Genomic DNA, 72089 nt, shown 5'->3' on the forward strand with positions numbered 1-72089 from the left:
TGGCAAGATACCTCTCCCTGTCCTCTGGTTTCCTTCCCATCTCCATCTTTCCTCTCTCCACCTTCTCATAAAACTCCCACCAGGTTCAAACTAAGGTGCTGAATGAGGTATGTCCCTGAGGCTACCAGTCAGCAGGAGTGCCTAGCACATACCTGAGCCCCCATTCATAGCTCTTCTGGAGTTTTCAGCTGTGCGCATGGGGTACGATGGCAAATTATTAATAGCAATGATTGCCATTAAATTATTTGCAGCAATACTGGAGTGGTTAATATAACTTGGTTTAATTCGACTGTTATTATTTCTTCGAATTCAGAATTATGGACCTACAGTTTTCACGTTCGGTTGCATCCTTACTTTTTATTAGGCATAGTTCAAACCAAGTTACTAAATTCCAGATGGTGTTTTTAAACTCCGCGGCGCCGGGGCAGGAGAGGGGAAAACGCGGGGGAGTCCCGCAGCCGAGGCCGGGCTGGGGTGAGGGTCGGTACTGCTGGCAAACAGAGCCGGAGGTGGAAGGCGGGGGTAAGGCTAGAATGGGGGTATACCGGGCAGCGAAGCGATGGCAGCTGCCGCCACTGCTGACGGTGCTGGCCGGGGATTACAGTCCGGCGACGGCGGCCCCCTGTTGCTGAGCCCGCTCCCTGCCCACCCCGGGACAAAGGGCGGAGCGAACTGGGCCTGGGGCTGGCTCCGCTGCCACCGCCCGCGCAGGGCGCCTGCCCCAGACATGTCCCCCAACTATATGCGGAGCTTCTCGGAAGGATGCGTGAGTACGCGGGGCCGACCTGTGGTCGGAGCCGGGAGCCAGAGATGCGGCGCCAAACTGCGAAGGAGCCGTGCCATGTCCCCCATCCCGTGGGCACTATGGTGCTGGATGTCTCCCTTCACCAGCCCGCTCAGCAGCAGGGCTCCCCGGGAGGGATGTGATTCCCACCGAAAGAGGCCTGACTGAGTGCTTGAAATGCCTTTTGGGGAAGCTGAATTTTAATTTGCGAGAATAAGTATGGTTAGGTTTGTCGGTTGCACGGCGACCCTCGTTTTGCCATCACCTGACCTCATGTAAATCAATACCGCAGAAAACGAATGGACTGTCGAGTCGAAGCGTTCAGCTCTGTCTGGCGCATTCGGCAACAGCAGAATACAGATAAAGGCACTGAAACAAAGTAACTGACAAGTGGTAGACGAATGTTTATATAAAATTAGTAGCAACAACACAGTGTTCTAAGCCTTTATTTTGTTAGAAAGCTACTGATGCCTTCATAGGCAAACTCCATCTACAACAAGTAGAATAAAATAACTATTTGGGATAATGAAAAAGAGCAAGTGGGCCTCCAACAATAATACTGTTCATTTTTGTTTTCCTGTTGAATAACCCTGTGATTTGCAGCTCAGGCCACCAACGGTAATTGGCCAATTCCACACTCTTTTCTTTGGCTCGGTCCGCATGTTTTTCCTTGGCGTTTTGGGCTTTGCTGTTTATGGAAATGAGGCGTTGCATTTCAGTTGTGATCCAGACAAGAGAGAGGTTAATCTTTTCTGTTACAACCAGTTCAGGCCTATAACTCCTCAGGTAATTATCTTTTCTTTTCATTTTAGAAGTCCAATGTTAAGAAAACAAACTACAAAACTTAAACAGAATCATTCCATTTAAGAAGTAGTAACTGATTGGGCTAATTATCAGCTCACTTTTTCATTAATATTTTCTTGCTCATAACCTTTCATCTGTGACTAAGTATGGAGTTGTGCTTTCTATCCTTCATAAAAACAATCTCCATGTTTCAGAAACCAAATGAACTTTTCAAATTAAAACATCAAAGTGATTTTTAACTTTACTAGAATCTAAGTGTTCATACATTTGATATATATATATATATAAATACCAGACTTGCAACATGTTCCAATATGTATGCATTTTAGCTGTCCAAATGTAGTTGTAAATCATCTGACAGCTACATTTCTGCTTCATTTTAGGTGTTCTGGGCATTACAGCTTGTGATTGTACTGGTACCTGGAGCATTTTTTCACCTTTATGCTGCATGTAAGAACATCAAACAGGAAGATATCCTTCAAAATTCATTCTACACTGGTTTTTACATCTTCTCTGTTTTCCTAAGGATTATCCTTGAAGCTGTGGCTTTCTGGCTTCAGATTCAGCTCTTTGGTTTCAAAGTGAATGCAATCTACATATGCGATGTGGGAGCACTAGAAAAGAAGTTTAACATTACACGATGCATGGTGCCAGAGCACTTAGAAAAGACAATTTTTCTTATTGCAATGTACACATTTACTGTGATTACAGTGATCTTGTGTGTTGCTGAAATTTTTGAGGTCTCATGTAGAAAACTAGGTATTTTTAAAAGCCAGTGATGTCAATCACTCCTAGTTATTTACCACCCTGTCCACCTGTAGTTATATCAAGTTATAACAAAAAAAATATCTCTTGTCCTCTGTGCAGTGTTGCAGAAGAGAACTACACTCATGATTACTGCTGTGGAGTAGTCATCTCACACTCGTCCTTCATTTTAAAGCTACTGCATTATGCCTATAATTGTTTCCATGTTACAACCAGAGGGCATAATATTTACAAGAGTAACATATTTACATGACCTGCCGCATGCAATAGTTTTGCCTCCAGAGGAATGTCTGTGTTATTATTTATAAATGCAGTTTAATTCACAGCTTTTCTGAACACATGCAATTAGAGCTAATAATGTTATTGCCCTTCCTGGAAAAACTATTCCAAATTTATTACCTGTTCTTATGTCTTGAGAATTAAGCAGTAATGAGGGATTATCTCTGGGTGCTGGAAAACATTCAAAATGTTATCCCAAGCAGTGCCACTGGTGCAACCTGCATCCCAGACTCCAGGGGCAGAGACTCTTGCTTAGGCTCTGGCGTCATATACTATGTGTATCAGCTTACTTTGCAGCAGCTCAACTAGCATCAGCTGCTAGCTGTGAACCTCCTTTTAAAAGTGAAAGATTAGCATGGTATTCTTTGTGCTGACTGGATTGCTTTACTCTCATTGTGTTGTGGCTTATGATGTAGAATATTCGTGTAGGATCACATTTTGAATGAGTAAAAGGCTCAAAAGTGTCAAAAAAAACCTCTTGGAGAAAAGCCTTTTCTGGGCCAAATCATGCCTGGGTTTCAGTGAGAGTTATGCTTGTGTGTGACTGCAGAATTGGGCCCACTGAATTTTTTGCTGTGTGTATCACATCTAACTTCCTATTGCTCTCACTAAACCTGTTAAAATAACAGTGAAGAAGGAATCTGCATACTAAAGTTATGACATGTACCAAGTGTATTTGCATAAGTTTAGTCTTGAACTTTATACAGATATCAGATATTTTCATGTGTGACAGTTTCTTCTTGAGGATGAATAGATATATTAAACTTAGAAGTGATTTCACTCCTTGTGTTGAAGTGAGGTAATGAAGAAAAAAAAAGTAACAAAAATCACCAAAGAGAGCTGTATAGAAAGGAAGAGAGAGTTTCTTGCACAAAATATGTATAAATAGCAATCACAGCAATTAGGTATTTTCCATGTGCCTTTGAAATACTCTCAAGTTCTAGGAGAAAAAAAAATGGAAGGTTTCTTCCTCTTCCTCTTTCATAATTTTCTTTGTCTACTAAACCGAACAATTTCTGTTCTGAATCTCAGTGAAACAAGAGAATCAGACTCATCACTATTTAACAATAATCCAGGAACCAGTAAAGGCAAAAGGAACCCATCAGCATCTTTGAACAGTTGGAGGCCTGTAACACTAAAGGGAAGATCATAGCTTCTTGAATTAAGTTTAACTTGCATGGAAAAAAAACCAAAAACCAACATTCAGCAAAAAAGGATAAAAAGTTGAGATCCCAGTGACAGTAATTGGGTCCTTTCAGTAATGTTTGGAAAATTCTAGAAAAATTGCTACAAAATCTTTTAGCACCAATTGTATGTTAAGCAGTCTCCAAACAAAGCTGGGTTATAAGAGCTTTGTAATCCTCAAGCACAAAAGTAGCCCTCACTACATAGATGGAATTGCATGACTTAAGTGTCCTGCACATGATTGATTCTGGGCCATTTAAATCAAAGTGGGTCACAACTAGTTGTGTGGCTTTTTTAATATGCTGATCGAGAGTATTCACTACATTAAAGCATCAACATTGTGGGGTTTTGTCCCCTATGGAAACAAGTTATGTGTTGTCATTAAATATATGTCCAGTCAACACTATCAGATTTGTGCAACATTAAATTAGTTAATTGATATTAGCAAGCATTACAAGAAAGGATCACTGTGCTAAATTCTTGTTTGCATAATATGCTGTTAGGTTTGGTTAATGCGTGTTTTATTTTTTGTTGTATACATCACTATCCATCAGAAATTATTCTTTACAGTTTAAACCTATAATCTCAGGTTAAAAAATCATTTTCTTTATAAATAAAATGAAATAAGCATATACATATACATACATATATATATTGTTTCTAAAAAAAGAACTTTCTTCACGTCCAAGGTATGGTCATGACCAACTGTACTCAAATCACACGTAATCAGATGGCTGTATAACAATAAAGTAACTTCATCACAACCTTCTCAGTATTTTCCTTGGTGCTTAGCATTTCCATTGCTTGTTCTTCCTCTGTAGATTTCAAAACACTTCAGAAAGGTCAGAGGAGAGCAAAACCCCCAGTCCCTCAGAGAACTTCCCTATTACCATCAAGAGCTCTGCAGAGCCAGGACTGACACAGGACTGCCTGAGAACCCCTAGGAAAGCTCTAGCAGCTGGATTACCCACCACCATGCTCTTTCCCTTGGTGGTAAAAATCTGGAACATATAAATACACGTTCTTTTCCAAAATGAGGTACAACACAGGGTTTTGGTTTTTGTTCCCCTCCCCCCCCCCCCCCCCCCCCCCCCCGCATTTCTTGTGAAATTAAAACTGTCAAATTTCTCGGTTTCAGTATTTCATTTCAAAACAAAATTTGCATTATTGCCTTTTAGTGCAAATGGGGGTTTGTGACTGATTCCACCATTAGTTTCTGGAACATGTTGATGGAGATATTATGTCCATGTAAGGTAACATTTCCTTATGGTTGTCAACACTTCTGTTTCCTATATTTGCCATTTGTTTTCCTGGCACTCATTGTATTCTCAAGTGTCTCTCAATTTTTCTTTCTCCTAGTCCTCCAAATTCCCAACACTTTTATCCTCATTTACATTTCTATTAGCTTCCTTCCACCCTTACTCCCTCTGAGATTTATAACATGCCTGCATATGTTTCTCAGCATTGCACTGATTTTAGCTCAAATGCTTAGCAAATATTTGAGATGATCCTGAAGGCTTTTTCTTGCCATTATGAAAGGAATTGTATAACACACTTGGGGATTATTTGACTCAATTTTATTTCTTCACACAGCTGACATGAAGCCCTGTTTCCCAGAACACAGTAGGAAGTATTTCAGATGGCTTACATGAGGGTCACATTATAAGTTGCTTCTTTGACTTTTTGGTTTTCACCATACTCTAGCCACCTCATTTTCACAGTCAGTACTCAAGGCAATTCCCAGATCACATTTGCAGTCAGTTTTGTCTCCAGCCAGACATCACACCCATTTCAGATGTAATTTAACAAAGAGCCAATTGTTCCCTCCATAATCTTCAATGAAACAAGCTAAATGCACTCAGTGACAGGATTGCATTTACATCAAAGGTATGCTTGCTCTGGTCTAGCCAATTTCTATTGCGTCACACAGTCCTAACACACATCCCATTCCTATAACCACTTCTTGTTCTACTCCCTTCTTCTTTCTTTCTCCTGTTCAGCCATTATTTCCTTTCCTTTTTCTTTCCAGCACTCTCCTATGATAGCAATGAGATAATACAGACCTCTCTCCTACTCCATGTTTACCTCCAACATGCATCTTTCTTTATGCTCTTAGCACTGACATACTCTTGCCTTGCAGACAGACATTTCAAGACCAAGAGGAAACTGGGAAACAGGGACATTTAAAAGAAAATTTTAAAAATCATTTGACTATGCTGTCAGAGTAAGATAACAGACACTAGAATAAACTGTATAGCAATTTGGGAGATCCATTTGAAACCACTTTGCTTCAACAGTTGCCACTTGCTGACAGCTGCTGGGAAGCAGCCCAGTCCAGTGAAGCACTATTGGGTGTCACAGGCCAGAGTAGCACAAGGATTCTCCAACAAGCAACAGTAGGAAGAAGGGCAGAGGGCCAGGAGTATAGGTGTGGTTCAGTGTTCCAGGGCCTCCTCGACCTCTGGAGAGACTCGAGGCAGCCCAAGGGGAAAAATTTTCAACATGAAACGGGAACTTTCTTGGTCTGCATGGCTCTTTGGGCTGACATGCCAAAGGAACAGAGAACATCTCGGTAGGTTGTAGCTGCTCAACCCCAGAGAGCTAAGCCCAGGCTGCCATTCCTTCGACTGAGCCAGAGGAAGCCTTGGCCTTCCCAAGGTATGCAGGCCCCTCAGACGCTAACGCACTTAAAGCGCTACGCATTCACGCATGGAACCGCGCGAGTGGCTTATGGCATCCTCACGGGCAAATCCTGCCACCCCGCCTCTCCTGACCAGCAGGGGGCACACTTCACAGACGCCTGCCCACCAAGGCCCGCCCAGCGCGCATGTGCGCAGGCGTTCCGTGACGGAAACGGAAGCGGCCGACTCGAAGCTCGGGAGTGAGAGCCGCTCGTGGCCGTCAGTTGTTGTCGCTGCGCGTCCCCTTCCGCGTGATGGCGGCCACGGCGCTTCCCCCGCTGCCGCCGCAGTTCAAGAGCATCCAGCACCATTTGCGAACCGCGCAGGAGCTGGACAAGCGCGAACCAGTGGTGGCGTACTACTGTGAGTGAGGTGGCCTCTCTCCCGCCCCACCGGGCCCGGCCCTGCACGTCGCGTCCCGCCCTGCAGCTGCTCCCAGCAGCGGAGGCAGCTACTACTCCCCTAGCCACCAGCCGCAGCACCGGGCGGAACGCGCCCCTTCCTCTGTCCGCCTGGCTTGTTGGGTTGTGCGGGGTGCCGTTCTGGTGTTCGGAGAAGCGGGGGCTGTGGGGGGAAGCCCCACCTCTTGGGGCGGTACGAGGTGTTCAGTCTTCCTTGTTTGCTGCTTCAGCTCCAAGCCCCGGTCGTCTTCCACGTTAAGCCTCTTTGCAGTCAGTGGATATGCCAGCAGCCTAAATACGTGTTTGTATGCTCGTATATAAAGTCAACTAGTATGTCTGTGTTAGGTTAATCCTCATAATATATCTCAAAAACCCAACATTCTTCTCCAGCTTTTCTCCTGATGAAAATACTTTCTGTCCTGTATCTGGCTAAGCAATTTGGGAGTCTAATTCTCTTAATATTGTCAATTTTATTTACTGTGAGGCTTTGTCTTTTCTTCAGTCTTCTCTGGGGGGGGGGGGGGGGGGGGGGAGGAGGGGGGGATAGGGAGGCTCTTTTTTCTTTCATTGAAATGAGCATAGCAAAATCTTACGTAAATCTTTCAAATCAGCGTGTAAATATTTCAAGCAAGCTTCTGACTTCGAAGCTAATGATGAGCAAGGTGTCCCATGAGACTTTTTAAAAGACTTACCATAGTTAATTAAGAAATGCGAGCCTTTTCTTAGTAGTCTTAAATTCCTGTCACCACACTTGGAATATTTCTAAAACTAACAGATCACCAGTAGTGTATGTTTATGTTGTTTAGGGTTTTTTTTGATCGAGATGTGAGGCGGCCATTTGGAGGATTAAATAAAAAATAGAGGTAGAACTGCTAGTTTTATTTGTAAGGCAGTCTTAACTTCAGAAGGGTGAACGCATGAAATGCAAGTTTCAGAAAGCTCAGAAAAAAATCTGTCAGCTCAATCAGAAGAGTAATTTTCATTTTTACTTGTTACACAGGAATAGTGTGCTAATGTAGGAAAATACCACCAGAGAAGTGAGATAGACACATGTTAGAACACAAGAAATTCTCAATAGTACTTGCTCTTTGTGGAAGCACCAGCTAGGTCAGGTTGCTCTGTTGTTTGGGTTTTTTTTCCCTTTGTTTGGGTTTTTAGTCAGATTTAACACTCTGGCTATACAATAAAAAATATTAGCGTTTAGTGTAGCTAACAAAAATACACATCTTTTTATTTTACAACATAAATGTTTTGGTAACTGGTCTCTATTTTTCTCATCTTATCTGAAACTTAACTCTTAGTGTACAGGAAAATAAAACATCTGTGTAGGATAATTAGATTTCTGTAAACTCTAATGCGTTGTCCTACACCTAAAAATACACATATTTTCATTAAATGTTTCAGCGCATCTCATTCATTATTGAGTACAGTGAAGACTATATTCTAGACATATATTTTTCTTTACATTATTTCATAATGTAAAAAGCAGTAGCACCTCTTGATCTTGCTTGAATCATTTGTTCTTTTAAATTCACAAAGGGCGAGAATTAAATTTCACTGATGACACATTTCCTCCCATGATGAATGAGTTTTCTGAGTTGGCTAAAATACAGAACTCCTATTTCATATGATTATATGTTTTTGTTATTTTAATTCTGGCTTTGAAGCAAAAGTAAGATTTATGAACCATTCGTTTTTAAGCTGTGGATTTAAAATAATTATGTGAAATCCTGAAGTATTAATTATTAATATTGCTACTGTTAAAAAAAAAAAAAGTACTGTATATACTTCTAGCATGCTATGAGTTCTAAAAGCTTTCCTAAAAAGACAGAGTTTTTTAAGTGTAAGTCTGGGGATACAAAAAATTTTCAGGGTGCTTTCCAGGTAATGTTTCAAAAGTGACACAGTTTTATGTGGAGCTAGATGCTTCACCAAAGAAAAAAAGTCAACACCTCTTTGTTGAGCCACTGAAATATATTTATTATAATGTATCATGTGGAAGGAACAGTGCCAGGAAAGCTTGGTGTGTTCTGGAGTATCTGGTGTTCTGTATGCTGGTATTCCTCCACCAGCCTCCTCTGCAGGCGTGCGCCTGGCACCACACGTCTTGGGACCCAGGAGGGTGGTGTGAAGCAGTAGGCTGAGGGGACCCTGCCATGAAATGTCATGTGATGAGATAGCGCTTGCATGTTCCATTACAAGCCACTGTGTGAGGGAAGGGTGAATTTTGGTCATGGGATGAACGTAACTATCAGTCCAAAGAAAAGAGTAAGGTATTTATAGCTTTGGAATGTTCCCAAAATGGTTCATTCCTAGAAAAAAGCTTTGGTCCTAATATTAATGTTTCCGTGGCACAGTATGGATATAGGTTCGTGAGGTTTTGGTTTATGTGCATTTTACTTCAATTCCACTTCACTATTTCAGAAAATAAGAGCTGCCACACTAAGTAATTTGAGTATCAGAAGCAAATGAATTGTCGTGAGATAAGGTTGCAACCTAAAATGCTAGTTTCTGTAGCTTAGCGGTAAAATTGTCAGGAGGAACTACTTACTGCTCATACTAATATTTTTGTCTTTCATCATCATCCGCTGGTATGAGACGTGTGCTCTCAATACTGAGAATTTGAATTACAGTTACATATTTTAATTTCATACAGAATTTAACATTTTTAGCTCTTAGTGGGTTGTTTTTTTTTTTTGGGTGTAGTTCATTTGAAGAACTGAACTAGCATAAACCAGCACTGCCACCTAAAGAAAATACAGTAGTCCTCTTGCCTCTCATTCCCAAACCTCATGTGCTTGAGAAGCAAACATTGGTGTAACTGTATAATGAAAACCAACAATAAGCTATTTTTCAACCAAGCAAGTTCACTACCACTTACATAGCTGTGCTCCCACACAAAGACAAGAAACAATACAGTGGCCTGGGGCCGCTACTTTTTTGATGTTGCTAGCATATGTTGATTTAAAGTGTGATTTGATTAATATAATCTCTGTTTCACGCAGTTTGGAGAGCTACAGCAGGGATAATTTTTATTTTTCAACTGCCACATAATTTTCCATATGAAAAATAAAACATTGAAAATCAACATTGATGCTTGTGCACTGTAGCTCATCACAGATGGTTTTTGTTTTGGTACTTGTATTTAGTTCTGGTAGTGCATTGTATTCCTTACAAAGCCTTCATGTTTAACTCCATTTTTGGCTACTTGGATTCGAAGCAGCATATGATCAGTAGCTTCTATGTTGTTTGTAAACTGTTGCTTTTTTAGCCTTAGCCATTATTAGTGGATGAACATGATTGAAACAATACAAATATATTTGCTTCCTGACTATAGCATAAATGTGTTTGAATTTAAAATTCACTTAGGCTGTGGAGAAATGAGCTAAGTTCATTTTTTAAGTTGCACAGAACATGATCTCATAAAACAATTCTTGTTTTAAAGAGATTAAACTATATGTTTTATATAAGTTCAGTACTGTGTTAATCTACCACCTTCTTTTAAAAATGCATAGCTCCCTGTATGATGCTTTTTCCTCAAGTTTCATATCACTTTATTGATCATTGTCATTAAGTATGTAGCTATCTCAGGTTCAGTACAGGTCAGCTGGTACAATATAAGCTGTAAGGGAATAACAGCAAAGGATGCTAACATTGCCTTTTTTTCTGTTAGAAGCTAGAAGCTGAGTACTCTGCAAACACAAGGAGGCAGGCTTTAATAAAAAAAATCTCTGACCTTTGTGGTAATTAAAGGAAATATTTCTGTAACTGTTTGACTTGGAAGTTAATTTTGACAAATTACGAGATGTGAGAGGTAGAATCATAGAATCAACCAGGTTGGAAGAGACCTCCAAGATCATCCAGTCCAACCCATCACCCAGCCCTAAGCAATCAACTAGACCATGGCACTAAGTGCCTCATCCAGGATTCTCTTGAACGTCTCCAGCGATGGCGACTCCACCACCTCCCTGGGCAGCCCATTCCAATGGGCAATCACCCTCTCTGTGAAGAACTTCCTCCTAATATCCAGCCTATACCTCCCCTGGCACAACTTGAGACTGTGTCCCCTCATTCTGCTGCTGGTTGCCTGGGAGAAGAGACCAACCCCCACCTGCCTACAGCCTCACCTCAGGTAGTTGTAGATGGCAATGAGGTCACCTCTGAGCCTCCTCTTCACCAGGCTAAACAACCCCAGCTCCCTCAGCCTCTCCTCATAGGGTTTGTGTTCCAGGCCCCTCACCAGCTTCATTGCCCTTCTCTGGACACATTCTGGTACCTCAACATCTCTCTTGAGGTAGCTCTCTTTGGAAAACTTCTGGTTTATTGTTTAAAGCAAGATATTCCTTAATAGCACTTGGTTCATTTTATACTTACATACTTCTTGGCCATTGGTGTTCTAATTCAAAAGTGTTGAGAGAATGCCAGTGGGTTCCCAGTAAAGCATTGATGTTTCATGATACACATTCTAACACACCACAGTGTTGCATATCCAGTGAATGCAACATGAAAAGTTATGATTATAGTAACTTCCAAAAAGCAGATGTTATGATTTTCCTTTACGTTCTGCCAAATATCAGAAAATATTCATGTAAGATCAGTAGACTCGATCTGTGTAAAATAGGTATGAAGAGAATCTTCTACAGTTCTCAGATTCTTGAGATAGTAAAGCATCAGGGAAATCCTTCTGAAGGATCTTACTATTGCATTGACATTTCTGGGTTTGTGGGATCAAGGAGGGAAAATAAATACTTCCCCTCCCACCCACCAACACAATTGACAAACTGTTGAATTAAAAGTCATTCCAATTTTAACAGAAATGCCCGCCTATTCAATGTTAGTGGCTTTTTAATTTCAAGTTTGATCAGATATCCATGAAACGGCCATTATAATAAGTTTTAAAATTACTATGAAAAGGAGAGACAAAAAAGTAAAGTTTATGGCTTGACTCAGAACTTGGGAAATACAGTTACTGTGAAAGTACACAACCAATGCTTGGGATAGCATTGACATGACAAAGTTTGAAATACATTTATCAATCCATTTTCCTTTAGGATTTAGAACAGTATAGAAGAATCTTGAGGGGAAGAGGGGGGTTATATTTTTTTTTCCTTAATCTGAGTTTCTTAATTAAATTTGTGTGGCCTGCCTTCCTCAGAATTTTATAAGTTTTTTTCCTTGCATTTCTCCTTTAACTAATTTTACTTGAAAATAAATATTTTAAAATAATTTGTTTTCTCTGGAATGTTTCAGATTTTGACTTGATGCTGGCAGCCTAACATTACATTTTCTCATGCCAGTTTCCTTTAGCATCATAGAATGAAGAGGAGGTATAAGGCACTTCAAAGTTTGTTTGTCAGTGCTATTAAATCTATTTTTAAAAGTCTTTGAATTCAGACAAGTTTTACTTCGTAGTGTAGAAATACTGTGTATTTATGATCTGCATGTAGAAATTACATTAATGGTCATGAAAGAAATACTAACTTTTGCAGATGCATAAAACCACATTTGCAGTACTTTGAGTGCAGTCCAGTTTAAGGCTGTTTTGTCCCTTGCTTCCCAGCTGTTGTCTTCCTGTACCAAGCAGTTAACAAACATTTTTCTGCCAGTGGTTTTACAAAGGGAAGAGGAAGGTGTAGGATATGAATGAGTAAGAAATTATGGCCTGGAAAAGTTTTCATCTCTTAATCAGAACCAAAATAAGGCTGAAGTTTATGACAATGTTTTTTCTACTATTTAATGTCAGCTTGTTGCTGTAAAATGACCAAAATATTCCAGTTTCTGATTTTTTTTTTTTAATACTAGTGAATTAACTATTCATGGGGAAAAATAACTGTAATCTTTTGATCCTGTTATACCAGGAAAAATAAAGGTGGATAGTAGGACAAAATTTAGAAGATAGAATCAACCTATTGTGCATGCTTACTGGCTGGAACTTCTGTTCTCCAGTATTTTTATTTGGCACAGAGTTAGTTTAAATGGGAGTGAGGGGAGTTTCAGTTGTTATCCAAACATAAGTCTGGAATAACTTAATGTGCATTAGGAATGAATGCCTGGCACGTACTAAAGACAAAATACTCTGGAATTGTACTGTGTATTAGCAAAGGAAAAATATCCTGGTAATACGTGACATACATAAAAGCTGAAGAGTTTCTGTAAGGCTCACTATATTTTTGTCCAGCACACCCACACTCAGTATTTGCTGAACAAAGATGAAGGGTAACAAATCCAAACATAAATTTTGTAGTTGGCAAAACATTTTTCTGAGAAGGATTACTTGCCAAGTCTTTATGAATTTAATGATAAATGTCCTGTCTGCAAAATGAGAGCAAATCCTCTTTCAGTTAGTAATTGGCAATACAGTTCTGTCTTTGTGCATAGAAGATTACAAGTGACTTTAGGTCTACTTAAAATATGAATTAATGTTTAGACATTAGCTCTAAGTAGCCTCTTTTACTTCCTCAGTGCTTTGCTTTATGCATGTACTACTGTTGTGGACCACACAAAAATATTTTCTTTTTTTTTTTTTTTTTTGCGATTTGATTCGGCTAAAGGGAGGGGAAAAAACTACCAAGTATCTGTTACAAAGCCAAGTGCATAAAACAAGCTTTAAAAGAACCAATAATTTTATCCATTTATTTGTTTCCTGTTATTCCAAATCTTAAATAGTGAAGAGAGATGAGAATTACAGATTACTTACTTTCAGGATTCTTTACATTCTTCAAATACTTTGTTTAGGCTTTAAAAGCTTGAAAACATTTGCAGCTACAATGTATGTTTGTTGTTGTGTTTTTATATCAGAATTTTCATCAGCCTGACAATTCACAAAGGAAAATTAGAAATTACAAGCAAATTGCTCCTGTAAATCTAGTTTAACTATACACTTTAACTAGTGTAAACTGACTAGTGTTTATCTAGTTTAACTTTGCGCTTTAAATACTTTTCAGTTTCTGGAGAGAAGTTCCAAAGAGTAAATTGAAATAGTTTTGATGTAAAAATGTATTTTTAAAAGGTGAAATAATGCAATTATAATACAGACTGCTGAGGATTTCTCTCTATGGTGACCTTAACATCCAGGAGATTGTCTGTATTCTGAAGAAAGGGTGAGGACTTTGAACTTTTGAGCTTGAAGAAGAGAAGACTGAGGGGGGATTTTATCAATGCTTATAAATACTTAAAGGGTGGGTATCAGGAGGATGGGGCCAGGCTTTTTTCGGTGTCCAGGGACAGGACAAGAGGTAATAGGCACAAGCTTGAACGTAGAAAGTTCCATCTAGACATGAGGCAGAACTTCTTTATGTTGAGGGTAGTGGAGCACGGGTACAGGCTGCCCAGAGAGGTGATGGGAGTTTCCATCTCTGGAGTTCAAAGCCTCCCTTGATGCTGTCCTGTGCAACCTGCTCTAAGTGAATTTGTTCTGCACTAGACTGATCTCTGGAGGTCCCTTCCAACCACTATCATTCTGTGATTCTGGTTGTTAGAAACATAACCACTTGGATTAAAGCAAAATTTTTGTGACTTAGCAAGCATTCTATCGCTTCTGCAATATTACAGAAACCAGAACAGCTGTATTTAAAGAAATGTAAATAATCACTGTTCTTTCAGATGTGTGGAGGGAACAACACTGAATTCATGTCATGTTTGGCTTTCTCAGGAGAAATGTGGGAAGTGGTAAACTTTTGACCTCTTGCTTCTGAGTTCTTGGCTACTGAGATTACCTGTCAGCATAAATATTATGTGTAAATGTTAATTGCCAGTTCAAAAATTCACTGATGATCTTAACATAGGAAAATTATGTTTTACTCAGTACTGCTATATGTCATACTGCTGTACACACACACTGCTGTATGTGTGTAGTTTCTCACACAAATATTACTTATGGCAAGCGATGCATAATAGTAACTGAAAGATATGCTTTGATCTAGTAAAGGAAATCAATCACATCCTTTTCCTGCATAACTTTCAGGAACTGGGCAAATTTATGCCGTTACTTAATTGTTGATAGAGGTTTTCCGTCCTTAAGCCCTACTTTTGATTAGAGCAGTGCTGAGGAAAGCAGTAAATGTGCCTAAATGTACTTAACAATACATTGTTTGCCACTGATGAGTTTCAAACTGTGGAGAGTATACTTTCCTGCTGTATCTTCAGTTCATCAACTGAAACTGGTGCTCCAGGAGCTTTTCCTTGGTCTGATGGGGTTTGCATTTTCTGACCTTGGAGTTGCCTCATACTTCATTACAATCAGGTTTGAGTCAAGACTCCCTCTTGGTACTGAATGCTGCTAGGTAGTGATGCTCTTTCAATAGTAGTCTTCACAAACATGCTCAATCACCTCTTACTTGAGAAAGAAGGAATAGCTTTTGCCCTTACTTCAGTGAGTGCCTCAGCAGCAGCCTGCCTCTGGGCCAATTTTGTGATGCAGTTCTCCTTTCAAATGTATGTGAAGAAGCATGTGTGTTAAAGTTCTGAACTTTGAAAGTGCTTAAAAGATTGCGGCAGACTCATGTTAAGGTAACTTATGTGTGCTTTGACCTTTTACCAGTTAATATGATCTGTTCCATTTATTATATACACATTAATATAAATGGGGATTTGGTGGCTAGATGTGGTAACTGTCTTGTATAATCTGTTGTGTGGTAGAGCACCTTCATGTTCTCTTGGCAGTGTGTATTCTTTGGATAATAGTCCTTTGATCTTGAATGAGCTGAGGACTCTTGGACACCTTGGCCTCAGAATCTTCTGTTAGCAGGAAGGTAGAGTTGGTATGGAATATTGCTTGACAACATCTGCAGTATAGGTACAGGTACAGACAAGAAACAAATATTTATTTCCTCTAAGTATTGTTCTTTGACCTGTGTTCTCTGTGTTCAAGAGTCACTATCCTGCATTTGTCCATTGGAGTGCTTGAAAGAGTCTTCAGTTCTTTCTCAGTCTCTGAAATTCTGAGAGGGGAAACGGCTTTTTTTTTGGGCTGCCTACAGGGCATACAGATTTCACAGTCCTGTAAATACACCCCTTTGGATATTATTGAGGGGAAAACTGCCGGTTATCTTTCAGTATTCAAATGAACATCTTTGCAATGAGTGGGGAAAAAAAGCTGCATATAGGTAATAGAAGAGTAACAGTTACAAATAGTGATCTTCTAATGATTAAATTGATTGTCAAGGAAAAAAAAACAGTTTGGAAGATTTCCATTTATATGGAAATAGAGTTCTTTTCAAGTAAATGAATTATGGAAGAGATAGGATGATGCATACCTCAGTGAATAAGATAAATCTGTATCTAGTAATGACCAAGGGTATTCTGAATTTTATGTTGCCGTAACGTATATCAGTCTAATTGCCTTTCCTCTGAAAATACCCAATATTTGCATAGGTCAGAAAGAAGTAACTGTTCTGGATGACTCATAGGTCTAGCATCCATTATATGTTAATTCATAAGTTTTACATTATTAAATCATACCATGAACTTACATTATTAAAACATACCATGTAAGCTTCAGGGAAGCTTACAATCAATTATTCGCTTAAAAAGGAGTTTAGTTGAAGACTGTAAGCATTAATCATAGAATGGTTTGGGTTGAAAAAGGCCTTAAAGATCATCTAATAACAAGTCCCCTTCCACTAGACCATAGTGCTCAAAGCTCCATCCAACCTGGCCTTGAACACTTCCAAGGAGAAGGCATCCACAGCTTCTCTGAGCAACCTGTTTCAATGTCTCACCACAGTAAAGAATATCTTCCTAATATCTAATCTAAACCTGCCCTCTTTCGGTTTGGAACAGTTACCCCTTGTCCTGGCACTATGCTCCTTGAAAAGAGTCCTTGCCCATCTTTCCTATAGGCTTCCTATATGCTGTTAAGTACTGGAAAGGTGCTGTAAGATCTCCCTGGAGCTTTCTCTTTCCTGGGCTGAACAACCCAAACTCTCTCAGCCTTTCTTCACATGAGAGGTGTTTCAGCCCCCAGTGACCTTCATGGGCCTTCCTCTGGACCTGCCTAAGCACATCCATGTCTTTCTTAGGCTGGGAGCCTCAGTGCAGATCATAGTACTTAAGGTGGATTCTCACAGTGAGTTAACTTCTTAGCATGTGATCATGGTATTTTAATCAGCAGTAGACTTAAATTAATTTTAGTGCCCTAGTTACAGATCTCTGCGTATCTTTTGTTTGGCTTCTTTGAAATGTAATTTCAACTTCGCATGTGCTAGTTTCATAGTTATTGATGTGGGCATGTCAGCATCCTAAAGATAAGTAAGGTAGGCTTAAGAGCCCGCTTTATCAGTAATTATGTTAATATTAGTATTACTTGATGAAACATACATAGCATAGAACCATAGAAACTCTTATTAAAATTACCATCCTTTGTTATGGTCAGTTGTTCATAGCCATTATTCATTCCTGAGGTTTCACTCAGAGTAGACTTTTACTACTTTTACTTGGTTCTTTACTGAAAACTTGAATACAAAGGCGCTTACTTGCTTTATTAATTGTAAATTTAGAAGAGGCACTGAAGGGTATAGGTACTTCATTAGGCTTGGGATCTTTAAATGATTGAGCAATCTGACAGCTTTAACATTCAAATTTGGGCAGCTTTGCTGTCCCAAATAAGGAATGTAAACTTGGTCTGGTTTGAATAACTAATTGTATATGAAAGGTGAAATGCTACTTTTAAAATCCACAAAAATTAGTTAAATTAGGATTCTCAGAGGCAGAACCTAGGTAAATTTTGTAGAGAGAGATATAATTTTCTTCGACAAATTAATAGATGGAAAAGTCAGACATGCCTTAGAGCATATAATGCTTTCTCCTGCAGCAAATGTCAGAATAAGTGCAGTTTAAAAACAAGTGTTATACTCACGTTTACTAAGATAATTTGAAGGAAAAAAGGCTCTCTAGTGTGTGAAGGGATGCTTGGAATGAGAGAGATGGTAAAGCCATGAAACTTGCAGAACTGTGTGTCTTGTAGGAGAAAGGACGTTGGAGGGCAGTGATAATTTACAAAAGAACTTAATACTGCATGCAAGTGATACAAGTATCAATCTGAAATAAGCAGGAATACTCACTGAGAAAAATAAAGCATAAATCTTAGAAAAATGTCTCCTTGGATCTCTGTAAGACTGAACATATATAGATTTTGCTGTCATCACTCTAGTACTGCAGTAGTACATTGTTAAACCACAAGATCAATTTGTCTTTCCGATGTGTTGGGGGGATGTCACTTTGTTTGCTTATGGGTTTTGGCTTAGATAATAACTTAAGTTTTTTTCTCTGTGTTTTTGTCTCCTTTAAAGGTCGTTTGTATGCTATGCAAACAGGGATGAAGATTGACAGCAAAACCCCAGAATGCCGTAAATTTTTATCCAAGCTTATGGATCAGTTGGAAGCTGTAAGTAGAATTTATTGCCGTCTAAAATGAGTCATTATGTTAGTTTAATTTTAAGCTTCTGCAAATACTGTATTTTCTTTGTCACCAGTAATTAATACAACAGTTGCGTGTGCAGGCACTCTATGAATTTAATTTCTATGTGATGAATTGGCAGAAGGATTGAAAGAGATAAAGCTATATGTGCATATGGATGTTTATATATAAGTATGCATACACAAAAACAACTTGAAATTTTATGCAGCAGACATTTTCCATGAAGTTTTGTTTAGTCAGCATAAATTACGATAGTTTATTTTCTCATGAGAAATCATAATGCATTATGAAATAAATACACATGCTCTGTAAGACTTTTTCTCGATTTATCTGTGATTCCTTCAAGTCTTTTGAGAGTTATTTTCACTGCTGTGGTACTGGCTAGCCTAGTCTTTGGATACATTTGAAATATTTTACCTAAACTGTTGTACCCATAGAGTTTTTTAGAACATTCTCCAATAGATAAAGATATTTTTGATTGTATCCTCTCTTAGAGATTTGAGATCTTACAGTATGGATTTTTTTTTTAAGCACAATCTTACCTATGTGGGTAAGAGAGAACCTGTGCTATGCTCTTTTGAGTGGACCTGATAGTAGACTTGAGTGGACCTTTGTTTGAAAAACAAACCACCTTAAATAGAGTGGAGTTAAACAAAGAAAAGTAAAGGCCTCACCAACCTGATCTCCTTCTATGATCAGGTGACCAGCCTGGTGGACATAGAAAAGGCTGTGGATGTAGTCTACCTGGACTTCAGCAAGGCCTTTGACACTGTCCCCCACAGCAAACTCCTGGCCAAGCTGTCAGGCTGTGGCTTGGACAGCAGCACTCTGCGCTGGGTTAGGAACTGGCTGGAGGGCCGAGCCCAAAGAGTGGTGGTGAATGGTGCCACATCCAGCTGGCAGCCTGTCACTAGTGGTGTCCCCCGGGGATCAGTGCTGGGCCCCATCCTGTTCAATATCTTTATTGATGATCTGGATGAGGGGATTGAGTCCATCATCAGTAAATTTGCAGATGACACCAAGCTGGGAGCAGGTGTTGATCTGTTAGAAGGTAGAAGGGCTCTGCAGAGGGACCTTGACAGTCTGGACAGATGGGCAGAGTCCAACAGGATGGCATTCAACAAATCCAAGTGCCACTTTGGCCACAACAACCCCATGCAGAGCTACAGGCTGGGGTCAGAGTGGCTGGAGAGCAGCCAGGTGGAAAGGGACCTAGGGGGTACTGGTTGACAGCCGCCTGAACATGAGCCAGCAGTGTGCCCAGGTGGCCAAGAGAGCCAATGGCATCCTGGCCTGCATCAGGAATAGTGTGGCCAGCAGGAGCAGGGAGGTCATTGTACCCTGTACACAGCACTGGTTAGGCCACACCTTGAGTACTGTGTCCAGTTCTGGGCCCCTCAGTTTAGGAAAGATGTTGAATTGCTGGAACATGTCCAGAGAAGGGCAACGAGACTGGTGAGAGGCCTTGAGCACAAGCCCTATGAGGAGAGGCTGAGGGAGCTGGGACTGTTTAGCCTGGAGAAGAGGAGGCTCAGGGGTGACCTCATTGCTGTCTACAACTACCTGAAGGGAGGTTGTAGCCAGGAGGGGTTTGGTCTCTTCTCCCAGGCAACCAGCACCAGAACAAGAGGACACAGTCTCAAGCTGCGCCAGGGGAGGTTTAGGCTGGAGGTGAGGAGAAAGTTCTTCACAGAGAGAGTGGTTGGCCATTGGAATGTGCTGCCCAGGGAGGTGGTGGAGTCACCATCCCTGGAGGTGTTCAAGGGGGGATTGGACGTGGCACTTGGTGCCATGGTTTAGATAGGCATGAGGTGTAGGGTGACAGGTTGGACTCAATGATCTTTGAGGTCTCTTCCAGCCTTCTTGATTCTATTCTATTCTATTCTATTCTAGATGGTCAGTTTAAGTTCCGGGAGCTGTTTGTTTATATGCTGTAGTTTTCAGTAGTCTCAAAGGAAGTAGATTATGGATTTTAAGGTTTAGGTGCTCATTTTGAAGCAGAAAGTAACATTTAAAAACTAAGTAGTGGTTCTTTTTTTTGTTCAGTATTAATGATTCCATCCAAAATACAGCCATAGGAACGTTTGAAGTGTTTGTTTAAAACTAATGGAACAGCCTTCAGTTCTTCAGGGGAAATAAAAAAGAAACATGAACCATTTGTCCTTTTTTCATACCATGTGCTTCTTTGATTTTTTTTTTTTTTTAGTTTTATCTTTGATTTTTGAGTAACAGAGAGTCCAGTGTACAGTGGCTTCTTGATGTGTTACTTCATTAAATTTTGACATCTTTATTGGTCACAATCAAAAGAGGAGTGATTAATTAAAACACTGAAAGACTTTACTCTTCATTCCATGAGGATGGTTAAAGTCTGTTGTATTCCTAGTGATACTGTAGCAACTAATCTGTCTGCAATATTTGGTTACCCCTTTTATTTTGAGTTTGAGAAGACTTAGAAAAGCAGCAAAACCCCATGGTTTCATCTTTCAGTTGCTGGTAAGATTGCCTCTGTGACAGGTGATGCTCAGGTGTTAAAGTCCCTTCTGTGTAGACAATAGGGGAAGGATGGAGAGAACACTTCTAGGTAGATCTAATACAGCATTTTGGGGGCTGAGAGGTTTGGATACCCTGACAAATTGAACCCCTGCAATAATGGGATAACAGCCATTTTCAGTCAGTCGTTAACCAGCAAGGGGGCACAAAGGGGTGCAACAGCTCTGTGCTAAATGTTTATTTCAGCTTTCTGGGTGTTGCCTTAACTGATTGTTCTACAGGTTAAGACAAGTTTACAAACAACCCTGAACTTTATAGCAGCAAAGAATAAAACAGCGTAGAGATATCTGGAAATTACCAGATACGTTCCTTACAACAAAACTTGATAATATTCCAAATATGTGAATTAATTAAATGCAGTGATTTTTGTATCCAAAATACATGCTTATGTCAGAAGTATCTTTACATATGATTGTGCTGTTATGCTTTTCCTACAGGTAACTGTTTTCATGTAAATGGTTTAAGTAAAATTAAACCAAATTTGCTCAATTTTACATTCTAATTATAAATCATATAAAACACTGCTATTGCTGTACTCAATCACGGATTGTTTGAAGAGTAATTTCAAAAAATAAACAACTTGGTTAACTTTAGTATATGGCTGTCATTTGTGCATTTGAAACCATCTCCATCAAACATAAGATCAAGTGTATTAGTAACTTATGAGTGTAAGGTGTGTGTATGTATATATATATAGACTGGTGACAGATACATGTATAAACAAATAATTTTCTTCCTCAGATTCAATTTCATTTCAGTTAGATCTTGCTACTTACAAATTTTGGTACACACAAGGAAAACAATTACACTTTGTAAACCAAACGCTTTATTGAAAACTGTGTAAAGTGTAAGTTTGACAAGTCTTCAAATTTAAAGTTCTGTTTGGAAAGTTTATATTTCATTACTGAAATCAAGTAAGTTTTCTGGCAGCATTCTATGTACTAAAAAATTGGCAGCAGTCTGAAAAATATGGAAATGCAGCCTGCATGATTTAAGCTTTCTTCACATGCACAATGAAAAATAACTGCTGATCAGGGATTGTTTTTAAATCTTTTTGGCAAAATACAGGCTGCAAGTTAGTATCGTGCAGTGTTCCTGTTTTTGTTCTCTAAGGATAACCTGAGAATTCCTTATGTGCAAACAGTAAGCCTATTCAGAAGCTGTAAATCCACCTGTTGTGACTGTTAGAGGGCTATTTGCTTTCCTGATTTTTCTTAGGAAACCTGAGGATTCTTGTACTCTAACGTCTTTGAAAAGACGTCTTTGAATTGCAGTACACTGCTTACTCTGAAAATTCCAGTGAATCCATAGGGCACTAGATGGATCAAGGTAGGACTCAGATGCTTTGAAAGATGTACTGAACTGCAGTGAAGTAACGTTCGAAGGGAAAAGATAAATAATCACTCTTGCCTACAGTACTTTTATAAAGCGTGCATTACTTGACCAATTGAACTCTGTTGAATCCTGACACAGGCTTCAGGGTGCTTGGTCTTTCAGACAGTAAGGGGAAAAATATCTGTAGCTATTCCTTCACAATATTGTAGTTGTGGGGGGTTTTAAAATACTTATTGTTTGAAGATGGTATTCAGAGCTACTTACTCCTAATCATAGAATCCTAGAATGGTTTTGGTTGGAAGGGACCTCCAAAAGTCATCTAGTTCAACCTCCCTTCAGTGAGCAGCGGCATCCTCCGTTAGATCAGGTTGCCTGTCGAGCCTGACTTTGAGTATCTCCAAAGGATGGGGCCTCAAGTACCTCCTTGGGCAACCTGTTCCAGTGTTTCACTACCCTCCTGGTAAAGAACTTCCTCCCAATGTCCAACTTAAATCTGCTCTTCTCTAAGTTAAAACCACTGACCCTCATTCTATCACTGCAGTCCTTTGTAACCTATCCCTCTCCAGCCTTCTTGTAGTCCCCTTTCAGGTACTGGAAGGCCGCTATTAGGTCTCCCTGGAATCTTCCCTTCTCTTTAGTATGCTGCTTTTAGCATTTGTTGTGTTGGAAGCTGGAGATTTGTATAAAGTTTATGCTGTTTCTTTTTAAAATTGTCCTTGGATTTGCATAAATCAGCAATTCCTTGTGTCTGAATTACATTGTGGAACTCTTAAGGTCTAATAAAGTGTTATTTTTTTTTTTCATTTTTTTCAGATGAAGAAGCAGTTTGGTGATAATGAAGCAATTACTCAGGAAATTGTTGGTTCTGCTCATGTGGAGAATTATGCTTTAAAAATGTTTTTGTATGCAGACAATGAAGACAGAGCTGGGCAATTTCATAAGTATGTGAAAATCTGGTTTTGCTATCTGAATTAAATTCTGGTCAGGAAATCTGAATATCTAAACTCTTTAATTTGGAAACAAGAATTGGGCTTTAATGTATTCATTTCTCTTTCAGAAAACAATTTGTTAAGTACTTGTTTGTCTCTTACTTCACTCATTAACTGTTACCTTCCTTCTTGTGTTCTTTCAGAGGTTGCTCACCTACTGGCAAGCCTTCTAAAACCCCAAGCTAATGATGAACTTGACATCAAGCATGTTGTAGTTTCTACTGTCCAGTGATATTAAAATAGCTGTGGTGATACATTATGTGATTTGATTTACAGCAGTTGCTACAGCATGTTGATGGCTTTTTCTAAGATAATACTGAATGCCCTATGTCCTGTGTTGAACATTCCAAACTAGAAACTAGGTGCAGGACATAGGAGGAGTTTTAGAAAAACGCTGAAAACTTTCTGCATGGTAGTCAGGAGGCTACTCAACATATTGCTAAATCTAAGCATTGTGAAGTAATTTCTGTTACATCAGAATAAAGGAGGAGAGTTTAAAAAAAATAAAAATAAAAAAGTGATGATTGGCTTGAAATAAGCCAATGCGATCTAAAATGCTAATTTCTAAAATCTTATCCTTAGAGACAGACATTACCAAGTTAGTGAACTATTTTCTTTTTTACAGAAACATGATAAAATCCTTTTATACAGCAAGTCTCCTTATAGATGTGCTAACAGTCTTCGGGGAGCTCACTGAAGAGGTAAGCGTTAGGGACATCACTGTATTATCTAATTGCTTTCCCTAGCACCTAGGTGCAAATTACTGGTTTAGCTCTGTAAAATTGTTTTTGTAATATGTGAATATAAACTCCAAAGAGCGTGAGCTTTAATTATGTAGTCAAATACTTGTTAGTAAGTCCTAAGGAACCATGCTATTTCATGTAAAATATGTAAGAAATATTAGACAATTGTTTCCTTCCTCTATGCATTGCCAGAGAGAGGCATTATGTGGGATTTGCTCTCATCAATAGAGCAATATCTCTTATTTTAAGATCAATGAATACAATAATAGTGCTTTGGTGCAATGATAACTGCACACTGCTGCGTTTTTCTTTGGGTTTTCTTTTAAGCAGTCCTTTCTGTATCTGTTAGAAGATGCTTTATGACTTAGAAATTCAAAGTCTGATTGTTACTGTGGAACATGGAGAATTACACTGAGCAAGTAGGAATGAGTATAGGGAAAATGATGCAAAGTTCCAGGCTTTTTCCACCTTTACTTTTTTCCTCTGCAAGTAAGAACTTTAGTGCTAAGAATTGAGATGGAATTGCATGCAATTTTAGTCAAAATAGACATCTTTGGGGTTGCAACAAACCCTACTGTTAAAAGTGATAAGTTGGAAGAATGTGAATTTACTTCGTAAAATTTGCTCACTATCTGACCATTAGAACTTGAATGTTTTAATGAAAAAAAAATCTACTAAATTAACTATCACAGTTGTCTTCATGGCAAGTACTCTTATAATCAAATTGTTATTCCAGAAGTGGCTGAACAAGGTCATGATTTCTTTTATTACAGCACACCTGAATAATCTTTTGGTCTATTTTAAAACCAACTTTGCTATTAGTGTGTGGTCAGCTGCTTTCTGTTATTCATGCCCCACTGAAGAATTAATCTCCGATACAGTTCTTGGTGTGAAAATTAACAGTGAGATTTCCCTGTTAAATTGACTGAATGAGATGCTCATTTTGGAAATGTGATGGTATAGTTGACATTTTCTGACAAAGGGGGGGAAAAAAAGAGAAAACCACTACTGGATCATGAAGATAAGTTTCAAATCTTATTAAAGGAATATTGAAATACTGGAAAAATAAATAAGAAATAACAACACTAAACAACCTGAGACAAAATCAGTAAGTGCTGGTCACTTAAGTCCTGAATATGTCTCAGGACACCTAAATCCACACAGGTAATCTACAATTTTTTTTTCCTCATATACTTGACTGTTACAGGCTTCCACTAGCAAAAGTGTCTTGAGAACCCAAAAGTTCTGCTGATTTGCAGGCCCATAACAAATTTGTGGTTGTCCAGATCCCAAACTATTCCGTGCCCAGCTTGGAATTCAGATACTTAGTATCCTGTATGTAAATCCCTGCTCTGATAGGTGAACCTAAAATGCAGGCATATTTACTTAGTTTAAAATGCAGTTGCCATGGCTACTTTTCATTTGTAAGTATTGGAAGGAAGGTAAAAGAATTGTTTTGATAGTGGTGCCCTTCTTGTGTACTGTGACATACAGGAAAGTAAGTTTAGATCTTAGAGGTCTTGCCCAAGAGCAATTTGCCACATCTTCTATAGCCTGTGACTATAACAGTCTACAGTTTTCATCTATCAAGAGGTGCAAGTAATATTTTTCTTTCATGTGTTCTCTTAAAACTGGCTGCTATGTCCCCTGGTATCCTTTATGCTACCATATCATAAGAGTATCTAGGGCCAAAGAATTGGACTGTTCTTTTCTAAAAGTACCATACTCTGGATGTGTATTTCTGCATTTTATTGCTTCTCTAAGTGTGTCTATGAATAATAAAAGAATTTCACCTGTAATACTACCTGTCCAGGAGTGATTATTGAAAGAAAATATTTAACAGAAAGTTATGTTTTCTAATTGTACTTTTCCTTTCTGAGGTATAATGAGTACATTTTAATAAGTCAGAAGGGCAGGCTGTTTTCTGGAGAATATTGTATTTGCAAAAATGAGGGGCATATCTTTCTCCTGGGCTATGGGAGCATCCTGATGGATACTGATGTATTAAATATAAGCAAGGAAGCTTCCTGGAGATATGCATTATACTGTCACTCTCTACCCTAGTCTAGATGACAGTGCAGTAGGCTTTGTGAAGTACAATTCTGAATTTCATTTTATTAATTCTCAAAAGCTTTGCATGTTATTTCAGTCAGGGACTTTTAAAGAGAGATGATTCTGCCTCCTTCAGTCTCCAAACCATTTAACTTGTGATTGGTACTGTGAAATCTGAGTTCACAGTACCTTGCATGTAATGATGTTGATGAAGCATACCATCAACCTGTATTCATCACTTGGCCAAATTATACCACTCATACTTCTACATTTCTCATCTCTGTTTATATTCAGCTTTGTTTCTTGAAATATATAACCTCATAACTGTCAGAACTGGTTATTTATCTTACAACTTTTAAAAAAGCAGTTAATGTACATAAACACTTGAAAATTTCTCGTAACAATTGAGAACACTTCCTGGATTATTACTATGGTAATAGTCCCAGGAGATACAAAGTGGCCAATCTTAATTTTATGTTTTGGAATACTAAAGTTGTACATAAGAACAGTAAGTTGGTTTGGTTTTTGGTTTGGTTTTGGATTTTGACTTTTATTTCAATCACTCTTGTTTTGCGAAAAGGAGAATTTATGAAAACTAAGGTTAAATGATTTTCCTCAATTTCTTTTTCCCAGAAACTGAAAATAATTAAATATTGTGTTGATTTTCTTTAAATACTGAAGCTTTTTTCAGTTTCAAACTATTACTATAGTCAGAAAGGCGAGCTGCAGATTTGCTTCTCACTGCAATTGTTTCATATCAACACCATTGCAGAAGATGGGAATTAGCAACGATTATATTGACTGTCAATATAGTGATTAGCTTTTGAGATATACTATTTTTTCTAATAACTGAACTATTAAACTTGTTATTAGCAGTGTATTTGAAGTATTTATTAATATAACCCTTTGCTCTGTGGGTAGTTTATGTATTGCTCAAGTCCTTCCGTCTGACTTCCAGCTATGATGTGACGATACTAAATCAAAATACTATTATGTCCTGGAATATCCCTCCACCACCACACTAAACTGCAACTTCAGCAGCCTTTTTGTATTTATGCTTTTAAATACACTTTAAAATTAATATAATGTAATTAGAAAAGGTTTTGTGTTATTGATGAGCAGGAGTAGTGTTTAAAGTTTCAGATATTTAAAGTAAATAATCATCTAAGCTGGTGGAGACAGAAAGTTTTCTTTATTATCTCACATTGCCAATTATTACAAATTGTTCCATATTTCATTCTAGATAGTCCTGGTATAATGTATTTTCTTTCTTGAAATGCTACACTAGTAGATCATCTTCACATCTTCATTTCATACTGAGAACCTGTAAAGCAGTTCTTTTTATATTTCTTTTTAATTCACCAATTAATTTCACATGCATTTTATCTTTAAAGGGATTTCAAGGGATAGCAGCTTACATTTCTGGTTTGAATGCATTAATTTGTAGAAGTGAGTGGTTAAAGTGGCTGGATTTTTCCCTTCCACAGAATGCTCAGCACAGGAAGTATGCCAGGTGGAAGGCAGCATACATTCATAACTGCTTGAAGAATGGAGAGACTCCTCAGCCTGGCCCTATTGGAATGGAAGGAGAGAGCTTTGGTATGTATTTCCCTTTTTCCAGGAGCAAAGAGATGGGCCAAGGTGAAAGTAATGATATGCACAGTTCTTCACTGCTTAAATATTCCATTCATGGTGGGCCATCTGCTGTTTCTTTCCTGTTTCTCCTACTATTACTTTTATTGCACCTTACTATTTGATTGACTTTGTTTTTTCCATAGTTCAGGTTATTATTTGAATAAAGCTACTCTCCGAGACAGTGTTGTCACCTTTGGGCCAGAACCATGCATTTCTTTTAATGTTACTCACTGTCCTTTTAAATCTGTTTTGTAAAGTTATAATCCCTTTGCCAGTTTATCCTCTCTCAGAAGTTAAATAGGATTCAAAACCAAATTGATCAATAGATACAGCTTCAAAGTAAATACCTGATTGTGAGATGATGTCATCCCTACCTCCCGGTATAATAATGCGAGGTTCAAAACCGTGTTATGGCATAACGTTTGTAGATTAGATTTCCTGCTACTTTCTCACTCATTCACTTTTCTCCTTGTGTTTTTAGTTTCTTTTCTGTGTTCTTCTGGCAACCTGAATTACCTGTACAGGATTCCTTGAAGTTACCTCCCTAAGTGTTATATAATAGTGGTGATTTCCAAGGAAATCCACTAAATGAATGTTTATGAGAACAGGTTGTTTTAAACTTCTCCAATTGTAACTTTTACTGTAGTCTGTTTAATGCACTCAGGCCTGTCTAAACTCTGCTGCTAATTCAGAAATCCTAGCTCTTCAATATAGGAACATCCAAACCTTTGTCATTTAGAGCTTTTTATAAAGACACACCACACCTGTGAGCAAATACAAGCTAGCCTCTCCCTGAGGTAACAGAACACATAATAGGCAAGTGCTTTCTTAAAAGAGCACATAGATGACATACCAGGATCTTTTATTTCATTATGTGTATTTATTTCATTATGTGTAAATAATCAAACCAGAGCTGCCATATCATTTCTAAACTTTATAAATGTTACCCTATTTCTAAACCATACATCCACAGCTTTCACACATATGTATGGTTTTTTGTGAAGTCAAATGAAATGTCAGGCAAACCTTTTTTTGTTAAACTGCTGAAGCAAATAATAGTATTACTGTTCTGTGTACAAATTGATCATGGTTTTCAGTATTTGATTAAAGCAAAATATGTACAAAACCAATTCATTTCTGAAGTAAATCAAAATAGAATGGAAATGGAATTGTTAAATTAACTTTCAAAATATTTTCACTCATTTACTTTCCATTATTTCCAGTTTTCTGTGCTTAATGCTTTATGAATGTTCAGTTCTTTTTGCATCTCACCGAGTTGCTTTCCACCGCAATCACTTTCATTAATAAGAGGTCTCTTTGTTTTCCTTCCCAGTCAGTTCAGAAGCTTCAAATACACATTTTAAAATGGAAATCTCTTATGGAAATAGGATGTCTTTGGAATGAATATTTTCATTATGCAAATTAAAACACACTAATTTTGCTCTGTGATAATAACCTCTGTGTAATTCTTCACATACCTAATGAAACGACTAAGAATATTAAATGGTTTGACATTTTTATTTGAGGTAGTGTACAAGACTTGAATAAATGTCCTTTAAGTTGATGCTCACCTCGTAACTTAAGCTTGAATTTGATAATAGAGATTTTTCTAATAAAAAGAATTGATAAATCCACAATTCAAAAGACAAATCTAACTTTTAGAGTGTGACTTTTACCTGACTTGTAGAGCTACCCTGTAGAGGTGGACACATGAAGTTTTATGAAAATATGCATTAAAAGATCTATATATTTACACGTGCACAAACACGCATGCATATATACACACAGAAAAGTATCTCTTGGTTTCTGTTCTTTTGTGTTTGGGGTCTGTACCTGGGTCTTGTGTTAATTTTGAAGTTTGAACCTGTAATTTCACATTTGTTATTAATAGGCTTTTAATTTTCTGCACTTTGGTTTTATTTTAAATATGTCAAATCATTAGAAAACTTTGCTAGTTCTCAATTTTTTCCTGGTGCAGTCTCATGTTTTGAAGCTTTATTCCTGATTATTTATGAAGAAAGAGGAGGATGCACATGACCTACTATTCACTGACAGATTAAACTGGTGGTCCTTCCACCAAGGTGTAGCACCCTGTTCCACTTGGCAATCGCTAGCTGATTCTTTAGCAGAAGACAAATGTGCAGCAGAAGATAAAAACTAATGAAGTAGCATGAAAAAAAATGGTCTATCTTACCACCTTTATCAGACAGCAAGCACAGTATAATGAACTAGGAGATAGTCTTACTCTTTACAAGGCAGCTTTTGGTACAAAATAGTGTATTGCTTGAAGTATGAGAGTTTTCTGATGTCTTCCAAATGTGAGCTGAAGAACATGGTAAGTGAGGTAAGTTCTTATAGCTGTCTTAAACTATACCTAATGGGAGGGTGTAAAGAGTGTTGAAGCCAGACTCTCCATGGATTTGCCTTGTCATACAGCACTAGGTAATGGACACAGGTTGCAAGAAGGAAAATGGGAATTAGTTATTAGAAAAATAATTGTTATCATGAAAGTGGTCAGATATTGAAAAGAGAGGCCAAGAGTTGTTATGGAATGTCCACAACTTAGAAATATTCAAAATCCAATTGCACAGAGTCCTGGGCAGCTGGCTCCAGCTGATCCTGCTTGAGCAGGTACTTGGGCTGCTCCCTTCCAACCACAGCTATTCTGTGCCCAGAACAGCATGAACTGTTAGCACTGTTAGGAGTAAGAAATTGGACCAGGCAGAAGGCAATGGATCCTTCTGCCTTTTTATGATTCTTGAAAAAATCATTCAGTTGTATATGGAAAAGAGAGTCAATGAGTGGAAAGGGGAGAGGACCAGATAAGAGTGCTTCTGAGGTTCAAATTTAGCCCAAAGAAGTCTGAATAGTGGCTCTCCACAGTGTAATGTTTTATCATTTACATGTCCTGGCCACCATTACATTAAAAAATAAATAATGGAAAGGTATATAATACATCATCACCATTTTTTTTAAATGGGAATGTGTTCCAAATATCTGTACCTGTTTATTGTTGGCCTGTACTGAGTTAAAAGTAAACAGAAGTGTCTAAAGCCCGTGTGCTGCAATAATACTTTGTATATTAATACTCTAGAAACACTATGACAGAAGTAAATTCAGGTATTTGTGAGCAAATAATGAGTATGATACAGTTGGATTTCCAAGTTACCAGTTTATTCTCATTATTATATATTTCTTACCTAAAGATGCCCTAAATACTTAAACAGTGGAATTTCTTTTACCTGTTGACACATGCTCTGGTCTAGACGAGTTGTGTTTGAAGTATTAGCAAACAAATTTCTTCTTCTACATACAGTGTTTTTCAAGGCAGTTTTCTTAACTGCTAATGCAGCTGTAGTGAGAGAGGTTTACAATGCAACTCCAAGTGCAAGCATCCTTTTAAGTTAAATTATATTGGTTTTGATAATTCAGTGGAGAAGATAGCATGTGGTAAAAAATGTGACTGCGATGAATAGCCTAATAACTATTTCTAGTTTTAACCGAGTGCTCTTTAGTGGCCTGGCTTGTAGTGTAATATTGACAAAGCTCACCTGATTATGTGAAATTAATTATTGAATCTAAGAAATTGCAAAAAAAATGAATTTCTAAGCAGAGATTACCGAGCTTATGGTAAAAATATGTGTATGTAGCTTGTGTAGAAAAAAATTGTTCTCAGCAGCAACAAACAGGCTTTTGATGTTTTTAATGTGAAGGCAAAGAACTTGCTTAAGGCTGCCTAAGAAACTCTTGTAGAAGGGAAAGCAGAATTAAGAGTACTCAAATCCTTACTATTCGTTGCAGGTCATTACAAGTGGTAGTATGAATTGATGAAGATGACTGTGGCTTTCATTACCAAGTTAAGTTTACATGCTGCTTAAAAATAACACAAATGCTTTGAGCCAAAATGATAACATCCTTGGGGAACTGCAATATCTATAATTTGACAATATAATTTCATTTTCTGAGCAATAAATTAATGTAATTTACTTTTGGAAGTCAACTCTGTAGTGTAGCTATCCATAATGCTTTACACAAGCAAGAAAAAAATTTTATGTAAATTTTCATCAGAAGAATCTATTAAAAAAAGTGTCAATTCTTGCTTTGTGTATCATAAGAAGAAAAGCAACATTGTTTGAATGCATGACTGGACCTTCCCCATTCCTTTCTGCTTGCTCATTTTCTGCTTTCCCTTGCAAGTGGAAAAGTCTGTTTAAACACAGTGAAACTAGGTCTCTGTAGCTTGACAAACTACCGTTTTTTTCCAAACCATTATTTTTTGGGTGATTTTAAAAAACCATACTGTAACTCTTGGAGATGTGTTTACAGTAGTATAGGCATGCTTTATGCAGTTCTGCTGTTGGATTTACGCATGCTTTTGTCACGATGCTGCCATTGAAACCTTAAAATGATACGCTTGATTTATTAATGCAGCTGGAATACAAGTCCTGGAGTACACATCAGGGTCACTTAGGAGTAGCTCTAGGTCACCCAACACAATTTTATACTGATGGGGAAAAAAATGTAATTTCAAACATGAAAAAAAAATTGTACAATACATTAAATATCACTGCTTTCATTGTAATATATGACATATGTTCTACATTTATATTACAGAATTCCAGGAAATCTTTATAGTCCCAACTAGTAGAAAGAGCAGTGTATGAAAAGTTGATGGAGTTTTGAGTCCATTTGTCAGTATCATGGCAAAAAAAATAAAGTGCATATATATTTAAAAAGCAGTGTTCCAACAGAACCTTGCATTGTGCATCTTTTAACAATACCCCAAGCTATAGAGAAAAACGTTTGGAGTAGAAAATGGTTCTAATTCAAAATTCATAAGAGTATCCTTTTAATTCTCTGGACTCCTTAAAAACAGGAGTCCTGAGAATCAGAGGAGTTTGAACTCCTTGAAAACAAACATTTTGCTAGTTTTAAATGTAGCGCTCTGGGCTGCTGAATTTAAGTCATCATCAGTGCGTCCCTACAGTAGACAAGGGAATGCCATTAAGCCTTGAGAACCCTGCATTTTTATGAAAATATCCTTGGACAGTTGGTTATGGGGCATGGGGTATCAGCCTAATTCCACAAAGTCTTGCCTTCAATAAAGAAAACAAACAACAACAGCAAAAACACACAAAAAAACCCCAAAGCCTGGGTGTACTGTAGCTCTGAGAAAATTCTCAAGAGCCACATGGATTGGTTATGCTGAGATACAAGCACAAAGGAGGAGGAGGTCCCAAAACCAGAAACTCAGCTGGTGCTGAAACTCAGTGTGAAACAATTGTATCACTGTTTCACAGAGTCAGGGAATGGTCTGGATTGGAAAGGACCTCCAAAGGTCATCTAGTCCAACCCCTCTACAGTAAGCAGGGACATCCTCAACTAGATCAGGTTGCCCAGAGCCCTCTCAAGCCTCAACTTGAATAGCTCCAGGCTAGTAGTTCAGGATCCTTGAGCAAGTTGTAAGGAACTTTAAATTCTAGGTTTTTACTGCTCTATGAGAAATGAATTCTCTAGTTTTTCTAACATTTATTCCCATTCTCTGAAAAAGGTTTGGTTTTCAATAGCATTATGAATGTTCTAACCACAGAACTTAAAAATAGTTTATCGACTTAAATGTTCTTTTCCAGCAGCCTGAAATGCTTGTACTTAGCACTACTGTTAAAACTCTTCACAAATACTATATGCATATATCTCAAAATGGTTCTAATACTTTAGCCTTTGATAAGAAATATTTTAAATATTTATTTTGCAAAAAGCACAGTTAAAATCTTTGATGATAACCTTTGGGCACTTTAAACACCTATGAAGTGTTAATTTAAACAAAGTTGTTTTTATATTTAATACAATCTAATATTTGCCAATTGCATAATGAGCAAGTCAAACAGGTGAATTTGATCTTTTGATACATACAGCTGATCAAAAAGTGTATCGCCCTTTTGTGAATTAGCCTCTGACAGGCACTGTTATTAATGGTGTTCTGCACTTCTAATACTTTGGTTTGGTTTGTTGTGTATGATATTGCCAGACTTTAACATGATCAGTGTTGCCCATAGCATTGCAATTTCGCAGAAACGACTTTTGCAGTGGGGAAGTTTGAAGCTAAAGCTGGGAACGACTTGGAGAGAAAATAGATAGTGCAAGACGGGGCAAAGGGTTGCCATTACAGGATATGAAGTGCAGAGAGTGAAAAAGCAGAATGGGACTGAAGAGCCAGATAAGGGTAACAGGAAGATGCAGGAGGCAGAACAAAGGAATACATGCATTAGAAGTTTAAGCAAGAAGAACTCGGGTGTAATTTTTCTTAATTGCAATGAAGGTTTTTCTGAAGTGCAATGAAAGCACCTTTTTTCCACTCCTTCATTCTCAAAAGTAGGTTAATTTTTACAACAGCTTTCCCAAAATACTATCTTCAGGCAACACCCAACATGGCCTTTTTTTGCCAGTTTTAACACATTTAATTTTACATCCGTGCATGTTAGCTGCATGATATTGCAGTATGAGTTCCTAGCAAAAAATACAGCAAAGCAGAGACCTTAAGATATCCTTTGCCTTCCAGAAATGGCCAGATGTTTGTTTGCATGTGTCAGAAATAGCTTCATAAAACCACAGCCTGAATTACTGGTTGCAGCAATTGAAAATATTTTTCACAGCGTAGAATTGTACCATGTTCTGTGTTCATGTATTAAATTTTGCTAGCAACGCTTGACAAGCCTGACACAACTTTGCTTCTAGGTTTTGGGGTTTTTTTAGTATTTGAAATAAAGATTCTTGGTATTAGTTTGTCAATAGGGGGGACTTAGGAATTTATTTATTAGTACGTGCATGTTATGAATGAAAGTAAACTACTACAACTTTGCAATGTAAATCAAAAATATGTTAATTATGTCTTTGTTCAAGTCCAGTAAAAATGTCCTAATGACAAAACTGTTGATTTTACTCTGCATTATAGTCTTTTATTGGAGTAAGTATTTTATTGGAGTATGGTGAAGTACAAAGTGTTTAATCATTTTTAGTAAAGGTAGCACCTGAACTTTTTTCTGGGAGGAGGAGGAACCTTACATGGGAAAAAATCCTGGTATTTGTAATAATATTTGTAAGAGAAGACTCTTTTAATTATTAAGCATAATACATAATTTTAGATAGTTGAAGATCAGTGTGGGTTTCATGCTTTTTCAAGCTGAAGACACACATGAGCTTTGTGCTCCCATGTTCATTTTACTCCCTTTCAAGAGCTGGCTGTTAAAGCTATTTCCAAAACTGCTTGTTCCACCTGACATTTTGATACAAATGACCACATACACAGTAAAAGAAAATTAGTTTGTTTTTTTTTTATAAATTAACTGGGTCGTTAGCATAATAAAATTGGACGATTAGCCTTCAAACAACATTGAATAAACTAGACCAGAACCTTAAGACCATGACTAGATTGAAAAATAATACATATGTTCTTCAATATACTTATGAAGTATATTGAACCTCATTATTCTTATAGTGCATTATATACTTTTAACTGTTCTGGATACAGTTATGACCCAGCTAAAAAGTTCCCTGTTTTTGTCATTTGTTTATGGTTTGCTTAATTGATATGGAGTAGAAGGAGTGGCACTGTCTTTTTACAAAGTTTGTAAAGCAACTGCAGTTTTCCATATTCTGGTTCATGTATATGCTACTAGAGATTAATGCATATTTGTTCAACTACAATGGGTGTAGAACATAAAGGTATAAGGGATTGTGCTGATGAGACAAATTGCTTATATTCCAAAAGTAATAAGATGATCCTTCAATTTAAACAGATTTTTTTTAAGTATATGAGGTTTCTAGATCTTTATCCTATGATATGTTCCTTTTCACTTTGTCAAATGGATGGTTTGCCTTGATAAATGTTTTATGTCTCACTGCTGGCAGTTCTTCTAACAAAAAAATGAAAGGAGGTTTTAAAATCAAGCTTAATTTTTCAAGTGTTTCTACAGAAGAGTTGCAGTAATTCCTGTTTTGTGTCATCTTAGGAGATGCTGAAAGGGAAGAAGCAGGGTCATCTTCTGTCCCTAGTGGAACAACCCAACCAACATCATCATCTACGTATGAAGCTAACAACACACCAACCAGTAATTTCACTGGTATACATATACCACCTGGTGCCCATGCACCAGCCAACACTCCAGCTGAAGTGCCTCACAACACAGGTATGTCTGAATTGCACTCAAATTACTGTTGTTATTGAGAGGTGAAGTACAGAATCACAGAATCAATCAGGTTGGAAAAGACCTCATCAGGTCCAACTATTACCTAATACCTAACACTTCCTGACAACTAAACCATGTCTCTAAGTGCCACATCCAATCTTTTTTTGAACACCTCCAGGGACGGTGACTCCACCACCTCCCTGGGCAGCACATTCCATTGGCCAATTACTCTCTCTGTGAAGAACTTTTTCCTCACCTCGAGCCTAAACTTCCCCTGGCACAGCTTGAGACTGTGTCCTCTTGTTCTGTTGCTGCCAGAAAAGATACACACTGAAGAGTGACTCTACAAACAGAATAGTTTTTTCTTCTCTGTAATAATGCATTTCAACAGCTATACTGTGAAGAACTATTTGAATCTTTCATTTAATAGATGAAATTATATTACTTTGTTTCATATTTAGCTTTCCTTGTGCACACACAGACTGCTCTTCTTTATGTGGGAATACATCCAACATAATGTTGAAACTGTCACAACAAGACTATAACAGTCACATCTGATATACCATTTATATTTCTATTGGGGTTTTATGCGCCTTTTTCCGTGCAAGTATTTAAGTGTGATTGACCTCAAACAGCATTATTAATGGAAATTTTGTCCATGTACTAAATGTCTTGGCTCCTACATCATTCTTATTCTGTGTCATTTTTGGACCAAAACCAAGTTCTTAAAAATTCAAAGTTCTTCCCAGTTGCTGTGCGTAAAAAAAAACAAAAAAAAAAAAAAAAACAGGATGATTCGTGAATACAACTTTTCACCTCATGTTGCCTATTTAGAATGATGTTCAATAAGACTAAAATAATTAAAAGCTCTTGATTTTAATACTGATGATAATTTGTTTAGATGCATTTTTGTATTATAGAACACATGAGATGTTTTTGTCGTGCAGCCCCTCCTTTTACTTGCTCATTTTAAAAATGCTTCGTTGTATGAAAAGTTCAGGATGCTCTTTTTTTTCAGCGTTATCAAAGGGAAATCCTTCAGATAGGTGGAGCTTTTTGGGTCTGAAAAGGGGACAGTGTTGTTTTTTACATTCAGCCTAGGTAAATATTTAGCTTTTTGTTTTTACCAGATCTGAAAAATCATGGTATATGTACCTTGTTGGTTTACATTTCTTTGCATTATGTAGTTTTAACCCCATCAGTTTTTCTATGAAATAACAGATAATTTGGAAAAGTTATTACACTATCTTCTTACTATTATGTTTGTCTGGCATGTTCTGAACCTACTACAAAACCATAGTTTTGGATCGATGCAAATGAGTGGGTCTGGAACGTGAACGCATATAAAAGAACGCTTCACAGCGTAAAGTGCTGTTTCTTCTAGCATCACCACTTCCCTTTTAAATCTAATTAGCTTCTTTATTCTCAACTATTGTGTTTGAAGGAATTACAAAGGAGGTAGTTTGCAAGTGGCAGGCAGGGGTTAAAAATACAGTAATGGAGACTACCTCTGGTACAAAGGCAGAATTTAATCTTCAGATATAAAAGTTTACTCCTACTCTCCTTTGGCAGGTTTTCCTCAATTCTCTAGGGTAACCAATGTCTTTTGGAATAGTATTTTCTTACCTGTCTTTATTGCTTGAAATTAAATTTCTCTGAAATACTGTACTGATAAAATTAATGACAGCCTGTAGATTCTGCTGTGTTATTTTATAAAACATTTGTAGTCTGAAACAAGGGGCTTAAAATTATTCATTGAAAACTGTCAGAATTGGGAAGCTATGAGATGCTTAATTTAAAAATCGTGCCATTAGGTTTACCTGTTTTATTTCTTGGCTATGTCTGCCTGCTTTTAACATTTATAAATAAAAATAACCCAAGTCTAAACTTTGCATTGATTTGCAGGAGTGACAAGTAACACCATTCAGCCTGCTCCTCAGAATATTCCCCTAGTTGATCCTTCCCTTTACAGCGCTCAGTCTTCAGGTAAGGTGGTGCATTTGTATTGTCTGTGCATGGATGCGCTGTGTCCTGTGTGTCTCCCCTGCACTGAAAAAAAGAAACTTGAGGAATGTCATCTTTATCTGAATGCTACTAATTCAGTTATTTTAAAAAGAATGGACATTGTCTAAACATTGTGCAGCAAGGAGTTTAGTAGTTCCTGAAGGTTTAGCCGCAGCATATGATTAGTGTTGTCTATCCGACCTCCTCAAACCAATGAGTGTCAGCAGGCTTTTCATTCTTTATGTTGTTGCTTCTCAGGTGAGGTTCTGCTATATTTAGCAAAGCCTATATCCCTGATGCTAAATTAATTTTTTGGTAATTAATGCACATTCTCTTTACTTAACATTGCTTCTACAGCATCATATGGAAGTTAGTTATTTGACTACATTAAACAGGCATGACATTTCAGCAGTGTTTTTTGTTTCAGTAGAATTCTTGTGTGCTTGATGATGAGTAGTACCTGTATTAAATGAAATCACATGTAAGGTACTGCAAATGATGTCATTTAGATGTACCATTTAATCAAGACTTTTAAAAGGCCATCTGTCTTTGATGTTAAATTCACTGATAACCCATAGTATATTATGACTGCTTGCATATAGCATGCTTTGAAGTGCACACACAAGTGCTAACCTTAGGGAAACCATGGCCTGTGAAGGTTTGTCCCTCTGGTTATCCTCATGGCCCTCGTTCTGGAGCCGCTCTGACAGTTTCACATCCTTCTTGTGCTGGGGGCTCCAGAGCTGGACACAGTATTCCAGGTGGAGGGGACAAATCACTTCCCTCAGCCTGCTGGCCATGCCTCTTTTGACACAGCCCTGGCTTTGGTTGGCTTTCTGAACTGCAGATGTGCATTGCTGGCTCATGTTGAGCTCATCAACCAGCACTCCAAGGTCCTTCTTCTCAGGCCTGCTATCTATCCATTCTCCACACAGCTTGTATTTGTGCTTGGGATTACCTCAAAACATGTACAAGACCCTGCTTTATCTAACTTCATGAGGCTGGCATTGGCCCACTTCTCAAGCCCGTCACGGCCCTTCTGGATGGCATCCCTTCCCTACAGCATGTTGACTGCACCACACAGCTTGGTGTCATCAGCAGAATTGCTGAGGGTGCACTTGAGCCCACTGTCTGTGTCGCTGACAAAGATCCTGAGGAACACCACTCATCGCTTGTCTGTCATTGACTCTCACTCTGTGTGTGATCATCAAGCCCAATTACTTATCCATGTAGTGGCCTACCATCAACTCTGTCTTTCTAATTTAGTGACCAGAATGTTGTGGGAAACACAACACACTGCACAATTCCAAGCAGGTGACATCAGTTGCCCGTCCCTTGTCCATCAGTGCTATTGCCCCATCATAGAAGGGCCCTTGGTTAAGCCATGCTGACTGCCACAAGTCGTCTGTTCCCTTCGAGAGCTTTATCCCATGGTATTCCACCTAGCTGATCTCTGAAGAGGCCCAAATCTGCTCTTAAAAAGTCCAGAGCTTGCTGCTGCACCCTCCTTGTGCCCTGAAGATCCTGAACTCCACCATTTTGTGGTTACTGCAGTGAAGGCTGTCCTTGAGTTTCAGATTCCCCACCAATCCCTCCTTGTTGGTGAGAGCAAGATCCAGCATATCTCCTTGCCTCTGCTGGCTCTTTCGCCACCTAGTGAAGGAAATTGTCATCTGTGCATTCTAGGAGTCTCCTGGATTGTTTGTGCTCTGTTGTGCTGTCCTTCCAACGGATATCAGGTTGGTGGAAGCCCCTCATGTGGACCCCGGCATCTGAATGCAAGGCCACTCCTATCTGTCTCTCTTCTTGGTCAGGTGGCCTGTAGCAGACCCTCATTATACTACCACTTGGCTCTGCCCGGCCTTTAATTCTGACCCATGTGTTCACAGTCATCTCCTCATCCATCCCTAGGTGGAGCTCCATGAATTCCAGCTGGTCATAGACATAGAGAGTGACACTGCCTTCCCTGCTTATCCTTCCTAAAGAGCTTGTGACTCTTCATCCTAACAGTCTAGCCGTAGGAGCCATCACACCGTGTCTCAATAATGCCAATAACAATCCTGTCCTTGCAGGTATTCACATGTCTCTAGCTCCTTTTATTTTTCCCCAGTGCTAGGTGCCCCTGTTGGGCCCTGTTGAAACTGACTTACTAGGTAGAGTCCCTTTGCCTTTCATGTTAGGTGCTCTCCTGCTGACCTGCAATCCTTTTTGAGGCTCTAGACATATGTTGTTGGCACTGTCCTCAAAGTGGTAGTGAGGATCCCCTCTCAATTCCTTTTTATTTATATTTAAGATATGCTGTGTTTGTGAGAATCATAGTAGCTACTGTTGTGTAATTAGGAGACTAAGACCCTTGCTGAGCACAGTGATGAATCTCTAACTTGATCTAACCTGAGTCTTTGCATGCCTACATTCCTGTGCACATCTGTTGTGTCACTGCAAGTTCAGGTCTTGTAACAGCTTAAAGTTGTACATTCTTAAAAGGCTGTTTTGCAGAAGTGGCACCCAAAGAGGTGATCCACCTCCTACAGCTCCTACAGAACCTACAGCTCCTTGGAAAATAATGCTGTCAGTTGTGCAGGAGTCTGAAAGGACATTCAGGATACATCAGTCAGCAGAGATAGAGTAACAGTTTTGTTGTTTGCATGCATAGAATTAGGAAGTTTGAAAGCAAGGAAAGTGTCTGTCCTTGTATGTCACTATCCTATCATATATGCCTGGCTATTGTCCAAAGCGTCCTCCCTTCACTATACGTGTAAGAGTAACAGCAGCTATCATTCTTCTCATGAAGTCCTTTTTGTGCCACCAGTTCTCTGTTCTACAGTAGTAGCCTTGTTCCCTGACCTGAAAGTAGATTTAGAAATGCCTGTGTTTCACAAGAGTTGTACTAAACTTTGGGACTCCTGAGCCCTTCCAAGTTCTTGAGTTGCAATATACACATTTGGGCTAAATCCTGGCTGCATATTGAGCATTTCATATGCACTGTTCCTATGGAACTGAAGTTTCCTTTGGACAGAAAGAAGGGATCAGTGTTGCCCTCCAGCACGTCCACAGAGCTAGCACAGTACAAAGTACTCTTTCTCTGTGATTGGACACAATGTCAATGTCTATACTAATAAAACATACCTGTAAATATTTGACATTGAGAACAGCTGGCACAGAACCACTCACATCCATACCGCTGAACTTTTAAACCTTCTGAACAAGGTAGTTTGTAAAGGCTGAGAATATTGAATAGTCTCTAGCCTGCTTTGACCACAAGTCATGCCCAGGAATTGTTTGGGAAACTGCTAGTTTGTGCGGGCCAAAACCGTACTGGAGTCTGTTCCAGCAGTTTGACAGTGTAAGCAGTCAAGTTTGAGTGCTGAGGTGCATTCCCTGGCACTGGTGAATGTACTAGTATAGACATAGCCAAACAGGATATTCCACATATTCCTGCAAGACTCTTTCTGGTATTAAGATCAAATATATATTCTTAAAATAAATTATATATTTTCTTTCCTTCCCACAACATGGGAGAAGCAATTCAATTACTGTTATGATGAGAGAGAAACTTTTGGTAGAGAGTGGAATATTTTCTCAGAAGAAAATTAAGTAACAGATTATCCTTTGACTTGAGTTAGTGAGAATCCTTTAATAATTGTCCTGTCTTGTGGGAACAGGTTTCAGAATTTAACTTTGACTTTTGAAAGTGTCAAAGCTTATGCAATTAAGCATTGCTTAATGTCTCTGACAACAGTGTGTGGAGCTACACAGCAACTTTGTACAGTGCGTGCTTGCACTTCTTGGGTGTAGCTTGCTTAAAAATTTTATTACCCCCAGATTTTGCTAACATTAATTAATTAATGGCTATGCTACACAGAGGTTTCATAAAAATCTTCTTACATTGCCATATGCTTCCTTCTACCGGTGGCATAGTAGAGAGAAGACGTTTATCTGTTCTAGTTTTGTGTAAAATAATATTTGGTTTTCTACACACAGAGTCAAAATAATAATTTATATTTTCATGATATTAAGAAGTTGTCTTTGAGGATTTATATTTCAAGTATCTTAAGTGCTTTAATGTGAAAAAAGAGATCTTGTGAAAAATCATTTCAGTTACCTTTTCCACCAATATTTTTATACACAAAATTGCATTATTAAAATCTTCTTTAATCACCAGCCTTGTATTTGAGCAGCTTCATAAAAAGGAAAAACATGTGATGGATAGAAAACAATACCAGAGAGAAAGAGATACATCATGTAAAATGCACATGAGTTTCAGTCTTTTTTTCTCAACATGATTTTCAGCATCTCTTGTTAAATTGCCTTTTGGTTTTCATTTTGTGTTCCTTTTAAACTAAAAGAATGGTACTTCTTGTTATGGATTCCATATGTCTGTCATGTTTCAGTAATAAATATGCCCACAGGGGTAGCAATTTCAGATGAACACAGAAGCAGGTTTGTTTCAGGATAGATGCATTATAATTTTCCCATATTGGTGTTGACAGGCTTTTTTAGAGCTCAGAATCACAGGATGATTAAGGTTGGAAGGGAGGTCATCTGGTGCAACCTCTCTGCTCAAGCAAGAGTCCTGTAACACAGGTTGCACAGGACCATGTCCTTTGTGTTTCTCCCTGCCCCTGTACTCTTCCCATGATTTAATTTGCACTGCCAAAGGAAGAGGTTTGAGAAAAAATGTCACTGTTCATTCAAAAGGCAGCTTTTGAAACTCTCCAAGGATGGAGATTCCACAATCAATCTGGGCAACCTGTGCTGGAGCTTGGTCACCCTCACAGTAAACTATGTTTTCTAATGTTCAGGCAGCAGCCTCTTGTCTTTCACTTCCAGACTACCGCCTGTGGTCCTGTCACTGGGCACCACTGAAAAGAGCCTGGTTCCCACTGCTTCATTCCCTGCCATCAGGTGTTTATACACATTGAGAAGATTCCCCTGAGCCCTCTCTTCTCCACTCAGCCTCTCCTTGTATGAGAGATGCCCCAGTCCCTTGATCATCTTTGTGGCTATTTGCTCTCTGGGATGTCATTCTCTCCTGTACTGAGGAACTCAGAACTGGACACAGTAGCACGAATGAAGGGGGAGGATCACCTCCCTCCATCTGCAGGCTACACTCCTCCTAGCGCACCCCAGAATGCCACTAGCCTTCTCTGCCACAAAGGTAGATTGTTGGCTTGTGGACAAGTTGGTGACTACCAGGGCTCCCAGGTTCTTTTCTATAAAGCTGCTTTCCTTTTGTCCAAAACCAATTAGCCGTTAGAATATGTAAATTGAAGTCACTTACTAACTTTTATGGCTGTACCTTTGATGTAAGTACAGACATTATAGCTATTTCATGTTCTTTTGAAAACTTAAGAACACAGAGGGGTTTCATTTCTATTCTGTTTGTCCATTGTGAGGTGCTGACTTCAATAGGAGCTGAGGCCACTGAGTACATCAAAAGATCAACACCCTTACTGTGTAAACTTTGATTTATAAATTTAAAATTAACTTTTTTTTCCCCTCAAGTTATGTCATAATAGCATCTGAAGTAGATTTCATAATAAATAAGGCTTCATGCCAGCAAAACGTTAATAGAGCTCATACTGTAAAAATAAGATTAGACTGGTGAATTTAGGCTTCCTTCCAATAAATTAGTTGAATACTGGACTGATGCCTTGGCCAGTTTTTAAGGAATGATTTTATAGTTTCTTTTGGCATCATAGCATACAGCCACTTTTGAGGGGAACTTGGTCTTTTAAATTTCTTAAAGATGTTCAGTGAAGTGGTCACAGAATGACCCCAGCTGCTTTCAGTCTGTGACTTTATTTAGGTTACAAAATAACCTAAATGTGTGGCTGTGTTTTATGCATTTCCTCATGTGTATTTCCTCACATGCATATGTATTTTAGGAGATTTAACATGGCTTCATGTATTCATCAGTAAACTAATATAAAGATAATAAGCCCACCAAATTGTCATGTCATGTCAGTTATTTTGTGGTCTTATTTATTTATTAGTAGGAAAAGAAGTAGGCTTTTAGAGTATACTTTTTGAATTGATAAAATTAATCTTAAGAGCACTTAACCTTTCTGCTTTTTATTGGGGTAGGGTTGTTCTGAAAACCACCAGACCAGTCCAGTTTTTTATATTCCCAGGTTTTCCATTTTATTTGTTCAAAAGCTCTTATTAAGATTGTGGAAAGGGAAAGCAAATATAATAGACATTTTCTGATAAGAACTGAGATTCTTATTAAACATTCTCATAATATTGCTAAGCAAGTTTTATTTTTAAAGGAATCCAGCTAACTGAAATTGTATGATAAAAAATTAAGTATATTCATGTCCTTGCTTAGTTAGAGAGCTGTACTTATTGAGCTAAATCTTTGTTTTATCAATTTTTATATAAGATCTGTGGTGCATTTTAAAATGCCTTTTTTTTTCTTAATCTGTAAAATGCTGTGTGGGACACCTAATAGATAAATAATTCTTTAGTATTGCATATAAATACTTATGCATGTCCAGGAAAATCATATTTTTACAAGTTAAGTTGCTCTGAAAGAGCATGAGTGAAGGCTTTCAAATTTATCTGTCGGTTATCAGAGTGGCATGGGTTTAGCTTTAAAACTCCCAGTGAATTTGTTGGTGGAAGGAGGGACAGTAGCATAACTGTGCTTTATTTTATGTATGCATCAATGATGCTGTTCACGTACTAAATACTTTGCCAGTTAGGGAAGGCCTAAGTCCCTACTATGCTTTCTTGAAGACCAAATGCCTGTGTTTGAGCGTTACAGAATTCCCAATGTTTTAACTTAAGTCAAGAATATATTCTGAATAATAAATAACAGTTAATTGTTTTATGCTATATTATGAGAATACTTTCGGTAGTGTTCTCTAGTATTAAAAACAAGGCACATTTAATGGAATCAATCTTGTTTTCAGTCATCTTACATAAAATTTGAAACATAAACAATGCTTGGATAAAACAGAAATACAAAAGGTGTAAAACATGCCAGTGAGAAATCTTTCTACATTTTGAAATATTATTCCAGTTGAGAAGGAACAGTTTGTAACTATGTGTTATTCCTGAAGAAGAGCACAAAGTAATTATACTGTAAACACAAAACCCAACTGTTACTGTTTCTGGTAATATGATTACAGCTAACTTGTTAAAAAAGCTCTCCTGGTCTCCTTTGCTGCCTTAGATGAAGAGCCAGATCTTTCTCAAAGGTATTAACTTACTTTTTGAAGTCACTAGGTCATACAAATGCCCGTATTTAAAAAGATCCTCTTATATTTTTCAAATGCCAGCAGCAAAGAAATTAAGTATTAATATGAATGGAAGGAAAGTGAACAGAAGAAACACCATAGCTTGGTCTTTGTAGCATTACCACAAATATTAATCCAGTTTTCATAATATTACACAAATCAATGTAAAACACAGACATAATGTGAAAGGAAGCCTCAGTCAGATTTCCTTTATTGTAACTGTAATACTTATGTTTTTACAGGGGAAGTCCGTTTGACTCCAGAGGACTTTGCAAGAGCTCAGAAATATTGCAAATATGCTGGCAGTGCTTTGCAATATGAAGATGTGAGCACTGCTGTGCAAAATCTACAGAAGGCCCTCAAGTTACTAATTACAGGCAGAGAATGAAGCCTTTATCCAACAGATTCATGTCTTCTGCCTAAAGAACTAACAACTTTTACTGTACCTTTTAGGGAAGTGGAGTTATATGGAAGTTCCCTGAAATTACTGTTCCACTGTCAGATTAGCAATTAACGGTGCAGCAGGAATCCCTGTTTTTATTTTACAGAATCCTTGTTTTCATTTTACAAACAGTGGAGCTAGAAACACATCAAGATACAGAAGAAAGTCCTGTGAACACTGCTCAAGAGTTAGATTGCAGTATTTAGATTATTGGGATAGCAAAATGCTGAATCTGTAAAAAAAACTTGAGCATAAGAATGTTTTGTTAAAATTCTTACTCTGACTTTATTATTGCTATTATTTAATAAGTATAATAGCTTTAAAATGGTAACTAAGATTAGGGCTTTCCTCCTACGAGAGCATATTAGAAGGCTGACAGATCCACAATGGGAAGGACTTTTTTCTAGTATAAATTATTTGAGTATTATTTAAGATAAAAGTCAAGGTTGAGGGAAACCCAAGGACATATGTATTTCATTGTAAAACATGCTGGAAGAAACATCTCTTGGTACTTCAAACAGTGTCATTTTGATGGTGGTCCAACCCAGTCCCCCCCACAACTGTACAGACTGCAACATGTGTTCTTGATTATTGGTTCTTGCTCCTTTTGTGTGAACACTTACAGTTTTGCGTATGAGTAATTATAAGGCACTACTAATATCTATCAAAGATAATCCTGAAATTTGAGGCAGAAATTTTAAACAGCATGAACTTGGATGAAGATTTACTTCATGGCTGTTCCATCTTTTTTAAAGGCTGAGAAAAAGGTTTCTTCAGCCATTAAAGCACTATAGGTTCATCTCTGGTATTAGTGTCATAGAGCTTTGTATTTCCAGCTATTATTCTTCCTGTCTACTTTGCTGTGGAGACTCTTTAGACTTGGGATTTCATTAAAATATTTTGGAAACTGAATTTTGAGTCTTTATGAGGTCTGCCCTTACAATTATAGAGCTCTTAATTGTTAAAAAACCATCCATGCTGTTTAAAAGAAAGAGTAAGTAATCCTATTCTTTTGGCGTGATATAATAATTGAATACACCATAAAGCATGTCTGATTTATGTAATAATTTTAATGACATATTATTGGATTTGTCTTCCTTTCCAAGCTGCTGGATCAAATCTGTGTATTCTTTATAGCTGCACTGGTTTGTAGTGACTAAAATAAGTCTGATAGTCAAAGCAAAAAGATGAGGAAAAGAAAATAAACCTAAGCATGCATTAAAATTTAGCTAGTCATATCCTTTTAAGACTGTAGAGTCTTTGACAGCAGGTTTGAAGAGGATAGTATGAAACTTGTAAATGCATGCTTAAGCATTTTAGTTGACTGAGATTTAATAGAGAAAACTTCCAGTGTTGTGTTACTTTCTGATACGGGGTGATTTGGATTAGATTTTGGTTTTGGAACCCTAGAATAAATGAGTCTGAAACCTTTCTGACAGTAATACTGCACAGCCCTGGGCCATAAGCCTGTGATTTGTACAGTGCTTCATGCTTCACTGTCAAACTGAATTACAGAATCACAGAGTGGTTGGGTTTCGCAGGGACCTCTGAAGATCATCTCATCCAACCTCCCCCTGCCAGAGCAGGGTCACTTAAAGCAATGACTGTAAATTATCCCATGTATTTTATCGTGCTGTTACACTGTGATTGGAAAAGCTGCTTTTCAGGTGAAAGAAGGATGCAGAATATTGGTCCATGCAGTGGAAATATATATATTGTGTTGCTGTAAAAAATCAGAAGTTACTTTCATTTGGGTATCATACCAGTGCCTACTAACATCAGCGTCAGTTCCCAGCACTTGGAGGAAACTCAATTCTCCTGTTTCTATTTATAAAATAATAAAAAGAATGTCAGGATTTTGCATTACATGAAAAAAAAAGTGAGCTATGGTATAATACTGTGTTAATTCGAGGCTTTTCAATTAAAATTGGTATGATTGATGATTGAATGATATGAAATGGAAGCACATAACTGGGATGATGGGATGATGGAATGATATGAAACAGAAGCACATAACTAAGAAAGTTGCAAACAAATATTTAAATATTTTTTTCATGTCTATAAAAGATTGTTAGCTGTAATTATGCTGGATCTCTGGGATCCTCTAGGAAAACAGGGAATCATTCTGTGAAAAAATGCTAAGCAATCTAAAAACCATAAGCAGCTTTTTGAATGATCATTTACGAATGTGTAACCTCCTTCTGCCTAGAAAGAAATTAAAGTACCTCTGAGGAGAATGGAGACGAAAAGGATAATTCAAAAGTTTAAGAATGTCTTAAAGAAGCTATCAGGACATTCTTTCTGAAAATAAATTACAGTTTAGAAGATTTATTATATAAAAATCTCTTGAGTTCTGTAAAATTAAACATACCTGAATACCGAGCTTCAGACCACCATATCCGAATTAGCTTAATGAGTTTAGTTTTGCATAAAATTATTTTACTCTGATAATTTGATTTTTTTAATTGAGAAGTTTTTATAACAGCTCATCAAACCATATTTGAAGTCACATCTTCCAGCTGCTAACATCTGATATAACAAACTCGAGTGTTTATCATCCAACCCAATGCCTAATGTAAATTATAGCAAAACATTTCCATTCCATTAAGTGCAGTCTCTGGGACAGCTTTAAATGTGGCACGTAGCCCAAAAGTACAAACCAGTGTTGGAGAACGGTTCAAAAAAGTGTACGGGTTTGAAAATGTGAGGAGAATGTAGGTAGGTAGCCTGTAATTATCCTACATTGGAATTCGTGGCAGGCACCAGAACTGATGGTGCTGTTGTTGAATACTGTGTCAACTGCAAGTGTTGACTGGTTTTACTGCCGCTCAAATGATAAACTATCAGCCCGTAGCTCCTCCTAAATCAATTCCCAACATGTATGAGTACAGTACTGAGTAAAGGAGAGTGCTGACTTTGTTGCATGCTACAGTCAACAGCTGTCTCCTCTTCAATATGATTGCTACCTACATGCTTCTTGGCCTTTCTCCCTTGGTTTGTGAGCTCTCCATCTTCTTCATCTTGCTTAAGAAAGGAGAAAGAATCATTTCCTGACAGATGTGCCATCTTCAGTTTCACTGCTTATGTAACCTAGAATTTTACTAATGTTCAGTATTTGTTGCTTAAAAGGCTTTAGTCATTACTTAAAGGTTTTGCTGTTCGTTGTGCTTTGAACTTTCTGGAGGGAAAGTCCCTTATTTTACATCAGTATTCCTACAAAAGTCTTTAAAAAGTGTATTGCAGAGCAGGTCATAGGCTATGAAATGATGGAGATCTTTTCTAATGCACACTAATTGGAGGTACTAATTCTGGAGGTGCTGCTTTCAAATTGCTGCAGTCATTTCAAGTGTAATGAGGTCATTTGTAAGCGATGTTCAGAAGCACAGACTTTAAGTGATCATATTCCAGATTGTGATTGTATTTGCTGCTATATAGTACTTAAGGGAAATTAGTAACAGAGAAACTTAGTATTTGCAATAGAATTGGAATGGTAGGTGTGTGTCTGTGTGTGTAGACACGTGTGTCTGTGCAAATTCAGTGGTGGGCTATAAGAATGCCTACCAAAAGCCATAGTTAGTTCCTTTGTTTACAAGTTTTGGGAAAATGTCAGACACAACTGTATAGGTACTGCTGGCATGTTTTTTCTTAAGGATGAACTTTAAAATGTACTAATGTAACACGAAAAGTTAGGTTTTAATTGTGTAGTATTCCAAAGGAAATGATCTTTCATTTTCTTACTTTAACGTCAACAGTAAAATAGCTTGGCACAAAAAGAACGAGAACACAAATTTAAAGGACGTTAGATTTGCAAAACAGCAAAGGTAGTTTCTGGTTTTGTGTTAATGTTCTGATTTGAGATTTGACAGTGTCCTTACTTATAAAGTATAATTTTTGCTTTCTTCTAAAATGTCCTGTGTTCTGCTGTTTATGTAATTAGAGCCTGAGCCTGGATAGCTGCATTAAGAAAACCTGAACTTCAGTGCTAAGTTTCTAAATCACCAGTGCATTCTGATACTGACAGCAACTGTTCTTCAGTCACCTCAGAGTACCTATTTTAAAATTTGGAATGGTAGCCAAGTTTGGTGGGGAAAGGAACAAAGCTTTTTTTCTTACTTCGTTGCTGCAGTGCACAGCTGCAGTGAAAAGAGAACTGAAGAAAACATGAATTTGCATTGGATACTTCTCTTTCAGCAAGAAAAGAATATTTCATTGCCAGCAGAACTTTTCTTTTGCTTACAGGAGTAGTGGAGCAATCTGATCATAGAGATAATTTTGAAGATAATGCCCTAAATGATCTCAGAAAATGAACTTTGTGAAGAAGAGCATTGAAAACAAACTTGAAAGAGAGTGGCAGGCAAGAAAAAGAAGTCACACTTGCCACAGATTGGGAGGGGGCACAGAAATCATTGCAAAAGAAAATAGAAGAAATACTTAGAGTCCCACATGGAATGGGAGCAGGGTAGCAACTGAAATGAGGTTAGAGTTGTTGGCTGATTTCTTTAGAACCTTGAAAAAGACAAGGAAGAAATTTGAGCTTAAGGAAGCAAATTACAGGAAGATGGGAGAGGTGGGGAGGAGCACTAGAGTGACAAAAAAAAAATCCCCAAAACCACCACCAAACCACCCCCCCCAAACAACAACAAACCAAGGCAAAACCAAAACCCAACCTTACTGCAAACTGGGAAGAAATTATAGCCCATGAGAAAGTTCATCTAGTTGAGGAAATAATACCAGAGACTTAGTCTAGCTCTAAATGGGAAGAATTAAGAATGGAAGTTGACAGCATTTCCAAAATGGAGAGGAGCAGATCTTCTCATCCTTGAAACCTTTGCATTCTTTCAGTATGTCATAATTATTAAATAATTTAATGTTGCCCTTCTGGAATTAAGTAACTGCATGGTGTCTGCAGAGAACTACAGAGGTCTATATTTGTGCTTAAAAATCTGTCTCCTTATTTTGTGCTTTCCTTTCTGCTTTAGTTTGCCTCCCCTATTTCACTGTCTGTATTTATTCTGTGAGTTCCAATAGCTGGAGGGGAGGTGGTTGTGGCTGAATACAATGCTAAGTATGAGTGATAGCCCACATGTTTAGACATTCTCAAGTAATTTGGGAAGACTAATAAATCTGAGTTTTATGTAATATGTGCTACAGGGGGAAATGTAGTGATCGTACCTTCCCTTCTGAGCTTCAGAGGCTCTTTGGAAGTAGTATGACTAATATTTAAAGGATATGGAGAAACTCATTCAACTTGGAGCCATAGTCCCAGTCAGAGTCCAACAAACTGATCTCTAGGAGTTTGGAGACCTCCAGTTAAGTAGTTGGTGAAACTGTCAATTTTTCCTTGCCTCAGTTAACCCATCTGTAAAATGGGCTTCCTTAGATTTAGCACTTCTTTATAGTCAGGAGTTTTTTAAGCTTGAATAAAAACAAGACAAGCGTTGATTATAGTAAAAAGTTCCTGAAAGAAAAACACTTTTGTTTTTTTTAAAGAGAGGCAGGGAAGGCATTAATATGTAATGAGATGATGTATAAAGAGAACAGAAGAAATGGAAAAAAACAGGATAATTTAGGGGATAATGGGCAGGAATAAGGAGATCTGAGATATGGGGGCAGCATTGTTGTAAGTCATGAGCTCAGTTTATATACAGTAGTAATATCTAATGCAGATCTTAAAATGTACTTCTCAGAGGCCCAACATACCCTCCACTCTAATATACTGGAGTAAGTATAAATCCAGAAGTAAAAACTTGCAATGGATCTGTAAGTTTAGAGTTAGTATTTTACAGCAGAAGAACAGCAAGTAAAACGACTGCATTTAAAAAAAAAAAAAATTATCTTCACACTTATTAGTTTAACCTCAAGATTAAGCAGAATCTTACTTCAGATTATGAACAAAAGACTTGAAGTTCAAACATGAGCATGAGAACATAAAATATGTATTCCTCTAGCCCTTTTGTTCTGCCCCTCACCCCAGGTGGTTTGGGAAGTTTTTAGAGAATCAGTACAATGAATTTAATTTACTAAAATTAAGTCGTGGTTGCCATAAGGCTCTATAAATAATAGGTGGAAAAAGACATGAGAATCAAAAGATGGATTAAATTATTTTTAGGACAGAAAGGGAAAGAGACTGGCCTAGGGACATATCCTGTTACGTGTCCATGACTTAGGTTGTGGCCACCATCTATGGCACTTGTAGTTTGTAGATGACATGAAATTGGAAGGTATTGCAAGTTGTGCAGGGAACTGGGAAAAAAATCTGTGACTTTCACTGAAAGACTAGAATGGAGTGAAACTGAAAGCATAAAATGTCACTCACTAGGATTGTAACAAAAGAATATTCTTTAATAAAACTTAGAATACTGGAAGACGGAGTAGAATCATAGTATGATCTGGGTTGGAAGGGACCTCTGAAGGTCGTCTAGACCAACCCCCTCTGTAGTAAGCAGGGGCATCCTCAACTAGGTTCTGCTCAGCCTCACCCACTTCAGTGGACACATGCAAATTTAAGATGCATTGGTTGGTATTGTTTCACTACAGAGAGTAAGTACGCTCACAATATTGGATTTGATTCTGATCATTGTCAATTAAGTTACATAGTAGTAAGAGATGCAAAGAAGCACTACATAGATGATGAAAATCTTACCTATTGAAAAACGTCTGTTTACAGAATGGCTTAAGGTATTAGGGACAAAGAATTTAAGATCTCTTGATGCATAAATGGATTAGATTGCAAGACTGAAGGGTTTGTAGAATTTCAGTTGGTCAGTGAGCTTTTGGGAAGGTTTTTCTGGCTTCTGCTCAACCCTGAGTAATGGTCCATCTCCCAAAATCCCTGGAAATATTACTGTAATGAAGGTATTGCAGGACCTGAGACATCATGACCTGATTTCTCCTGGTGTCTTCCAGCAACACATCATTTTTTCTCTATTTGTTGTGATGTGTGGTTTGATGCATTTTAACCATTTCATGAATAATAGTGAGGAGCAGAATTTTTATGTGTTGTAGGAATTCAGTTCCTAGTGTGTATCTATACTCTATGTGTTTCTGAATGAAAACATGTTTTAAACTTGAAGTATGAAAGTTTGTTAAAGATGTAGATGTGTGGCACGTTGTCAAGACACAACACTGTTCAAAATAGAGGCCATTTCTCTTGGTGTGAATATAGCTTTACAGGAAGGAGCCCATACTGAAATCTGTGTAAGCTGTGTATAAAACAGCAAATATTTCTTTTCTGCTGAAGGTAATCAAGTGTACCAGCCCAGTCTTGGGAAAAATACTTTATTCACTGTAGATATTAGATCTGTATTGGAAGAACAGGCATGCAGGTACTCAAGACTGCACTTCAGCTCCGCAGCTCTTTGATAAAGTAGCTTTACACACATTGGGCCTTTATCCTACACTTACGTGCCTGAGTAACTTCACCCATGTGAATGGTCATACTGAGGCTGTAAGAGTACTCATGTACCTAAGTGTTTGCTGTGTTCAGGTAGAAAGCTTTGCTTGTTCAGTAAAATATAGCTAGAACAATGGCTTTAATGGATCCAAGTGTTCTATCCTACTAGTTCTGCAGTGTGAGAGTTCTCATAATCCTTATACAGGCAGATTTTGAGATGGAAGTCTTGACTTTGTTCTGTTTACGTTTTCTGTTAGGAAATGGCCAAGGGTTTATTTGTACTTTATACAAAATAATAATGATAAATCTTATTGAACCTAATTGCACTAGACACGTAAAGAAAGACAGTGCTTCTGTGAAGGCTCTGTCTGTATTTTATGGTACAGCTATATCTAAACACAATTCCTATTGCCTAAGAAATTTTCAGCCACACCTGCAGGAAAGTGCACAACCCCCACAGTACAGTCCCTGCTGTGTGTATTGAAGGTGGTCATGAAAGAGGGCAACTTACATTCTTGTTCACTCTCAACCACCTACTTCAATCAGAACATTAAATTCTCCTTCAAAGAGACTATTGTGAACATTGTTGAGGTTTTGTTCCCCTTACCATACAGCTTTAGATGATTTATTTCTCCCACAGACTCTAATTTAGAGTACCCTACTACTGCATTTCTAGCACCTGCAATTTCTTCAGTTTCTGACAGTGGAAATATCTATCAAGATTACTGTCTACTGAAATCCAAGTCCTAATTCCACAACTTCTTTCTTCTGTCACACTTCATATTTTCAGAGATCTTCTTGCCTCTTTTGACTGCATTGAATCACTTTTTGCAGTCACTGTAGACCCAGATGATGCCTATGCACTGTGCAAATCTTCAGGACAAGCCCTAGAACAGCCCACATCTTTTTTTCTCTTGGTTCACACAGCTCTAGTCTTAGATTAAAAACGAGTTTCTGCAAGCATTTGCTCTCAATGACTACTGTCTAGAAATCTCTTGATCTTCAGTCGGCTTCCTTGTCTTTTTAGCCCTCAGCTATGCAAAATGTAAGGACTCCCAAGAGAAACATCTGTTTGTGCCTCCCAACTTCAAAGCTCTTTGACATTCCAGTCTTTAGAAAAGGGAGAGACAAAACATGGGTTGGGAACCTTGAGGTTTCCAGACATAATTTTTTTTAAAGACTGAAGAGGCTTTCTCTTTGTAGGGCACTTTAGAGAAGACCAGGAGCATCAGACATCTTTTCAAAGCTTCATCTATTAAGACTTTGATTTAAAGTAGTTTCTTGAAATTTTGGCTAACAACTTGCAGAACTTGCAGAAGTTCTTTGCAATGATAATATGCTGAATCAGTCTACATCTTGGTGGATTCCTCCATCATCAAACCAAAGGTCTTACTGACTGGCACTCACTGAGTGACTAAGTTGAAAATTCTTGACATTGTATTCCAATACCTAGGAACTTTGATTAAAAGTGCAAAGACTAGAAGAGTCTTCTTTTGTTGATGTTCCCAAACACTGAAGCCACCATGTCCACTGCAGCCTTTGAAAAGAGCAAGCACAAGAAGGGAGTGGCTTTGTATATAGTAGAAGACCATCAACCACTTGACAATTTGATAACATTTGAAGCATCACTATATAATCTCCTATGGATTCAGATATGCTAGTGGCACAAACCTATTGTCATCCAACACCCTGGGCCTCCCAGGAGAATGCCAGAGCATATGCATTAATGTCTGCTGTATGTCTCGTGAATCCAAAATTCATCCTCTAGTGAGAAATCATCTTTTGAAAGAAACAGTGGTTAGCACCTGTGCCAGATACAGCTATAAAGGAATTGTTCAGAGAGCTTTTTGTGGACTGCAATCCAAGTCATTCATCCTTTGTGTACTATGACTAGCCTTTATGACCTAATGTCATTTTAAATGACCTTTATCTCCAGTGTTTGACAGCTGGTAACCTCAGACATACTCAAAATTATGAAACAGTTTTTCTTCACTACATTTGAACTCTTGTTCGTCTGGTTTTCTTCTAGAACTCCTCCCTTGAGACTCCCATTACTGTATGAGACTTGCTAACAGAATCAGACTCAAAATATGCCTAGGAGAAAGGGAATTTTAATTATTTATTGTTATCAAAAACAAGTGTATCACTGGCCAGTCTTAACAACATGGATACATTCTTAAGTGAAGAATATCACAGATGCCTTCTTCTATGGTTCAAATTTCTCAAAGAAATCAGACCTAATCAGGACCATTCCAGATTGCAGTCATCCTCACTTTCCTGGTAGTCAATGGACCAGGTGCCTCCAGCTTTGAATATGGAAGATGAAGTGCAAAACTACTAGTTTCTTGCTACTGTGAAGCATTTGTTGATTGCTTCTCCTTTTACTGAAAGGCAGGATCCTTACTGTGACTTAATCCTGCCTTTATTATTTACTGTCTTTTGACCAAGGGCTATGCTGTCACATGTCAGAAAACTTTCTACTAGGTGTCCGTCTGGTCAGGAGAGTAGGAAAGGGTCATTTTCTAGGGTTCAAACCTGATGTTTTACAGCCTTGAGGGGTAAGTTACTATCAGGACTCATCATAAGTTATTTCTGAAGATGGATTATCAGCTTTTTACTTGAAGCCATTGTCTGCCCTCATCCTTAAACCAATTCACAGGACTGAGGCTAGGTGTATGCTTTATCGGTTTCATCTTTTTCTGTTCATTGAAGTTTACTCACGTTGTTGCCTTGTCTGTAGCTACAAGCAATTGGCAGTTTTGGTGCAGGACTGCTCTCAGTAGACTGTGAGGTTGCATGAAGGGACAGGACTATGGATAAAAATGAGACAGATGCTGCTGGGAATGCACCATTGTATAGGAGTGGAAGGAGATAGCTGAGAACAGAAACTCGCCAGCTGACACTGATGTATCTGTAGGCAATAAATCTTAGAAACTTTCATACAAGTTTGCAAGACACCTTTTTATCACTAAACTGACTATAGCAGATATTGTTGAAATGGCAATGGAAATTATCAAGTTAATGCACACACAAAATAATAACAGAAAATTTAGGGTGGATATTTGTATTTATCCTTCTTTCCAGCTGTACTCTGTGCAGTGCCCAATAAAAGGACTTCATTTGGAAAGGACATCTCACCCAAAAATGTCCACACAGAAGTGGATGGAAGAAAGGAAAAATAACCTAGATTCTAAAAACAAATGTTGAACTGCCAGCATCTTTATTGCAGTGGGTGGTTTAGAGGGCATATATCCTAACTTCTTTCAATACTGTAAGCTTCTATTTTTATCTACGAGGAGTTCATAATGAGATGAGTATGTGCTTCATTGTTGTAAGTGTAAAAGAAATTACATGTTTTAATGTAATTATTATTGTCTCTGGCAAGATATAATTGAAACCAGAGCTTTCATGTGTTTGAAGTCTCAAAACAGTAAAACCTAAGGGAGGCTAGAAGCAGGAGAGGAAACGTCCCCATCAAAATTCACTCTTCCTTCCAAATCTTTTTCTTGGTGGATTGCATCGTAGATTAATATCTTTGTCCACAATGAGAGATCTGCACAGGCATTTTTTCATGCAGAGCTTTCACTAGGTTAAACTGCTCAGCTAACTTCTGTTGTACAAAAAAAAATGTATTTTAGACTAGATGGAAGCAAAGCAGAAATTTGGGGAAATATTTATACAGATTTGTATTTTGACTCATAGAATTTTAAACACACTTGTGAAGAGGGGGCTTTAAAAGACAACATAGCACCTTCATTTTTATCTGGTATTTCTTTAAATGCTACACTTGCCACCAAAAAACTTCTGTTACTGTGTTCACAAACAGTCCTGCATGCTTCAGAATCACACTAAATCCTGAAATCTGTTGCAAGCATTCAGCTGTTGATGTAAAAAAAAAATCTTCAATGGTTTTCTTCCCACCACAGATTTTGATTAATATCATCAAAATAGGGAGATAAGAAAATGACCTGATCAGATTCTATATGAAAAGCAAGCTAATAAAATTCAGCATATGAATATGAGTATTCAGCTTAATAATGTCTGATCCTAACACATCTAATTTAGTGTCTAGTTGTTTTCTGCTTATGGGAGCAGGGAAATCTAGAACTGTAGAGATCTTTCACTAAAACACTGAAATTAGTACTTCCCTAGGGACAAAATTAGAACTTTCAATAGCTATGTAGAATACTCTGCAAGGAAGATTATGCAAAATGGATGTTTATGTGCAAGAAAATTTACTCTTTCTATTTTGTTTACCTCTCTCTGACTGCTATCAGTTACTGTTTCATGCATGCAGCCAGCTGGGTTCCTAGAGTCACCATGAGTCAGATCACACCAACAGTTTAAAAGAAACTCAGTTGTTGCCCCTACAATGTGACAACAGTAGTGGCAGGTGCTTTCAATTTGTCAGTAGCCCCTTTTTAAATCAGCAGTATGTTGTGAAACTCGTGTGAGTTGCTGGTGAAGGGCTTGCTCTGTTCTCCTGAAACGGAGCGTGCTTAAACGTGTTTGCTATTTCGTGCATTGCTGCAAGCTAGTTTCCATGAATCTGTGTAATGGTTACAGGAATAGTAGGTTCTTGGAGAGTATCTCGGACAGATATTCTTTGGAGACATGACTGCAAAGCACGTAAAGGAGAAGTGGAGAAAACTTCAGGGGTGGTAAAAGGGGAGGAGAGATGATTTGAAGATGCTGGAGAGCTTGCGTCCAGGTTGCCCAGAATGGAAGCAAAGGTGATTTAAACAGAAAAGTACTCTTGAAGAATCAGTTCAGAGCTTTAGGGCTTAATTTATTCTGAAGATTTCAGCTACTAAAAACACAGGTTCAAAGTTTATACAGACTAAATATCATCAATAGCTGTTATGATTTTTGTCCGTTTGCTTTGCATTACTATAGTCTGGTATCTGTGGAGCCCATGATATAAGTTTGTTCAGATATATTGCTTCCTACTGGTACACTCTTTGCAGCACTTGAGATTTGCCTGGGAATGGAAGTCGAAATTACCAGCTGGCATATCCTGATCTGGGCACTCCTGGAGTTTTCTGCCCCTGCCTTGACATTGTTGGCATGCTATAGAATTTCATAATTTTTTTTGTGAGATATAAGCTTCCACAACTCACTTTTTGTTCTAGGTCTGCATTATTGTTCAAAGCAGCCTAGCTCTGGATGGAAGAATTCTTATTTCTGTATTTCGCAACTCCTAGGCTAACCAAAGCTGATTTGTTTGTTTGTTTGTTTTCTTTGGTTTTGATTGTGGCTTTTTTTTCCCTACTTTTTTCCCTTCATGAGCATTTTATACAACCCAGTTTACAAACTGAAAGGAGAAAATTATATCACTTTGACTTTTTGTATATAACCTTATTCCACATTGACAAATACTGGGTTTTTTTTTCAGTTGTTCTTTCCATTATAATTTTGAGTGTAGTGTTTCTTAACACGATACATCTTTGTTTATTTTCTGTAATTATAGTTTTGCATGTAAAACTTAACTAGATTTGCCAAAATGAGAATCCAGTGAACCAGGACTAGTTTAGGGGGAAAGGGCTTGAGTCAGTCTTTCACTGTGCATACATCATTTTGGTCAAGATTTGCTTTGTCTTATGGAAGATTCTTGCGTAACAAAACCTTAGGTTACAAACCCAGATGAACCAAGAAAGGAGAGTTCAAAGCAGAAATACCATGTGAAAAGGCCTCCCTGAGCACAACCCTGCATAACTTGCTGCTAGTTTCTCTATGTGGGGGAGTTATGTACTCACCAGGTGTGCTGGAGGTTTTTGTTTTCTTTAGTTCTAACTACGTTATTTCAAATAGCAGTGCCATTTGGAAAACAAAATAAGATTTACGTTTGTATTAATTTTGTCTTGCAAGCTGCTCTGGTGAGTATCCAACAGCAGGACTTCTGACCACAGTGCGATGCATTATGCAAGAAACAGGACCTAAGCACGCCAGAGTTTTACAAAGCACCCTTCTTTCAGAAATAGAAGTGTATTTAATGTGTTAAAGTATACCTAGTGTCAGTTAGACTACAAAGGAATAGCCATCTCTTTCCAGACTAGTTAGACTTCCTACTTTTGCCTGTTAGGACTCAACAGTTATTGTGTACTGCTTCCTTGGCAAAACTAGGAGCCATGCAGAGAAGATCAGACAGAGCTTTGACTTTCCTACCTTCCTAATGGATCTGAAATTCTGAAGGGAGAGCTGTGCATTTTTATATTTTAACTTTGATTACTTTTTGAACAATCCTTAATATGGGTCTGGAACCAAAGGGGAAAAAAAAAAAATCTAGCCTGTACTTTGGTACAGCAATGGACTTCTATTCTGATGTTTAGAGCTTAAATTTTTATTTTATTTTACCAGTAAATTATGTGTCTTATTCAACTAGTGGCCCTTCATCTATTAACCATGTTTTCCATTTTATATAATACAAGCTCAATAAAACAAATTTTATAAAAAGTTGCTATTAAGAGGAAGCAAAATCAAAGGGTCAATAATCAAGTGCTGCTTATTTCAACTGATAAAATTTATTAACTATAAAGTTCTAATACTCTTTATTGCCTTTCCAAAGGACCTTGTCATTGATGTACAGAAGATGAAATTTACCTGTCTCTAGAAAAGAGATCATCCATAAGGATGATCATCCATAAGGAACATACACATTGGAGGGGTTGTGACTTGCCCAAGTGATCTTTGCTTTTCTGCAAAGATACCTGGCAGTAAAAGTAAAAGCCATTCATAAATTTTTGAACAACAGTCCTGAAATGCACACTAAGAATGTACTATTGCAAACAGGATTTTCAGTACAAATTCTGTTCCTCAGAGCTGTGTTTCCTTAGGATTCCTCTGGGTCTGCTTGCTGCAGGAATGCTGTTGCAGGCATGAGAGGGGCAGTGGCTGGGGCAGAGGCTCACATACCGCTCAGACCGTTTGTGTCTAACCAGACTTCTGGCTTCAGTGGCGCAATGACTGCACTCATTTTGCTTGTCTGGTTGGAGCTGGTATCCAGTGTGATAGATGACTCCAGTGAACAATATAATCTGTGTTCTCTGCCTTAGTCCGCTCTTACAGTGTTTTTCTGCCTTTTCCCCTGTAGTTCTGCCAAACTTGAAGAAATTTTTATGTTCTAATAGGTATTTTGTATAAATGCAGGACCTTTGATCCTGAACTGAGCTAAGGCTAAAGTTTATACAGAAATGACGCCAGTGGTGAAGAAGGGAAACTGGGAAACAACGTGTGCTGTCCAAGTCAGTTGAGGGGAAGATATCTGGGTAAATTCTACTTTCCATAACCTGTCACAGGTTCTAAATCTTAAGAAGAGCTAAGAACTCAGCATTCTAAGGGACAACAAAGGTGACTCAGAGCTGGTTCCACACAGCACTCAAGTTAGCCAAATACTAGAAGGAAAAAATAATTCATGCCTGGAATTCAATGAGTGTGGTCATTCTAGGAAGTCTAAACCAACCCTTTCTTTTCATTAGTGCTCTTACTGCCAATTTCATTCTCTGCTTCTGCTGGCATTTGAGGTTTAGCTGTGCTTTTGGCCTGGCAATTGCAACTCCTAGACTGAGAACAGTTGAACAAGGTGTTACAAATTAAGGCTCAGTACTACCATACACTGTGGAAATTACCACAAGGAAAACAAGACAAATGGTATGTAAACAAGTGAGTATAATAGGAACAATTCCAAGTAAAATAAGGAATTTCTAAATATATCTTTTTAACTTTCCAGAATGTCAATATTAAAATCACATCTTTTTAACACAAAACTTCTGGACAGAGGCAGAGAAACGTAATCTGAGAACAGCCACAGGTACTGTAATCGTTATTGTCAAACACACCAAATAAGCAGGAGCTTTAATTGCCCTCCAGTTGCTCTCTTTCATAAGACTTCACTGGGGAAAAGTCACTGTGGTGAACTACAAAGTGACACATACAAGAGAAGAATGAACTCTAAAGGCATAATGTGAATTCTTCTGCTGGATGAACAGTATGGAGCTGCATGGAATTTACTGCACATTTTCACCAATCAAAAATGAGAAGTCTCATTTTTGTCATTTCTTATTTACAGCTCTTCTTATATCCAAGTGGATAAGGTTAATAATTCTGTGTATGACAATATGATACAATACAGAATAAAACTTCAGAATCAGCATATCCAATTCTAAAATGCCAATAGAGGTAACAAAAGCTTTGCATTGCATTGATATATACTGTTTTCTGTTTTTAAAATACCAGGCAGACACCAGTTCAGTTTAAATAGCTTATCTGCCATATGGAGAGCTTTTCCAGGCAGCAACTTTCAAATACCCTTGCAGTTCCTGGAACAAGATGAGGAAGCTTCAGGTTTGTATGGTCTGAAAACTATAGTTGTAAGAGTAGGAAATTTCAGGACACCCTGGTATCTTCACAGATACTAATCCAACATTGTCCATTCCAAAGGCAGCTTCCTGGTTTGGTATTAATATTCCTTATCTCTGTGATAATTTTGTTGACACTGATAGCTTTCTGGAGATAAATTCTTTACATAGTTGAAAACCAAGTGGCTTTCTCTGACATCTCTCTTCAGTTATTGTTTCAGCAGAACTGTCGATGTTATCTTAAATCATAATCTCACACGAGTGTGTGTGGAGGAAAAACAAAAACCAAAACCAAAGTAAATGAGAACCCGATCCTTAAAGTAGTTCTCTGTGGATGACTTGAAGTAGATGAATGGCTCTGCTGGTACACACAAACACATTTACCCTGTTTAATATCTAATATAATAGGGCTATCATTTATGAAAAATTATTAGCTGAGTACCTGTCATGCGAATTTAAATCCTGTTTCCTTGCTGCTTATCAGAAAGCTAGAGGCGATAGGCTGTTTCTGGTGTTCTGTTCCCAGAGGAGACAGAAGTGCTACAACTGTGGCAAGTGTAAACCCGGCAGACACTGGAGACAAGGAGGAGGAAGGAAGTACCTTAAGTGCATAAAGCTGGGTAGTGTAAATATCCTTTTCCCACTCCCCACACAGTTGAAATCCTGAATATTTAACTGATAAAGTCAAAAGGGAGCTCTTTGTTTCCATGCGCAAAGCAAGGACATATTTTTGAGGGCTTTCATAACCTCAAATGAGGATCATGATTGCAGCAAAAGTGGCCGTATCTAAGTTCTCTTAAATGCTTCTAGCAGCAAAATTGTGGTGGCTTGGATTTCAATGTTCCTGTTACCCCTGCTGGCCTGAGGTTAGGAGTGCGAGTACAGTAGTTGAAATCTGTGTTGGAGCGCTTTGCTGCCATCAGATCAAAACGCCTTTGAAGACCTTTTTTACTGCTATACAATAATTGTTCAGTTTTGAAACTGGTGTGCACTGCAACACCTTTGAAGCCATACCAAATCCAATTTAATTTGCACAAATGTTTTCTCTTTGTCAAAGGGTACATGCAAAAACCCTACTGTGTTGGTGTGAGCTGAAATTCCCCCCCACCAACAATAACCAGGCTAGCTCAGTCTGGAAGCAAATGAAGGCTGTATTTACAAGCAGAGTCTAGAATCTACAATGAAATGCAATGAATATGTACAAATATACAAAATTCACAACATTCACAAATATATACAATCAACAGAAAAGCACAACTGATCTCCATTTGCTTCCCCCCAAGGGGACCCTCCCAAAGGGGCCTCTCTCTCTCCCAGGAGCTTCCCGCCAGACCCCCCTGGACAGAGAAGCAGAGTTTAGTTAGAGCAGAAAGTTGTTAACTTAGCTGCCAAGGTCAGTACGTGTTATCTTCAGCCAGAAGAGAAGAAGAAACAGCAGCCAGACAGGCCAGCAACTGCCCCCACTGCAGAACGCAGAATGTGCAGAATGCCTACTTTGTTTTGGGTAATAGTTCTTAAACATTTCTATCTATCCAATGGAAATGTTTAAAACAATCAGTATTTTGCTTTCTTACACCCAATAGTGACTTATTTACATTCTTTCACTTTCTCTGTTCTGAACTTTGCAAGGAAAAATTAAAAAGACAGTTTCAAACCATCACACCTACTAACAAATCAGATGTCAAAGAAGTATTTAACATCAGCTACACTTCATTAATATATCTCTTTAACAGACATGGAATGGACTATTTCAGTTGGAAGGGACCTCCTACAATCTTCTGGTTTAACTGCTCATTTTCTAAATAGAAAAAGTGTGTCCTTTAGATATTTTAAAAGTAAAGTTTTCACATGAATTTCTTATAATTCAGACAACATGCTTTTAAAATAACTGTGACTTCAATCAAAGCTCACTTTATCCAAGAGAGGTGAACTTTCTAAAACTATGTTTCTAATTTCCATGTATGTTCCCTGTCAGCATCTAAGATTGATTTGGAGACTTTGCTAAAGCTGTATCCAGTCTGCAGACAGTACCTGAATACCTGTTAGATATAGAAAGTCTAGTGCAAAATGTGTTTTTTTTATTTAAGTGAGAAAAGAGGAATTGTTATAATTTGAGTGTTACCTGAAGAAGTGAGGAAGATACAGGATTTATCACACCAAAATAAAGAAAAAAAAAAAGAAGGAATTTCCTAAATACCTGCTAGGTGTTGCAAGTCTTTAGCTGTACTTAGCTCACCTCCTGTTAAGGCTGTATGCTTTACTTTCCAGTGGAGCCTGGCTTTCTTAATTGTACAGTGTTACACTGTAAGCCTTTATTTGCTGTCCTTTGAACTGAAATTGAATTTAACTGGCTTTGTCTGGACTGCAGCTTGCTCTTTATAAGTGGTATATTAATATTCTTGGTTCTAGGGAAGATAAATGAGATGTCAGTTTTCGAAGGACCTGTAAAAAGCAGTAAACAGAAATGGTTTAATTAATGTCAGTGCTGTGACATGAAAGAATTGTAAACAATAACTGGAAATAGTAGATTAGGCATGAAAAGTAAGTCCTTCCTTAGAATTTACTCTGTGCTGTTTCTTAAGTCTCTTCCTACTGTGGGCCTGCCTGGGTGAATCTATTTAAATCTTGGTGCTGAGGGCCATAACAATTATAACTTTGTTAATAACAGACAATAGCGACACTTTCTCTTTCAGTATCTTCACTTACTATACAATCTCTCAGACTTTAACATTGGGAGGAACAGGGTATCTCTCTTGTCCTAGCTTACTTCTATGGAATAGTTGCTACATCAAACCTGGTAATTCCGTAGCTGGTTTGGTAGCTAGTATTAGATATTTAGACATTATTTGGAAATACTTTCCATTGACACCTGAGGGCTGGATTGGTGTGATTTCTGTTCTGGCAAAAACTACACAGAGAGTTACATAAATACAATGCATCAGTGTGTTTTGGGTTTGGGTTTTTTTGTGTGTGTGTGTGTGTGTTTTTGGTTGCGTGGGTGGGTTGTTTGTTTTGTTTAGTTTTTTTTGTTTGTTTGATTTGGTTTTGGGGTTTTTTTTGTTCGGTTGGTTTTGGGGTTTTTTTTGTGTGTGTGTTGTTTGGGGGGGTTGTTGTGTTTTGTTGTTTTTTGGTTGTGGGGTTTTTTGTTTGTTTGTTTGTTTTTTTTGCTAGCATAGTTTCTTCCTTCCAGATGGATGTAATTTTAGTATTAATAGGTCAATCCTCCAGCTGAAGGAGGAACTCAGATTCAGTATGAGAAGGAGAGGTAAAGTGAAGATTTAAGCCTGGTCACAATCCCTGCCTGGTAACATTGCAGCAGTAGATATTAGTCAGGGAGATGGATGAAGTACCATGAAAGACAGGGTGGGATCTCACTTGGGATCTAGGGAGCTGGTGCTGTGCTAAGGCTAAAAGAAGTGGTTATGATCGTGAGAGGACAACTCAGGAAACCATTCAGACTCCTAGGGGAAGGGTGGAGAAAGCAGCCAGAACAGCCCAGTCTGGACTGCAAGTTTCTTCAAGGAACAACCTTCCTGAAGGCTGAGACTTCACTCACCATAAGCAATACACTTTGGGAGACCAGAGGGGAAGGGAGATTGGACCAGGTAGAGAAAGCATTTGTACCTTGAGTTCTTATTCTGTGTGCTGGGAAATCCAAGGCCAAAGGGGAACTGCCAAAGCCATCGTGGAGATGGATATGTTACTGATGGCCTTCATAAACATACTGTTGGCTTATTGTTATACTTTTCAAAAATTAAAGCCAGATTCCTTCTCCTCTTCAATTTTTCTTTGTTTAGATGCCAGTATCATTCTTAAGAGAGAAAGGAAATACAGCAATAGTGTGGAGTCTGTTTCCATCCTTTGCGTGCTGTGTTTGAATTAAATTGTGGTCTACCCTCTTTTTTAGTAATTCTATAAAGAAAAGAGAAAAAGTGGACAACAAACTAACAAATATTATTATAAACGGTCATGGCAACCATTACAGAATGGTGGCTATGTGAGGACAGTCTAGTCCCTTTTTTTCTATGTACACAGCATAAACCACCCTCAGCTACTGAAAGGATCTTCTGAAGAAATGCTAGCAATCTTTTCACTGTCAGCTATGCTGACATGCAAAATGGAAAGCATTTCAGAATAGTTTCTTCTGGAGATAAAGGAACTCTGTAACTCTAAGAGCAAGCCCTGTTTAAATATATAAATAATTATAAATAATTATAAATATGTAAAGGGTGAGTGCCAAGAGGATGGAGTCAGACTCTTCTTGGTAATGCTCAATGACAGGACAAGGGGCTGTGGGTGGAAGCTGAGGTATAGGAAGTTCCATGTAAACAAGAGGATTTTTTTTTTTTTTACTGTGAGTGTGACAGAACACTGGAACAGGCTGCCCAGAGAGGTTGTGGATTCTCCTTCTCTGCAGATATTCAAAACCTGCCTGGATGCATTGTGATCTGATATAGGTGATCCCCCCTGGCAGAGGGGTTGGACTAGATGATCTTTTGAGGTTCCTTCCAACCCCTAACATTCTGTGATTCTGTGAATTTACCTCAGTCTCCTCTTGCAGATGTGTAACATTGGCTGAACGTGTAACTAGCTGAGCAGAGAGGGTTGTGATCAATGGTGCAAGGTCTAGTTGGAGGCCTGTAGCTAGTGGAGTTCCCCAGGGGTCAGTCTTGGTCAATATCTTCATCAACAGCCTGGATGAATGGACAGAGTGTGCTCTTAGCAAGATTGGTGATGATACAGAACTGGGAGGAGAGGCTGACATGCTGGAAGGCTGTGATGCTATTTAGTGAGACCTGGACAGGCTGGAGAATTGGGCAGAGAGGAACAATGAAGTTCAACAATGGCAAGTGTAGAGACCTGCACCTGGGGAGGAATAACCCCACGCACCAGTACAGGTTAGGGATTGACCTGCTGGAAAGCAGCTCTGCAGGGAAGGACCTCGAAGTCCCAGGGGACATCAGGTTCACCACGAGTCAGCAATGTGCCCTTGTGGCCAGCAAGTTGAGGGAGGTTCTTCTCCTCCTCTACTCTTCCCTAGTGAAGCCACACCTGGAGTATTGTGCCCACTTCTGGGCTTTTCAGTTCAAGAGGGACAAAGAACTACTGGAGAGAGTCCACCAGTAGGACACAATGATAAGGAGACTGGAGCATCTCTTTACAAGGACAGGCTGAGAGACCTGGGGCTCTCTATCCTGAAAAAGAGAAGACTAAGAAGGGATCTTATCAATGCTTACAAACATCTAAAGGCTGGAGATCAAAAGGTTGGGGCTGTTAACCTCAGTGGTGCCCAGTGATAGGACAAGGGGTAATGGACACTAAAACACAGGAGGTTTCACTTAAACATAAGGAGAAACTTTTTTACTTTGGGGGTGATGGAGCACTGGAACAGGCTGCCCAGAGAGGTTGTGGAGCCTTGCCTGGAGAATGATAAAACCAGCCTGGACACTTTCCTGTTCGACCTGATCTAGGTGTACCTGCTTTAACAGGGGACAGCACTACCATTCTGTGATTGTATTCTCTATTTTTCTTCAGTATATGCTAATAAGGGTGTACTCATAAAACTTGTGGGTCATTGTTTTGCAGTCATTCTGATGAGATTAAGCCTAAAATAAGTGTTTGCACTGGGATTTGCATTTTCCTATCTCATAGCTTACAAAAGCATATGTCAAGATTTATATATCAAGTTTGTTGGTACTGAATTTAATTATGCACTTCACATTTTATCATCTTATATTTGAAGTGCCATGGTAGTTAAGAATGCTTCTCTTTATTCTGAGAAACAGGCAATAAACATGACACTGCCTGTTGCATAATAAAAATTTGGGGGATTTTTTTTTTCTTTTTAACATGTCTATATAAATGTAACTGGCTTTTCATGAAACTAAACCTCAATTTGCAGGGAGGAAGGTTTTGTTTCAATTTGTGAAACTCAAGAATTTCATCAATGACATCCACAAGGTTAAAATCAGCAGTGAGTTAGCCCCTCCTGGAATTTCTATTTATAATGCTAGTTAAGATCACAACTGTACCTGAAACTTTTTGAAAAACACTTAGACTTCTGAAATGAGGACGAGCATTCTTGTATGTGAGAAGTAGCCACAGGCTACTATGACACACTATTTACAGAAACAGAGGCAGGGTAAGAAGGAAGAAATTCTTTGCAATGGTTTATAAATGCCATAAGGGGAACCCAGAACTTTTCTGGACAAAACAACATCAAATTTATTTTAGTTATTGCTAGTTAACTGTGGTAGTTTTAGGCTATGCCTTTCAAATTTTTCACAGATCCTGAACAGAAAGTGGTAAAAATGTAAATAAATCGCTACTGGGTGCAAAAAGGAAAATAATGATAGTTCTAAACAATCCCATTGGAAGATATAAGAGACTTAAACTAGTTGTACCAAAACAATCTCTCTCTTCTCGCTTCCTCAGGCTGGTAAATACTAACTTTTTTCTGATTGGCCTTGGCTGCATTGTTTTCACTAAGTCTAATGTCTCTCTGCTCTTTCACTTGTCTCTTTTGGTGTGCAGGGGGGCAAGGGGGAGCAGGGAGGGAAAAGCTATTAGCTATTAGCTTTGGCCAGGGGGGTCCTTGTGCTGTTCATTAATTGTAAATACCTGTAAATATTGTAAATACTGTATATTTTCTACATATTCATTGAATTCCATTGTAGATTGTAGTTTTGCTTGTAAATACAGCTTTCATTTGCTTCCAGCTGAGCTGGTCTGGCAAATGTAATGTTGGGGAGGGGGATTTTCAACCCACCACATTAAGATATGTTTCTAATTATTGATTCAGAAGGAGAAAACATAAACAATTAAATCAACACCATGGGAAACACCTTTCCATCCCCTTTCCAAGGCTCAGCTTCAGTTAAATATCCTCTGGTCTGCCTAGTTTCAGCTCCCCTCATTTTCAGTACCTGTTACACTGAGACTGTCCCAGTACCTTTACAACAGAGCACTCTGATTGGTGTTGGTGGATAATGGCTATGTTCTGATACTCTTTGCTCACTCTTTTTACTCTACTGCTTTTCACTTCTTGCTCATTGTCCTCTGCCCCAGCATGTCACAGGCCACTGTCCTTCTGGGGAGTCCCTGCCCTACCATGGGTCATCCACGGCTGAAGTCCTCTAAAGCCATAACTCCTTCATTGTGGAGCACCTCCTTCCAATAGTGTCTTTCTTAAATGTCTGAGTACATGTGCAAGGTGCTCCTCAGCCAGTGATGTGCAGTAAGTTACCTACACAAGTTTCAGAACCAGTATGATGGGTTGCCTGCATGGGTGTCAGAGCAAAGAGGACCCAGCTGTAGCCATCACAGAGATCATGGCCTATGCAGGTCTTTACTGCTGCCACCTGTACCCAACCTCTGCCAGTTATACTCAACACATTAACCACGATGATTTTGAACATACCATACCTCCTCTATAGAGAAATAATTACAAATATAATTAATAGGTCTGTAAGTTACAGACAATCTGTGATAGTTGACTGGATCATTCTAAAGAGCTGGTGAGGAAAAAAAGGGAAAGGACAACATAATGATGTTAGAGAGGAAGTATTGAATTCACCTCATTCAACATTTGTCAAGCTTGTGAGGTGTCTATGGCGGGTGGGTTTGTCTTTACTCCTGTGGTCATTGCATCCTTCAGCAAGCAAGTTCTCCCACCTGAAAGACATGGAATGGCTCTTCTACATCTCTCTCCTTTAATGAAAGAGATAACATAGATATTTGTATTACAAAATACATCTACTAGATAACTTCATTTTTATCTGTTCAATTAACTGAAAACATAGAGTGGTATTACCAGTTATAAAATCCACACTGCTTCCACAGACCAAACATCCAGTAGTGTTGCGACAAAATAGAGGACACAGTCTCAAGTTGTGCCAGGGGAGGTATAGGCTGGATATTAGGAGGAAGTTCTTCACAGAGAGGGTGACTGTCCATTGGAATGGGCTGCCCAGGGAGGTGGTGGAGTCGCCATTGCTGGAGATGTTCAAGAGAAGACTGCATGAGGCACTTAGTGCCATGGTCTAGTTGATTGCTTAGGGCTGGGTGATGGGTTGGTCTGGATGATCTTGGAGGTCTCTTCCAACCTGGTTGATTCTATGATTCTATGATTCTAAAATCTATGATTTAATGGCACAACTTTTTTCTTATGAAGTCAGCTTGTTTTTATTCTGTGTTTCTGTAGAGAATATCCACAGAGCTATTCTCACAGTATCACAGTCTGTTAGAGGTTGGAAGGGACCTGAAGAGATCATTGGGTCCAACTCTCCTGCCAGAGCAGGATCATTTAGGGTAGTCTGCACAGGAAGGCATCCAGATGGGTTTTGAAAGTCTCCAGAAAAGGAGACTCCACAACCTCCCTGGAGAGCCTGTTCCAGTGCTCCGTCACCCTCACTGTAAAGAAGTTTCTCCTCATGTTGAGGTGAAATCTTCTGTGTTCAAGTTTGAACCCATTGTTCCTTGTCTTATTACTGTGCACCACCAAAAAGAGCCTGGCCCCATCCACTTGACACCCACCCCTCAGTTATGTATACATATTGATGAGATCCCCTCTCAGTCTTCTCTTCTCAAGACTAAACAGCCCCAGGGATCTCAGTCTCTCTTCATAGGGGAGATGCTCAAGTCCCCTAATCATCCTCGTGACTCTCCCTTGGATTCTCTCCAGCAGGTCTCTGTCTTTTTCGAACTGGATGCAGTATTCTCCAAGTTTTACATATCTCAGTACTTCCATAATGGCTCAGACATCTTTCCCACTTCCACAGATTCAGTCTTCTCTATGAACAGTGCACAGATAATTCAGATTCTGCCAGTTACCTTTCTTTCATGTGGCTTGTGCCAGCTTGCCTCTCATTTAACAGATTTACCTCCAGAGTCTGAGGATGAAGTGAGTGAGGGCAGGGGTGGACAGAGTGTGGAGGAAAAGGGGTGTAGGTCAAAGGCTGTAGTTTGAAAAAAAAAAAAAAAAAAGACAATACAGGAAATTATTCGCTTTATGAACAGGACATGGAGGAAAGGAGACTGGGAAAAGGATTTAAGGTTGGTATCCTCTTGCATTGCCCTAAGCACCACGGGGAATAGTGCTGAGGTTAGTTGAGATGTAATAAAAACTGCAGGGCAGAGGTCTGCACTGTACAGAGAGGGTCAGGACAGGAATGGGCTGTAGTGAAGAGATGAGCAGTATATGCATTGGAGGGAAGATCATGCTGCAGGGACCAAAATTTTCCCAAGTGCTGCCTTCTATTGTCAGGATGCAACCCCATGGTGAGCCAGTTCAGCATCCATCAAGCAGATGGCAACTTTGAGCTTTTATTGCATCATGACTGCGAGAGAAATGAATTAAAGTGTGCATGTACCCTGGTTTAAGCAGCTTGAAATACAAGCAGAACTACATGGGTAGAGCATTAGATGAAGGAACATCCATTTTGGTTGGACACTGTTACCCTCATTTAGATTCCAGATCTTAACCGTTGTCTTGGTGATTTTACTCACTGGGCTGTGCAAGACTTGTTTTTATTGCATCAGTGATTTAAATGAGTAATTCTAGCATAAGTTACAGCTAAAATAATAAACTAGAATATATTTACATCTATAAGGACACAAGTGGATTCTTAGATCCTTTATTAAGGTAATATTTTACTCGAGCAAAACACTTATTAGCAAGCTAATTGCTTTTCCATGTTGTTTTCTGAATACAGCACTTCTTTTTCAGCATGCATCTATGAGTTCTCAGTTTCTTTCAGTGTCCATGTAGACAATAAATTATTTTTTTGTTAACACAGATATATGTGTGTGTGTATACAGGATATATATGAATATATTTTCATCATGACACAACATTTTCTTTGAAGAAGAAGTCTTTTGTACTAACCACTCACACTGTCCTGCTGTTTCATATGCAAAGCAAGTAGAAAAGGCATGGTGAGTTGCCAAGGAAATATTACCTCAAGGGAAAATAAAACCACAACCTCAGTCATTTGGATCTATTGGGCATTTAAACTAAAAACCTATTCCATACTGCAATCTCAAGGCTGATTCATCAACTAACACAAGTAGAATATAAAATATTGCATCCAACAACTTTTGCACCATTAACTAAAATTGCACTGAATTAGGTCCTGTACTTCAACAATCTAATTGTCAGGATTACTTTTTTGGGGCATGCCATGGTAAGGCAACTGTACTGTATCACTGTATTATTTTCCTGCTAAGTTGGGGCTTGAGGGCCAGACTGATGAATGGGGTACAGTCAAGGAATTTAGTTGTGCTTCCCGACTGCTTTAAAGTGATTCCCAACAGCAACAACAACAACAAAAAATGTTAGTGGAAACCTTAACTTTGTGTTTCCCACAGAAGAAAGCCTCAAGGGCCACATTTTTTTTTTCAGAAGCTTTGACAATAATGTGTAAATTGCACATATTTGTACTGCTGACACTGGGAAAGATGAATGTGCTTTCTGGCTCAGAAAAGGAAAAATGCTTTTCTCTGTACTGTAAGCTCACAGTCCTTTTAAACTTGCTTCACTACGTCAGTTTTTGTTCAAAGCTGGTTTTCTCATACAAATTATCCATTTGTTATATCTTAAAAACACTACTGTGCCACGATACTTTTAATACAGTGCCCATATTTGCTGCTTTTGTCTGCACGTCTGCTGGAGCAGAAAGTGCTTGAAGACAAAACCAGTGATTGAGCCACTGGTGACTTGCAGTGCCTAATATGACAAGTAACACATGTCAGCCTATGTCATGAAAATAAATCAATGCCTATAATTCGGGTCTAGTATACAAACTATTTATTTTCAAGGTGTTGTTCCCCTCTTTGTAATAAATTTT

At 38.3% G+C, this 72089-nt stretch overlaps 2 protein-coding genes across 4 annotated transcripts; both read left to right on the top strand.

The window, feature by feature from the left end:
* Nucleotides 1–727: 727 nt before the first annotated feature.
* On the top strand, nt 728–2367 carry GJE1 (gap junction protein epsilon 1). The gene is made up of 3 exons (XM_054393652.1): nt 728–766; nt 1388–1570; nt 1972–2367. The coding sequence occupies exons 1-3, from the start codon at nt 728–730 to the stop codon at nt 2365–2367; spliced, it is 618 nt and encodes a 205-aa protein (XP_054249627.1).
* A 4385-nt stretch (nt 2368–6752) lies between these two features.
* Nucleotides 6753–45716, top strand: VTA1 (vesicle trafficking 1). Of its 3 annotated transcripts, none has more exons than XM_054396311.1 (8): nt 6753–6861; nt 18188–18282; nt 23014–23141; nt 23815–23890; nt 27472–27583; nt 35629–35805; nt 37711–37791; nt 45296–45716. In XM_054396311.1, the coding sequence occupies exons 1-8, from the start codon at nt 6753–6755 to the stop codon at nt 45439–45441; spliced, it is 924 nt and encodes a 307-aa protein (XP_054252286.1). In that variant the 3' UTR covers nt 45442–45716. The 3 variants fall into 3 exon arrangements, with proteins under 3 accessions (XP_054252286.1, XP_054252294.1, XP_054252302.1); XM_054396319.1 differs by having other exon boundaries at nt 35632–35805; XM_054396327.1 differs by lacking the exon at nt 37711–37791 and having other exon boundaries at nt 35632–35805.
* The last annotated feature ends 26373 nt before the right edge of the window (nt 45717–72089 follow it).

This window comes from Indicator indicator, chromosome 2 (assembly GCF_027791375.1).
Source record: "Indicator indicator isolate 239-I01 chromosome 2, UM_Iind_1.1, whole genome shotgun sequence".
Classification (NCBI taxonomy): Eukaryota; Metazoa; Chordata; class Aves; order Piciformes; family Indicatoridae; genus Indicator; species Indicator indicator.

What these genes read in the sequence shown, in the direction of transcription:
- VTA1 (XM_054396311.1), top strand. Translation starts at nt 6,753, where the DNA reads ATGGCGGCCACGGCGCTTCCCCCGCTGCCGCCGCAGTTCAAGAGCATC. An exon ending in ACCAGTGGTGGCGTACTACT is followed by an intron (nt 6,862 to 18,187) that starts GTGAGTGAGGTG and finishes TCTCCTTTAAAG; the next exon opens with GTCGTTTGTATGCTATGCAA. An exon ending in TCGGGGAGCTCACTGAAGAG is followed by an intron (nt 23,891 to 27,471) that starts GTAAGCGTTAGG and finishes TCCCTTCCACAG; the next exon opens with AATGCTCAGCACAGGAAGTA.
- GJE1 (XM_054393652.1), top strand. Translation starts at nt 728, where the DNA reads ATGTCCCCCAACTATATGCGGAGCTTCTCGGAAGGATGC. An exon ending in GGAGCTTCTCGGAAGGATGC is followed by an intron (nt 767 to 1,387) that starts GTGAGTACGCGG and finishes TGTGATTTGCAG; the next exon opens with CTCAGGCCACCAACGGTAAT. An exon ending in TCAGGCCTATAACTCCTCAG is followed by an intron (nt 1,571 to 1,971) that starts GTAATTATCTTT and finishes GCTTCATTTTAG; the next exon opens with GTGTTCTGGGCATTACAGCT.